This window comes from Castanea sativa, chromosome 2 (genome assembly GCF_040712315.1).
Source record: "Castanea sativa cultivar Marrone di Chiusa Pesio chromosome 2, ASM4071231v1".
Taxonomy (NCBI): Eukaryota; Viridiplantae; Streptophyta; class Magnoliopsida; order Fagales; family Fagaceae; genus Castanea; species Castanea sativa.
In genome coordinates, this window is record NC_134014.1 from 27914416 (window position 1) to 27986504 (window position 72089).

At 37.8% G+C, this 72089-nt stretch overlaps 4 protein-coding genes across 5 annotated transcripts; 2 read left to right on the forward strand and 2 right to left on the reverse strand.

Moving 5' to 3' along the window:
* The first annotated feature begins 9979 nt into the window (after nt 1-9979).
* Nucleotides 9980-24882, forward strand: LOC142623220 (kinesin-like protein KIN-12B). 2 transcript variants are annotated; one of them, XM_075796617.1, is made up of 17 exons: nt 9980-10482; nt 10771-10908; nt 10998-11081; nt 11174-11299; nt 11396-11455; nt 11538-11591; nt 11675-11767; nt 15066-15161; nt 16397-16542; nt 19150-19299; nt 19387-19516; nt 20560-20826; nt 21068-21880; nt 21972-22070; nt 22159-22311; nt 22378-23172; nt 24422-24882. In XM_075796617.1, exons 1-17 carry the CDS (start codon nt 10183-10185, stop codon nt 24680-24682), a joined length of 3765 nt encoding a protein of 1254 aa, XP_075652732.1. In that variant the 5' UTR covers nt 9980-10182; the 3' UTR covers nt 24683-24882. The 2 variants fall into 2 exon arrangements, with proteins under 2 accessions (XP_075652732.1, XP_075652733.1); XM_075796618.1 differs by having other exon boundaries at nt 20560-20802.
* Nucleotides 24883-35763: 10881 nt separating this feature from the next.
* Nucleotides 35764-36473, forward strand: LOC142625149 (uncharacterized). Its single transcript, XM_075798848.1, has 2 exons — nt 35764-35929; nt 36115-36473. Exons 1-2 carry the CDS (start codon nt 35764-35766, stop codon nt 36471-36473), a joined length of 525 nt encoding a protein of 174 aa, XP_075654963.1.
* A 28616-nt stretch (nt 36474-65089) lies between these two features.
* Nucleotides 65090-66992, reverse strand: LOC142625150 (uncharacterized). Its single transcript, XM_075798850.1, has 3 exons — nt 66931-66992; nt 65618-65894; nt 65090-65554 (listed from the first exon to the last, which is right to left on the reverse strand). The coding sequence occupies exons 1-3, from the start codon at nt 66990-66992 to the stop codon at nt 65090-65092; spliced, it is 804 nt and encodes a 267-aa protein (XP_075654965.1).
* A 731-nt stretch (nt 66993-67723) lies between these two features.
* Nucleotides 67724-70823, reverse strand: LOC142626157 (transcription factor bHLH62-like). Its single transcript, XM_075799945.1, has 8 exons — nt 69595-70823; nt 69274-69498; nt 69108-69173; nt 68928-68996; nt 68752-68823; nt 68436-68660; nt 68269-68347; nt 67724-68174 (listed from the first exon to the last, which is right to left on the reverse strand). Exons 1-8 carry the CDS (start codon nt 70498-70500, stop codon nt 68137-68139), a joined length of 1680 nt encoding a protein of 559 aa, XP_075656060.1. The 5' UTR covers nt 70501-70823; the 3' UTR covers nt 67724-68136.
* Nucleotides 70824-72089: the final 1266 nt, after the last annotated feature.

Consider the following 72089-nt stretch of genomic DNA (forward strand, 5'->3'; position numbering starts at 1 on the left):
TCTAGCATCTATAGTTCCATAAGATTGGATGATACATGTGCCATCAAGCAAAGTTCCTAAAAGGGACTTGGGGTCTCGTGTATTAAGGACGGGTGTGAACCTGCATAAGATTGTAGGAACTAAGCTTGATGACACAAACAAGCACACATAAAGATGCATGCGTGAACATATAAGCAAACGTGCAAAGATGTAAAGAAACAATGAGAGCCAAACAGGATGGCACAAAGCAAGCAATGCAAGTAGATCATCACACGGGGTGGAAGAGGGTATGCATTGAGCAAACCAACATCACGGAGATGCATTCTCACAAATGGTTACATCCAAACAAGCCATAAGAGGGGTGGATGCGACCAAATAAGCAAGTGGTCCCAAAGGCCAACAGGCACAAACCCTCAGAGGGAACAAAGAATGGCAAGAGCCTAGATCTAGTTAGACAACATGGATCTAAAACATAAAAGCAAGCAAGCAAACATATACATGCATAAAGGAAATGATCCAAACCCTTTGTTATAGTCTTAGGTGTATAAATGTAGGCCTAGACCACAAGATCTAGATCTATATCCTACCTAAGAGCCAAAGCATAAGAAAAATTCATAACAAGAGACATAGAGACGTAGCCAAACACTAGACATAGCATCCAACTTGTAAATCTAAACACATAAACACATAGATCTAAGCACAAGCATGACTAAAAGCGTAGAAACAAGGCATATAGCACCTAAACATGTAGATCTAAGAATAAACAAGATATTTAGACATATCCTATCCCAAGAAGGTTATACCAACATCATCAAAGTGAGGAGACATGCTAGAAAGCAAGGAGACATACTAGAAAGCAATAAAACATGCTCGGAAGCAAGATAAAACAATAAATGTTGAAATGGCTTGAATTTAACTTCCATGTATTAACATTACAAGTAAGCATTAAATGCTATCTTGTATGAATTGTCAAAGAAAATGGCAAGGAACAACACCAACTCTCTATGTATTCATGCATAGCCGAATTGTTTGACTCTATAGGCAATTAATGAATGCATGCCTATGTTAGAAAGTATGACTTTGTTAACAAAGTCAAAGATATGCAATTCACCATTGAAGCTTGCGTGAAGAATTACTACACTCATGCATTAAATGATGTAGGATTGCTTGGCCACTATTGTTGACTTGCTTCCACAATTGAAGACTCTGAGGTGCTGAAACAATTTGTATTTTGGTTGAAGGTTGGCTATAAATAGAGGTGGAGCAAATGAGTTCTTAGAGTATGTAAGCTACGGATTGCATAGGAAGTTAGTGTCTTGTATTTAGACAGTTAGTGTCTTGCAATTTGTCTAAATACAGTAGTGTGTTCTCTATTTATTTGTGAGAGAACCAATGGTGTATTTGGGGTTTGGGTTGTGAGAAAGTGCCTTCAAGCTGTTATTATAATCTCCACAGTTATAGTGAAATTTATTCTGTCACCTTCTGTGAACGTAGGCATATTGCCGAACCACGTAAATTCCTTGTGTTATATTTTCTCTCTCTCTCCTTTTAACCTTGTGTAAACAAATTATTTCACCCAATTTTCATAACAATTGGTATCAGAGCTCCAGGTTGATTTATTCAATGGAGATCAACGCTTCTATTGCCAAGATAGACGTAGTTAAGTTCAACGGAACTAGTAACTTCGGTTTATGGCAAAGAAGGGTGAAAGATTTGTTGGTACAACAAGGTTTGGGGAAGGCTTTGTATGGGAAATCAAAGAAACCAGAGACGATGATGGATGACGAATGACGAATGGGAAGAACTCGATATGAAGGCGGTCAGTACAATTCGACTATGTCTGGCAGACGAGCTTATGTACGATGTCATGGATGAGGTGTCTACTGCGGTTATATGGTTGAAGTTGGAGAGTTGGTATATGTCCAAGTCCCTCACAAATAAACTTAATCTTAAGCGAAAGCTGTATGAGCTTAAGATGGCAGAGGGTACGGATTTGGCTTAACACGTCCACACGTTCAAAAAAATTATCAGTGACTTGTTGCGGATTGATATAAAATTCGATGATGAAAACAAGGCGATGATGCTTTTGTCCTCTCTCCCGGCATCCTATGAACACTTGGTTACAACCCTGCTTTGGGGGAAAGAGACTTTGGAATTTAAAGAGATTCCAGGAGCCCTGTTGGATCACTACCAACGGAAGCAGAATTCGGGTGAAAGTTTTGGTGAAGGGCTTATGGTAAAAGGTAATCAAGAACGTGGAAGGAAGAAAGACAGAGATCACAATTTTGCTAGGGGCTATAGCAGATCCAAATCCAAAAACAAGACAGTGAAGTGCTATAAATGCCAAAAGAAGGGGCATTTTAAGCGAGACTGCCCAGAGTGGAAAAGAGACAAGGACAAAGACAAGGAAGGGTCATCAAGATCTGCAAATGTTGTGGTAGCAGATTCAGATTCAGATGGAGATATGCTTTCTGTTTCATCCAGTGCCAACAAGCTAATCGATTCTTGGATTCTGGATTCAGCATGTTCTTTCCACGTGACTCCTCATAGAGATTGGTTCGACACTTACAAATCGGTTAATTGTGGTTCTATTCTAATGGGCAACGATGCTACTTGCAAAGTTGTTGGAATAGGGACAATTAAGATAAAGATGTTCGATAATGTGGTGAGGACATTAGGAGAGGTACGATATGTTCCAGAGGTGAAAAAGAATTTGATTTCATTGGGAACCCTATACTCTAATGGCTATTGCTATAAGTTTGAGAATGGGTTAATGAAGGTATCAAAGGGCGCTATGGTTGTGATGAAGGGGCAAAAAAGTAGAAGGTAATATCTACAAGCTATTCAGCAATACCATTGTAGGTGGAGCTGCTGTAGTGACTGAATCTGAGCAGGATGATACACCCTTGTGGCATATGCGATTAGGGCATATGAGTGAGCGTGGTATAAGGGAATTGCAGAAGAGAAATCTGTTGGCTGGAGTTAAGTCCTAGAAGTTAGATTTCTGTAAATACTGTGTCATGGGAAAGCAGTGTAGGATGCGATTCAAAACAGCCACGCACAAAATAAAGGGTATATTGGATTATGTACACTCTGATATTTGGGGACCGGTGCAAGTGGTCTCTAAAGGTGGAGCTCGGTATTTTATGAGTTTCATTGATGATTATTCCAGAAAGGTTTGGGTTTACTTCTTGAAGAACAAGTCCGAGGCATTTGCAAAGTTCAAGAAGTGGAAAGCTGAAGTGGAAAATCAGACTGGAAGGAAGATCAAGTGCCTAAGATTTGATAATGGCACTGAGTACAAGGATGGGGAGTTCTTGAAGTTTTGTGAAGAGCATGGTATCAAAAGTCACTTTACAGTATGAAGAACACCTCAACAAAATGGAATGGCTGAGAGACTTAACCGGACAATCGGTGAGATAGCTAGATGCATAAGACTGAATGCTGGGCTTCTTAAAGTCTTCTGGGCTGAAGCAGTGAACATGGCTTGTTACATTCTTAACCGATCGCCTAGAGCTGCCCTTGATGGGAAAGTTGCTGAGGAGGTATGGACAGGAAAAGAAGTTGATTACTCGTTGATGAGGATATTCGGGTGTCCAGCCTATGTTCATATTCCTATCGAAGAAAGGTCAAAGCTTGATTCAAAATCCAAGAAATGTATTTTTCTCGGGTTCGAGAAAGGTGTAAAAGGGTACAAGCTTTGGGATCCAGTGGCACAAAAGGTGGTGATTAGCAGGGATGTGGTGTTTGACGAGAAGTCCATGATAAAAGACTTCAGAAAGGAAGAAGAGTCTCAAGAAAAGGGAAGCAGTAATAACAGCAATAGATCAGTGGTGCAGGTGGAGCTAGATGAAGTGGAGTCTCAGCTAGAGAATGAACCTCACAAAAGTGATCAAGAAGATCACAACATGATATCAGAACGGCCTAAACGCAACATAAGACCACCAATCAGGTATGGTTTCGAGGATCTTGCTTCTTATTGCTTAGTAATTAGTAGCGGGGATCCTTCCACTTTTCAGGAAGCAATTGATTGCTCTGAAAGGGACAAGTGGATGGAAGCTATGGTGGAGGAGATGGAGTCCTTGAATAAGAACAAGACTTGGGAGTTGTCAGAACTTCCAAAGGGAAAGAAACCAATAGGTTGCAAGTAGGTGTTCAGAAAGAAGGAAGCAGTATCAGAAAAGGAAGGAGAACGGTTCAAAGCAAGATTGGTAGCAAAGGGATATTCACAAAGACATGGGATTGAGTACGATGAGGTTTTCTCACCTGTGGTTAGGCATACTTCTATCAGGGTAGTGCTGGCTTTGGTAGCACATCAGGATCTGGAATTAGAGCAACTGGATGTGAAGACGGCATTCCTTCATGGGAATTTGGAGGAAGAAATCTTCATGAAACAACCAGAGGGGTTCAAGAAACTTGGTACAGAGAATCTTGTCTGCAGATTGAAAAAGTCACTCTATGGGCTTAAACAATCTCCCAGACAATGGTACAAGAGGTTTGATTCCTATATGATTTAGATTCATTATACTCATTGTGAGTATGATTGCTGCGTATATGTTAAGATGGTTGATGATGGTTCTTATATTTTCTTGTTACTGTATGTTGACAACATGTTAATTGTTTCAAAGAGCATGTATGAGGTTGACAAGTTAAAAGCTTTGTTGCACAAAGAGTTTGACATGAAAGACTTGGGTACTGCTAAGAAAATTTTGGGTATGGAGATTCGCAGGGATAGGGAGTCAAGAAAGCTGTGGATATCTCAGAAGAACTATATCAGAAAAGTTCTTGAAAAATTCAACATGCAAGATGCTAATCCTGTAAGCACCCCATTGGCGAATCACTTCAAATTGTCTAGCAGTCAATGCCCGAAGAATGAAAAAGAAATTGAAGACATGTCAAAGGTTCCATATGCAAGTGCAGTTGGGTGTTTAATGTACACGATGGTTTGCACTAGGCCAGATTTGGCTCATGCAGTGAGTATTGTCAGTAAGTACATGGCAAATCCAGGTAGAGAGCACTGGAATGCAGTGAAGTGGATATTCAAATACCTGAATGGAACCGCAGGATATGAGATTCTGTTTGTGAGGCAACGTAGGGATAATTTAGTGGTAGGATATGTGGATTCAGACTATGCAGGCAATATAGATGACAGAAGGTCTACAACAGGTTATGTGTTCACACTATCAAGAGGGACTATTTGTTGGAGATCCACACTACAATCCCTAGTAGCCATGTCTACTACAGAAGCTGAGTACATGGCGGTAGTTGAAGTTGCAAAGGAAGCACTGTGGTTGAAAGGGCTAGTCAAAGAGCTTGGTTTGAACCAAGGAGGAGTTCAGTTGCATTGTGACAGTCAAAGTGCCATTTACTTGGCAAAGCATCAGGTTTATCATGCTAGGACTAAGCATATTGATGTGAGATTCCACAAGATAAGGGAGTTGACTGTTACAGGTGAAATTATTCTTGAGAAGATTGATACTTTAGAGAATGCAGCTGACATGTTGACGAAGTCGGTACCTACAAACAAGTTCAAGCACTGCTTGGACTTGATCAGTGTTTGTGGCTTGTGATAGCTCGTAGGGGCTAAGGTGAAGGCGATTGAAGAGTTTATTTGTGAAGCTTGATACAATTCAAGCCAAGGTGGAGATTTGTTGAAATGGCTTGAATTTAACTTCCGTGTATTAACATCACAAGTAAGCATTAAATGCTATCTTGTATGAATTGTCAAAGAAAATGGCAAGGAACAACACCAACTCTCTATGTATTCATGCATAGCCGAATTGTTTGACTCTATAGGCAATTAATGAATGCATGCCTATGTTAGAAAGTATGACTTTGTTAACAAAGTCAAAGATATGCAATTCACCATTGAAGCTTGCGTGAAGAATTACTACACTCATGTATTAAATGATGTAGGATTGCTTGACCACTATTGTTGACTTGCTTCCACAATTGAAGACTCTGAGGTGTTGAAACAATTTGTATTTCGGCTGAAAGTTGGCTATAAATAGAGGTGGATCAAATGAGTTCTTAGAGTATGTAAGCTACGGATTGCATAGGAAGTTAGTGTCTTGTATTTAGACAGTTAGTGTCTTGCAATTTGTCTAAATACAGTAGTGTGTTCTCTATTTATTTGTGAGAGAACCAATGGTGTATTTGGGGTTTGGGTTGTGAGAAAGTGTCTTCAAGCTATTATTGTAATCTCTACAGTTATAGTGAAATTTATTCTGTCGCCTCCCGTGGACGTAGACATATTGCCAAACCACGTAAATTCCTAGTGTTATATTTTCTCTCTCTCTCTCCTTTTAACCTTATGTAAACAAATTATTTCACCCAATTTTCACAACAATAAACATGCAAGGAAATTAAATGCTCTGCAGATCATAGCTAAAAAGCTACATCTACACCCCTAAACCTTAAATCCAAGGTACAAAGACCAAGGAGAGGAAGATGAGAGCAAGAACACTACCTCTTGATGTGTAGAAAAGTGAAAGATCAAAGGTTTTTAGGTGTTTTTGGGGGAGAAATGTAGAAAAAAGAGAGAGAAAGCTGCCTAGAAAAGATTCCCCAAGATCCCAAAATTCATCCCCATCAAGATCTACCAATTATGAAGACGTTTTGGGCCTTTTATAAGCAAAAAAGTGCCCGGCGGCCCGCTTGGCTAATGTCAGCTATTTCGTCATTTTCCAACTTTTCAGTCCCAACTTTGGTTGCTTATTTGAAGGCCTTCCTAAACTTCGATTAAGCTGATCTTGGTGTCTCTGGAAAGGTATGGATGTCTAGTGTTTGAAAAATTAAAGAAATTGAAATTCCAATGGTTGGATCAGAAGTTATGGTCTTGGGAAGCGAGATGATGCATCTAACATGGTTTTCAAGATACCTTAACTGTTTTAACTCTGATTTCAACCCATGAATAGTCACTGGAAAGGGAATTCAATAATCTTCGCAATGATACTAGTTCTAACCCATTCCAATTATAGGATCAAAATTAGGGTTTTTGGTGCCCTCGGGAGTCAATCTCAGGTCAAACTTGGTCAAAGTTTATGAGAATCTCCGAATAGCTCAAGTTTGATGCAAAAGAATTTTTTTTGTAGTGGTTCTAACCAATTTTGACCTTTGGCCAACCCTAAGCTGACCAGTGGCATTTTGGTCATTTTGACCTAAATGGCACTTTGGGTGCTTTAATGCCTGCACAGGCTGTACCATGTAAATCTAGATGTTCTCACGGTCCCCTAGTGAAAAACTGACTTTTTGGAATTTTTGGGCCCTGCCACGCAAATCAAGAGTGGACAAAATACAGTATCTACTGCTACCCCTTCTTTATCTAATACTTTGGGTGCTCTTATTAACTGAGTGGCTAAAGTACTAAGTTGTGAACCAATATGGCTAAAATATTTATTGCTTTGTTGGTCTTTGCACTAGTGTTGTAGTTGTTGAAGTGGCCCATGTGGCTAGAATTTCCAAGCCCAAGTCTGTCAAGCAAAATCCAAATACAAGTTAAAGAGTCTTTTGGTTAAATATTGCTAATATTAGAGTTTATAAATTTTATATGAACTGTGCAAAGTTTTTTTTACCTAAACAAGGAGAAATGTAAAATTCAAAACTCTTGATACCCATTGTGCCATTACTTCTAATGTAAGTCAATAGATCAAACATCCTCCCTTTAGAGGAAAATAGTTAGTTTAAGAACCAACCACTAGACTACACCTCACCTTATGGTTAGCATTGGAAGCTAAAATTATTTATTCTTAACAAATTTAGATATTTCAAAAACAAAGAAAATATATATAAATATTTTTAAAAGGATGATTATGACGACAGGGTAATGGATTTGAACTTTGAACATCATTATTGGGAACATTAGAAAGTGTTAATTAACATGTATCACTAAATAAATAAGTTCATTTTATTTTTTATTCTAATTAATATATTTATACATTTTTATTGTAATTAGTCTTCTCTCTCAAAATAATATTTTTTTTTCCCGAAAATTGAAATTATTTGTTTGTTTATATAATTATGCCATGTACTTAAAGGATTAACTATATTATCTTTTTTTTTAAACTCATGTAATATGTTTGAAAATTATTTAAATTTTAGTTGATACTTTTCTAATAGAGGTTAGAAACTTTTACAAATTTATTTCATTTTTTGTATTTATATAATATTGCATCTTGATTTGACTTCAAAACCTTGAACATGTCTATTTTACCATCCTTTAAACGATCTATTTTTTAAAATTTCTCACAATTAGCATTTATGACAAATTAAGTTATCATGAATTATAAAATATGAATGCAAAACTAACCTAACTTTTCATTTCCAACTTAAACTTCAAGACCAAAATCACCTACCTATACAAGGATTACAATAAAAATTATAAGATGTGAGAAATAAAAGAAAGAAAGAGAGAGAATGAACTACATCAAAAAATCAAAGGTTTTTCTCAAAACATTAAATGGAAATTAAAAAAAAATACATCGAATTAAAAGATGTTTGAGACTTTGAGTCCTGTTTTTAATATACATTAAAAGACGCGGAATTTTTTTTAAAGAATCTCTTCACAACAAAAATTTAAAAGACACGATTAACAAATTAAAAAAGAAAGAGAATAAACCATATCAAAAACTGAACGTTAATTAAAAGATAAATTATTTTTTAAGACATGGTGGTACGATCAGGTTATTTTATTTCAACTTTTAGTGGCATTTTTAGGTTATTTCAATAGAGTAAAATAACCCAAAATAAATAACTCAACATTTTTGCTGTATTAAATTTTTTTTTGCCATTTAATCTCTTGAGAGAAACCTACGATATATATTTTTTTTTAATGGTTTTTTTCCACATCTTATAATTTTTATTGGATTTCCTGTATAGGTAGGAGGAAGAACACAAAGAACATGAATATGTTCTTCTGAAAAAAGAAAAGAATAAAAAAAAATTGTATAGATAGGGGGAAGAACACAAAAAATATGACTATGTTCTTCGGGAAAAAAGAAAGGAATAAAAAAAAAATCAATTAAAATAATCTTAATTAATTTAAAAGGAATTTTTTTTAACTTTTTGTTATGTTTTATTTATTTATTTTTTTGATAAGAATTTTTAATTTATTTAAATGCTGACATGGTATTTTTAAAAAATCAAATATTCTTTTTATAAAAATAGGATAATAGTTTCAAAATGTAGGGATTAAAAGGGGTGCAAATCTTCTATCCCACTCTTCTTACGTCGCTATATACTCCACAAATAAAAACATATCATATGTCCATTTAATTTATTAAATGTTAAATTTATACCTTCTATTATTTCTATTTTACAACATTTTTACAACAAATCCTAAGTGGCAAGTTGTTACTGGTTGTTATTGTTGGGGCAAAAAAGTCATCTTAGCGTTAGATTCAAATTTGAACCAATAACAACTAACCATCTGTGATTTGTTGTAAAAATGTTGTAGACGTAGCATCTCTCAATAAATAATCCATTATATTTAGGTAATTGAAATAATATAAGACATAAATTTAGCATTTAATATATTAGATGAATATGTGACATGTTTTTATTTGTGGAGTATATAGTAGGGCAAAAAAAGTGAGACTGAAGATTTAGACTCGACTAAAAGTGCATTTAGGGCCTGTTTGATTGGTTAGTTTGAGTAATGTTGTTTGAGTGTTTTTAATATACGTATGGGTAAAAAAATGTGTTAAAATATGTGTAAAGTTGTTTAAAATACGTGTAAAGTTGTTTAAAATATGTAAAAATATGTTAGAACAAACACCTCTTAGTGTCTAAGCCATACACGTAAGCATTCCAGCTACCAATGAAGGGCATTTCCACTTCACTTATTCGTAACGGGTTCCTCCGAAGTCCATCGCAATTCGCAACGCTCCACTCCAGATCCAACACGAATTCAAAAAAGTTTATTTGTTTTGTTTTATTATCTCTCTCTCTCTCTCTCGACCAAAAAAAAAAAAAAATGTAAATAAAAAAGACCCTACACACGTGCTTTTCTCACAATTCAATTCCCCCAAATTCAAATTATCTCTCCCTCTTCATCCTTCAACGGCTACATCTATCTATCTCTCCCATCCTTCTCTTTCGCTTCCTTGTCCTTCCAAACCCTACTCTCTCTCATTTCCACACACATTCTCTTTCTCTCTCTCTATCTAGAAATTTCTTTTTCTCTCTGTCAGATCTGTGCTCGCCATGAAGCACTTCATGCTACCGAGAAACGCGATCTTGAGGGAGGCGAATTCCACCGATCCAGCGTCGTCGCCGAGCCCTAGCTCCGCCAAGCCACGCCCATCTCGGAAGTCTAAATCGGCCAAGGAGAATGCGCCGCCGTTCGATCTGACCTCCATCCCCTCCGAATCCAAGCCATCGCCGGCTATGGCGGCCAAATTGAAGAGTCCATTGCCGCCGAGGCCACCTTCTTCAAATTCTCACAAAAGGAAGCTCAGCTTTGAGTCCGGGACTGAGAACTCGGCTTCTGATTCCGGCGTTCAGGTACTCCTTCTCCCAATCGTAAACCCTAGGTTTTTCTTAGAAATTTTGAATATCATTTTTACTAAACTTATGTTTGGCTGCTTAGAAATCGAAGCAAAAGAGAGGAAATCTTGGATATTTATTGTGTTTTATGGCCATTTTTTTTCCCTGTTGATAAGAAATAGTTATAGAATGAGAATGTGCTTTATAGATTTTCATGTCTTCGAATTTACTAACATTTTTTCATAAGCTGAATATAGCATTACTATTTTCACTGATTTCTGGAGGATTTTTGTTGAAAATGTTTAGGTAGTAGTCCGAATGCGTCCATCACACAAGGATCGGGATGAAGGTGATTTGATAGTTCAGAAGATTTCTGGTGATTCGTTATTGATTAATGGACAAACTTTCACATTCGACTCAGTTGCTGATGTTGAAGCAACACAGGCACGATCCTTATTGATATGATTGTTTTCAGGTTTGAATTAAATGATCGATGGTATTTGACTTCTGAATAAATGTTATCTTATTTGCAGGAAGATATCTTCCAACTTGTAGGAGCGCCCCTTATCGAAAATTGTATGGCTGGATTCAATAGTTCTGTATTTGCATATGGACAGGTATCTTTTAGATTGCTTTTGTTTCTCTTTTGGATTTTTGTGTTATGTATAATGATGTTATTAATATTTTCTCTATGTCTTAATTTTTTTAGACGGGAAGTGGAAAGACTTATACCATTTGGGGTCCGGCCAACGCCTTGTTGGAAGAAAACTTATCCAGTGATCAAGGAGGGTTAACCCCTCGTGTTTTTGAGAGACTATTTGCCCGCATAAATGAGGTGAGCTGATTGATTCTCTTATTTATTGAGCCCATTGAAGCTTATATCATAGTATTGAACTATAGTCCTAATTGTGCTTTTGTGTTTTTATAATAGGAGCAAATCAAGCGCGCTGAGGAAAAACTTAACTATCAGTGTCACTGTTCTTTTCTCGAGGTTGGGTGATTATAAACTGGTTCCTTTTGGTATACTTGACCTACTTATAGGATATGCCACTTGACTTTTCAATTTATTGCAGATTTACAATGAACAAATCACAGATTTGTTGGATCCAAATCAAAGAAATCTCCAGGTAAAAGGAACTCATAAATATTTCACCTATCCTTTTTATGCTACAAAGCTGGTCTTCTTAGGTCTTTTCTTTCATTCTCCCAGATAAGAGAAGATGTCAAATCTGGCGTCTATGTTGAAAATCTCACAGAGGAGTATGTAGGTACAATGAAGGATGTGACTAGGCTCTTGATAAAGGTTTGCTCTTTGTTATACTTTTTCTACTGTAGGCATAGCATGAATACTTATTTTTGTTATGGTGTTTGTGACTTTACTGTGAGTATACACAGAAGAGAATCTTTTGAGCAGTGTATTTAGAGTCCTGTTCCTAACCGTTTGTTGAGAATGAAACATTTGATCATACACATGTGCTTTGCAAATGAAATAAAATAATTTCATTTTGTTAATTTGATAAATATAGATACTGATACTTGATTCTCAGCCAGTAGTTTTTATTGGATAATTCATGTTCAGTTACATGGAAAACATCTCAAAGGGTTGACCTTTTGTGTGAGGATAGGTTACTCTATATTTTATTATTGCTAGTTTTTAGACTGTCAAATTTGTTGAAACCTTTTTATTCATATAATATTTCAAATTTTCAAACATTTTCTTTATAGGAATTATGGTTTGAAACTTCTTCAAGAGTAATATTTTTTATATTAATTTTCGTTTGTATGAATTTCTCCATTAGAAATAGAAATTCAAGGAGTGGCAATAACAAACACAAGTTTTGTTTCTCAATGAATCAAAAGAGAAGTGAAAGAAATTGCATCAGGAGTTCTGGATATGACATTACCTTGGCATGTTGGTGTATGATACGTATTGGACATGGATACTCCTTGGATACGGCTGGAGACTAAAAAAAAATATTTTAAATTTTGGATTCAGTCTAGATGTGTAGTGGACACAGTCAACACACAGTCTTGATGCAATCTTGAAGCCAGATTTGCTCAAAATCTTGATACGATCTTGATGTTGGAGTTGCTCAAATCGGGGGCTCACTTTGAAAGAGTCGAAATCCTTGTCTAGTTATTCAGCAGTCTCGCTTTCTCTCTCACGTACACACGCACACATTGATCTAATACCTACTCATCAACCAATCATGCTTTTCTGCTCATGGGGGTTGATGGGTTTTGTTGCATCTGTGCTTGAGCTTTGAAGGAGTTTGTGATGCAAATGGGAGATAATAGAGTCTAGTTTTGTTAAAAGTGCGCTTAAAGCTAATAGATCAAAGCCCCAAGGTTTAAAGCTTTGCTTGGTCGAAGCGAAGCTCGTTTAATGAAGCACGCTTTTCTAGCACTTTTTGAATAAGCAAAAAGCACGAAAGGGCTATAAATGAACCAAACTGTTTATGAATAGCTCAAGCTTGGCTTGGGAAAAATCTTGTTTACGTTCGTTTGTTTAGAAAATAAGCCAAGTTCAAGGCTTAAGTTTATGCTTGATTATTAAACTAACCAAGCTCAAATATAAGAATGTGTCATGAACAAGCTTGTGAACATGAGGGCTTGATTTAACTATATATAATATTATATTTTTATATGTATACTTGTCTAAAAATGTGTTTATATAGACTTGAAATGGGATTGTATCAGTTTGTTAATAGGTTCATGTGATATTAAATTATTATTTGTAACTTATTGATGATATAAATAGTCTATTCGTTGTAAAATTTCATGGAATTGTGAAGAGGTAAAACATTTTAGTCATGTTTTCACTGTATATAAGAAAAAAAATAAGTTAATCAAGAAGCTTGTGAACAAGCTCGAGCTTGCTCGTCAAGAAAATGAGCCAAGCTTGAACATAATATCTTGTTTGGTGATAAACTTGAGCTTGGCTTGTGTTTGTAAAAAAAATTAAATGAACAAGCTTGAACTTTTAATATTTGACTTGACTTTGTTTCTTTACAGCCCTGCATGTTAGGTGCACTTTTTTATTTCTTTGCTAAAAAAAATATATGAACCATTAAAATTAACTCCTAAATGACATGGACATTGGTTTATTAAACAAACATTATTCTTAAGGCGTTGTATTACACAAACAATTTTTTGTTTACATATCAAAAGACATAAACAAGTTTGATTTACTATTCTTGTGGTCTTTTCCTTTTGGATTATTTTCATTTGATCATTAGCTATTTGGGTTATGTTTTTTTTTATAAAGTACAAGAAAATTATACAAAATGTTATATTTAAACTTTCTGAGTAGATTATTATCATACTGTTGTTCTTTAATGCTTGTTTTCAATTTTACTATATATCATTTTAGCTAATTAGCAAAATACATTACTATTTTGAGTTTCTTAACTTATTTTTTTAAATTATAATTATGCATCTTTTTATTAGAAATTAGTATATATTATTTTTAAAACAATGTGCAGTTCATTTCAATCAGGTATGTTCTTGCACTTTGCACCTAGGCTCCAAAAGGCTTGTGCGCTAGACGCTTTTACTAACACTAGTTTTACCTGGCTGACTCTGGGTTTTATCATCGAGGGTCAATTAGAGATGAAGTACATTTTAGGCTTAGTGCATTTGTGTACTTTGAAAACGTTATATTTCGATGCTCATTATTTATTTTAAAATTTGATAACATAAAATATACCTGAAAATTTATATTAATTAATTGATTATCATACATCCTACTTTTGAAGCCAATGAACTCTTCCTCCTCTCACAAGTGACGTTGGGCGTCCAAAGGTTTTAAATATATATATATATATATATATATATATATATATATATATATATATATATATATAGACACACACACACTCTTGGATACCTGACCTTACTTGTGTGTGTGTGTGTGTGTGTGTTTATGCATCCTGGTTTTCAAGAATTTCCATTTCTCTGTGTATCTTGTATTGGTATTGATGCTTCCCATATTAACTTCAATCATGGTGGTGGCTGTTATCTAGGCTCAAAATCAAGTTTTGAATGGATAAATACTGCCTTTAACTTCTAGGTCTGCACCCTAAATTACCTATTAACAATAAAAAAGGGAAGGACCTAACTGAATAAGGAAATTCAATGTTCTTATCCTCGATTAAGGGATTGCATTGATGCAGAATGTTGCTGCAGCATTATGTTAGGAAGCTTAATTAGGTAATTCAGAATGTTGCCGCAGCTTTATGTTAAGAAGCTTAATACTTTAGATTTATGTAAATTAACAATAACAAGTGGTAGTGAACATTAAAAGTTATATATACGAAGAAAATGTCTCATATCTGGATTCTTTCCTTGTTTATGAGGTGTACACATAAGGCTTTCCATTAGCAAGATTAATTTAAAAATGATTTGTTATTTAGAAAGAATATTTTCAAGCTAACAGCTCATACATTTGATAACTTGATCCGTTTAATGTCAAAGATGGTCCAATTTATTTCCTATTTTTCAGCATTGTTATTTAGATAAAGTGGTTTATATTTTGTGATTTGTTTATTTTTCTTCGAGGTTCAAGCATCATATTTATAACTACTGAATAAATAATGCAGGGTTTGTCAAACAGGAGGACAGGTGCAACTAGTATTAATGCGGAGAGTTCCCGCTCACATACTGTTTTTACTTGTGTTGTTGAATCCCGATGCAAGGTAAAGACTATTCATGTTTGAGAACTGATGTGTATTCATCAAAAAAAGAAGTATGAGAGCTGATTTGGGAAGCACAAATAAATTTTATTTGGTCTTATTTAATATTGGAATCAGTTGTATGTTTATTGGCCAATTGTGTCTTCTATTTTAGGCCCTAGTATTTAATTAGGTTTATTATTGACTATTCATGTTTGAGAACTGATGTGAACTTATCAACAAAAAAAAGTGTGAGAACTGATTTGGGAAGCACAAATAAATTTTTATTTGATCTTTTTTAATTTTGGAATCAATTGCATGTTTATTGGCTAATTGTATTTTATTTTAGGCCCTTGTATTTAATTAGGTTTATTATTGACTTAAATTCAAGGGTATTTTTGTAATAAGTAATTTAGAAATAGGGTCAGTTAGAATTTACTCCAATGAAGGGGGGACTATTTTGATGAATAAATTTCTTTTGAAATTGTCCCTGTAAGTGTTGAATGGTGCCAACTCCATTCAACTCTAAGTGTTGATTCTAAGAAGTTTTCCCTTACTTGGTGCTGACTCCTAGGTTCTCTATCACTATTTTCTGTTTTTCAATTTTATTTTGTATCGTTTTGGTTTGTCCTGTGTCTAGAACCATAGATGATTGGGTCATTAATTGCTACTTTTAAAGTATGAGTCAGACTTTATTCTGTTATAGATTTATAAAATAAAAAAATTGAAAAAAAACACAGGATTTTCCTAGCTTACTGAGAAGGAATTTTGTGAAGTTATTGACTTGAGAATTTGATAATGAACTTGTTGATTATAATGGTATAAAATTCTGCAGAACAATGGTTGGTCCATTTTCAAACAGCTTTAGTCTTTGGGGTTAGATTGTTTTTTCCTATCAGAGCCTCATTTATCAAAAAAAGCTGCTATCAGAGCATAGTTAGATTGAGATGTCATTGGTATCAAATTGTGTGAAAACTTTACCTTACCAAAAATAAAAATAAAAATCATGTGAAATCCTTAATGAGGATGTCTTTTGTCTGTGATATCCATAATTTGGTGTTGGTTGCTTGGCAGGCCTGCCTGCAAGGGGGTGTGTTACGTTTTATCCCGATTAATACTTTTACCCACTTCCTTACAATTTTAGATTTTGGATTGGATGCTTTAACAAAAAATGCAAACTGTAAATGCCTCTGTTTCTTTACTGTTCCTGTCCCGAATAGTTGCTGGAGGTTTTTTAAAGTAAACCATCCTTTTTGCAGAGCAAGGCAGATGGTTTAAGCACCTGCAAAACAAGCAGAATAAATCTTGTTGATCTAGCTGGTTCAGAGCGACAAAAGTTAACTGGTGCAGCAGGGGATCGTTTAAAGGAAGCTGGGAATATTAATAGATCACTTTCACAACTTGGGTATGGTCAAAAATTTCTCTTTCATTTATTGTTTTTCATGCATAGGTGCATTTTTGGTGTAGTTTACCAATTGGTCAATATTGCTGTACACACAAATTCTTCAAAATTAACTATGATTGATTAGGTTTGCCTCATTTTGGAACCGGAAAGAAACCTGACTCACTTAAATGTCCAAGCAAGGGGTATTGATAATTGTTGGATGCAAACCCCTCCTATGAGAAAGAAAGTAGCCTTGCAGCCTTTTTTCTGTCTATTTTTTGATCGAACTCCCTTCCTGTCATCGTATCTTGTGTCAGTAGTTGGAAGCAGAATTGAGACTGGATGTAACTGAAGGAAAGGGGATATAGGTTTAATATGGCAAAGCACATGTATAAGTTCACAGTTTGATGTCATTATTATCCATCCACCTTAAGAGTTATTTCAGTAATCCTATTGTCTCCTAACCGGTGAATGGAGTTTGATATTATCTTAATTAAATATTGCTGTATGTATACAACCCCTTCAAAATTAACCATGATCGATTAGGTTTAATATGATGTAACACATGTTTAACTTCTCAGTTTGATGTCATCATGATCAATCCACCTTAAGATTTCAGTAATCCTATTGTCTCATAACCGGTGAGTGGATTTTGATATAATCTTAATTAAATGATGAGGCTGACTTCTTTCCTTTTTTTTTTGTTGCTTATTGCTATTTAGGGTGGGGTATATGTTTTATAAAATAAAAATAAAACACTGGGGAAGCAGCTGTACATAGAAAAGAAGGTAGCACATTATGTACAAGGTAAAAAGATAAAAGAGAAAAATGCAAAAAACCTCCTGAACTTTGGGTCAAAATCAAACTGACTCCATGGTTTTCAACTTTGAAATTAGAAACATTGAACTTTGAGAAATACCTGAATTGATCCTTCTATCTGAACTTCCGTCTCACTACTGTTTCTTTATAAGAAAAAATTCATTTAGAATATTTTCTAAGATATTTTTAAACTCAAATTTAAAAATGTTTCTTGGCATCCATTTACTCATAAAAAAAATTTCACATGACAATGCATGTGAACATCAAAGTACATTAAGTAAAAAATTTTTGAGAAAATTTGTAAAACAAAATAGATTTTATAATGAGCTCTAGCTTAACTGGCATCTCCTTCCCTTAGAAGTGCTAGGTGGATGGTGAGGTCATGGGTTCGAGACCCATCAAGTGCTTGTGTATCTTACCATAAAACAAGGAGCCCTTGGGAATGGCAAACTGGATTGAGAGATCATTGCTCTGAACTTCAATTCCTCATTTCCATGTTTTTGTGGTTCATTATAACTGAGGATACTCTGATTTTTGTGGTTATGATTGAGATTAAGATTGACGGTGAGGGTCCGGATTTGAGGGCTTGAAAATAATGATGGTCAAGATTGGAGCAGAGGTACTGAGGGGAGATGCAGGACATGTGGGAATTGAGGGAGAGCTTGAGGAGCATCTCTTCCTGAGCTGCTTGGAGTAGCTTTTCAACCTTCTTGTTATTGAAGAATTGTGTTAAGATAAAAGATGGCTTTTCTTCTTGATGGCTCCATATGAAACAATTGTGTCTAAATTAAATTTGGAACACAATATGACAAAACATTAATTGTAGCATTTAGTAAGGCAAAAGTGTGTTAATTAGACACAATTGACTCATATGGAGCCATCAAGAAGAAGAAGTCATCTTTTATCTAAATTAATTTTGGAACACGATACGACAAAACATTAATTGTAGCATTTAGTAAGGCGAAAGTGTGGACATTTTTATTTTTGCTTTGAAGCTAATAGTTGTTAGATGAACCACAAAAACGAAGATTTTTCTTTATGCATGGAATTGTCTTGTGACTCAGTCATAATATAGATGTTTCAAAAAATGAATTTTACTGTCCTGCAAATTTGTAGCCAAAATATGACCGACTTCAAATATGGAATTTAACTCTTTCAAAACACTCATCCAATTTTGGTATCTATAAAAGAGGGCAAGAAAGAATAGGGGAAACTTTAAATATATCGTTGCAGATAAATTAAGAATTTTGGTTAGTCATTCATCAGAAAAAAAAAAGTAGTCAATATTGCTATGCATATAGCTACTTACACAAAAAGATATGCGTATGGCTGTTTTTTGAACTTTTTGAGAATACCACCATCTGACTGCATCTGAACATACAATATAGATAATTTTTCTATAGGTACTGCCAGGCAGGGCTTTTACTAACATCATACACTACATTTCATGGATTACTTTGACCATTACTTGCAGATCATTTATAGCTGGACAGTTTAAGCCAGCATTGTTGAATTCTATTATTTTAGTTTTTGATTGTACAAGCCAGCATCGTCCCTTCATATTTTCTAATGATATTGCCACATTTATTTTGTCCGAATTAACATTTACTCATGACTTTGTTCACTTCTACTATTATATCCTTATGTTGAGCTTCCAGGGAAGAGAGAGATGAAGAGGGGGGGGGGTGGGGGTGGGTGGGTGGGTGGGTGGGAGGTGCTTGATGCATTTAGGTTCATTTGTTAATGCAGACTTGTGTGAAAAGAAGCAACTTTTAGTTCTGTTGTAATTAGGTTCACTTACTGGTGCAGGAATTTGATAAACATTCTTGCTGAAGTTTCTCAGACGGGAAAGCAAAGGCATATCCCCTATAGAGACTCCAGGCTAACATTTTTGTTGCAGGAGTCTCTTGGGGGAAATGCCAAATTAGCAATGGTCTGTGCTATTTCTCCAGCACAAAGGTGATATTGCTGACCCATTCTTCACTTGCAGCACCCTTGTTTCTTCTTCTTTTGTGAAATTGAAGTTCACATGCATCAATATTGCAGCTGTAAGAGTGAAACTTTTAGCACATTGAGATTTGCACAGCGCGCCAAGGCTATTAAGAATAAAGCAGTAGTTAATGAAGTCATGGAGGAAAATGTGAATCACTTGCGTGAAGTGATACGGCAGCTAAGGGTATATACTAATTCATCTGTTTCTATTTCTACTTCTAAATATAAAATTGGATTGTGTACTCTCCAAAATACCCCTAACATACACTTAACATTAGTCCTACCCAAAAATAAGAAATGAGATCAAATAACTAAAAACAAATTCACTTCAATATGCATATACCTTTTCTTTTGTGTCATTTTGTTCTCAATTTCTGTTTTCGCAAATATGAAGCAACCTTCAAAACACCAAACAGAGGTACTGATACTACTCTCTCTTGCTTTATACATTTTATTTAGGTTTAGTTTTGGATTAAATTAGCTCTTTCCACATGGTTGGATATTATTGAGATGGAATTAAGGGGGACTTTTGATTGGAGATAGGGATGCTGAAAGGCTAACTTTTATAGCAATCCATTTAGAGGTCCTTAAGGATCTAATTCTACTTATTTAAATGCTTATGGATTAGGTTAAGCCTACGCACTTTTTTTTAATTGCATGCATTGATTATTACCTGGACATGGTCCCGCCACAAATATAAAACCTTGATTTTCTTATTCTATGTATTTTCCTCTTAGTTTTTGTTCTAGAATACCAAGTACTGGCATGTGGAGCCTGCATAGAACTATTATCATTTATAAGACCAATATCTAATGGCTCTAGTGGCACGTCAAACTCATGTAAGATTCACACAGAGCATGGTTTTGCTTGCATCTATCGAATCTTATGGGATTCTCACAGCTCCTACTTCACAAAATCAGTTGCACAAACTTCATTGAGTTCATATAATGCTCCCCTAATACATGCACATTCACCACATTGTTCTGTATTCATAGCAATTTGGTTGGATGTAATTTTGTATTTTACTTTTTGATACCCCTATTAGTTTTGGGACTTGAATGGACCAATGCACAAACCCTGAATTGGGATGAAAGGAAAATTATGACAAAGAAAAACAAAAGAGCCTTTGAGCACACACGGGAGGCTAGTAGTAATTAATTCTTTTGTGTTTCTCCAATACTCAAAATTAAATATGTGTGGTATATGACTTTGTGTTTGAATTAACAGGATGAACTACATAGGGTTAAGGCAAAAGGCTACAATCCTCATGATTCAGATGGAGGTCATTCAGTGGCATGGATTCGTAGAAGCATGAATCTACTAAAGTCTAGCCTCAGTTGTCCGATAACGTTACGTCATGTTGATGATGATGGTGATGAGGAGATGGAAATAGATGAGGAAGCTGTTGAGATTCTCTGTGAGCGAGTGGATAAGCAAATAGCCAGCAGTGAAGCTAACAATACAATTGATGTGAGCAAAGAAGAAACATTAAGGGTGGGTTTGGATTGCGCTGAATGCGTCCGCGTTCAGCGCTTTCCTTCTTTCTTTCTTTTTTTTTTTCGTTTCTGCTGCAGGGGACAAAACGCCTGTGCGCATACTGTTCATGCACTTTTTCAGCAACTTTTTATTAAAAATGGATCCCGCAGTACTATCCACATATTTAAAAATTATTTTGCTATAATATTTTCAATTTTCAGCTGTATTCAAACGGATCCTAAATTCAGTTTCACAACAGGTGGAGTTTGAAGATTTAAGTGGATGTATCAAGGACCAAATTTCTGAGGATATAGATGTTAAAATGGAAGGAGCATCTGAACAGGATGACATCATGATTGTTGATTGTTTGGAACCTGTAAATGTGAGGGATAATTCTGTGTGCACTGTCTCTGAACCTCTAAATGGAGTTTCTGCTACCATTTCCAGTGCAGATACACAGAATGATTTGTCAAATGGATCATTGAATTGTGTCTCTCCTCCTAGCCTCAGCATAGTTCCATCTGATGTATCCCCAGTACTTAAGTCTCCAACTCCAAGTGTTTCACCCAGAATCAGCAGCAGCAGGAAAAGCTTGAGGACTTCATCGATGTTAACTGCTTCCCAAAAAGATCTTGAGGATGACAATAAGTTAGGCCTAGATGCTTCTCATATATCTTTCAAGAAATCTGTGAGAAGCAGCTCCTCTAGTGCTCTGTGTACTCAAAAAAGCAAGAACTTTCTTACACCAACTGAACATTTGGAAGCAAGCATCCGCCAGGGCCTTGAAATTATTGATAGTCAGCGACAAAGTTCAGCACTAAGGCGGTCATCATTCAGATTTCCATTCAAACCTGAACAATCCAAGCCATTTTTACCTGTTGACAAAGTTGATGTGGGTGTGCAAACCTCTCCTGGTGATATATCAGAAGAAAATTCAGTCATATTTACTTGTAGTACTTGCAAGAATAGAATGCAGCTAGAGGTCAAAGAGGCGGCTGACAGTTCAAACCTACAGATAGTACCTGTAGATGGTTCAGAGTCTGCTGACAAATTGAAGAATCACGTTCCCAAAGTAAGTCTAGGGAGAGCAGGGTTTCCAAATATTATTCTGGAATCTTTATATGCATGAGTTGGTTGACCCCCCTTTTTTCCTTTCCAAACAGGCAGTGGAGAAGGTTTTGGCAGGAGCTATCAGGAGAGAAATGGCACTAGAAGATTTCTGTGCAAAGCAAACTTCTGAGATTGTGCAGCTTAACCGTTTGGTAGGTTTCTTTCAAGTTTTACCAATACCCCAACTATAAGATTTAGTTTCTTCTAGTGATGCATGACCTCTCCATTTGTCATTTACAGGTGCAACAATACAAGCATGAGAGGGAATGCAATGCCATAATAGCACAGACAAGGGAGGATAAAATTCTTCGCCTCGAGAACCTTATGGATGGTGTTTTACCCACTGAGGAGTTCATGGAGGAAGAGCTAGCATCCCTCACACATGAGCATAAGGTAAAAATTTGTTCTTAAAGTTCATTATTCAGTATATTGTGCGTATATCTTATGTATCATCTTCAGGTTTTAAAGGAGAAATATGAGAATCATCCTGAAGTTTTAAGAACAAAAATCGAGTTAAAAAGAGCTCAAGATGAGCTGGAACATTTTCGAAATTTCTTCGATATGGGTGAGAGGGAAGTGTTGTTGGAAGAGATTGAAGATCTGAGAAGCCAGCTACAATATTACATAGACTCTTCATCCACTGTGTCTCGAAAACAAAGTCCCATACTGCACCTGACTTATCCATGTGAGCCCAATTCTGCTCCCCCTCTTAGTGCAGAGTCAACTGAAGAGAGTGCTGAGACAAAACTTGAACGGGAAAGAAGTCGTTGGACTGAAGCGGAGAGCAGATGGATTTCTCTTTCTGAAGAATTGAGAGTTGAACTTGAAGCTAGCAGATCTCTAGCCGAAAAGAGGAAGCAAGAACTGGAAACTGAGAGGAAATGTGCTGAAGAGCTAAATGAAGCAATGCAGATGGCCATGGAGGGGCATGCACGCATGCTGGAAGCATACGCAGATTTGGAAGAGAAGCATATTCAGTTGCTTGCAAGGCATAGGAAGATTCAAGAAGGAACAGAGGATGTCAAGAAAGCAGCTGCTAAAGCAGGAGTTAGGGGAGCTGAGTCCAAGTTCATAAATGCCCTTGCTGCAGAAATTTCAGCATTAAGGGTAGAAAAAGAAAAAGAAAGGAGATATCTTAGGGATGAGAACAAAGGACTTCAGGCTCAATTGACAGACACTGCAGAGGCTGTGCAGGCTGCAGGAGAATTGCTTGCACGGCTAAAAGAATCAGAAGAGGCTGTTGCTGCTTCCCAGGTGAGTTTGTTTTTTCATTTTTTTTTTGATACTTTATTACTTTGTCTATTTTTTTATATTAATGTTGAATAAAGTAAGTATAGATGCAAAAACATTTCTCTATAAATGTTTATATGCAATGAGTGTATATGTGACTTGGTAATATCCATATCATTGCGCAAACAAAGCATTTATTTATTTTTATTTGGTAAGCTACCATGTACTCAATCAAACCCCCGTTTGATACTTACAACCTGAAATCGTTTGTATTGGTAGGTTACACATATACCCAATGGGTTTAACTTTTGAACCCTTGAACCCCCAACCTTACTTTCATCTCTGTTTTGAAGTGGGGAGATAGCATTTGAGTTAGAGCTAATTGGCATAGCACAATGAATGCATTCCCTTTCATGAAAATTTCTATACAATATCTGGGTGAAAGCCCATGTAATGATATATGCTTATAGGGTCAAGCACTTCTGTTCAAAAGATTGAAACATTCTGCAATCATCAGTGTATTTTCCTCTTCTTCAAAGCTCCATTATTTTGCCTTTCATGTTCTAATAATCTCCTCATGCTGTTTTTCCCTCTTTCCTTCTCATTACTCTTTGGCCAATAGCATATGGATCCACTCCTGCTATCTTTTCTGTACAATAATTTTCTCAATCCAACAGTTACAGTTTGGCTTTCTGCTCTTGTTGGCCAATAGCTTATGGATCCACTCCATTTCTTTTTTCTTTTTTTTTGAGAAACTATGGATCCACTCCTTATACCATCTTTTCTGTACACTTATTTTCTTAATTAATCAGTTACATTTTCTCTCACTTTGCATTTTACATTTGTGCCCTCGTGCATGGTTTTCTTTTTCGACTTTCCCTTTCCATTTTGTAATAAAATTTTATGAATTTGTAAACTTTGTTTAAACGGAGTTCAGAATTTTGCAAGTTGTTGTTGTTGTTGTTGTGTGTGTGTGTGTGTGTGTGTGTGTTTTTTTTTTTTTCATGCTGTGGTTATACTCAAAAGTAGAGTTGCAAACTCTTGGACTTTAGCTCTATGCTTATTGCTTTATGCTTTAAGCAAACTCTAGGACTCCTGCTTGTGAATTCATATTCGTCGTTTCTGCTTATTGCTTTGGATTTGAATGTCTTCATATTTTTGTCTTGGCTTTCTACCTTCCCCAAGTTGGAATATTGTAAACTCTCTGTGAGTGAAATGAGATCTTTAGTGTGATAAATAAGATTTTACCCTGAATCTTATTAAAAATATGCAGAAGCGAACTATGGAGGCAGAGCAAGAAACTGAGAGGGCCTACAAACAGATTGATAAATTGAAGAAAAATCATGAAAAGGAAATAAGCGCTCTCAATGAGCTCCTTGCGAATTCTCGTTTACATAGGGAAGCAAGACAACAACCAGTTTACGATGAGGCATTTGAAGAATATGCATGCGACCATAGTGGTGAAGATGGTGAGTTGCCAAAACTCACAGAAACCTCATCCTGGTTCTCTGGTTATGATCGATGCAACATATAGAATGAGTTACTAGCCTAAAAGTGTATTTAGTACTAACAGTTTCTGTTATATAGCTCCAAAGTCATAGCATAATTTTACTGGTCATCTGGTTGGTAAAGTTTGTGCCAATTTGATTACCAATGTATGTGTTCTCTTATTGACTTTCTCAATTCAGATTCTTGAGTTCATAAGATGTGAATGAATGGTTATATTCTTTTATTCATGCCTACTTGCAGTACAAATTTTTTTCACCCGTTTCTTGGTATCTTGTCCTTATATCCTTCCCTTTCTATACCTGTTGCTTTCTTTGCTTTCGCTGAGTGCCAAATCCGTTTACCCTTCATCTTTTTGGCTACGAAATGAGACACGCACATGCAGGGTTTTTCATACATTATGCTATGGAGTTCTTATTATTATTATTTTTAATCCATTTTACTCACATTCCAAAATGTGGGCTATCCATAATAATTCCAAATTATAATTGTGGTGGTGTTGATGAATGGAGATGTTATAGCTCGAATGGTTGGATAGGGTGGGACCCAATTGCAGGGACAATGGACCTGTAGGAAGATCTCAACAATAATAGTAACAAAGTGTTGAAGCTTTAGATTTTATTAATTTGTTTGGTTTGCGTGTCAAGAGGATAGGGGGCAATCGCGAAGTGTATGTCCATGGTCCCTTGGTGTCATATGGAAGGCGAAAACAGAAACTTTGCGAGTACTTCACTTGGCAGCCTCCTGATATAGTAGTCTAGTAGTAGTGTATGTTAGGTCAATAGGTCATGGAGACCATGAAACAAGAAGCTTGTGCCCTTGTCTTCTCTGATATGTATCTATCCCTACCAGTGGGCCATTTCTATTCAAAATGCCAGTTTAACTGGGGATGGATAGATTCCAGTAGTAGTAGGCTTTTCAACCCCAGCCATTATTTGCCCAATTGGAATTTTGAGAGAATAGCTGAAACGAGTTAGCTATCGCAATTTAATAAAGGAAAATGGGTTTGAAACTGACTTCTAGGTAAAACCAAGTACCATTTCATTGTAGAGCAGTGATGGTTGCACGCAAGTGTGTGTGAGGTGTGCAAATAACTGAAACCGTGAAGAAAGAATACAACTAAAAAGAGCTGAAATGGAAACATAGGGCTGGCCCACAGAAGAGAAAACCAAGTGAGATGGAAAAATGAACTCAGATACCTGCAGACTTTTCTCTAAGACTATGCTTACCAAATATGACTTGGAAAATTTGGGAGTAAGAACATGTAAATTCGGTTGGCTCAAATTGTGGAGACGTATATGCAATTTGGTTTACATTTTGGGATTGATGGGGTTGGTGAAACAAAATGATAGTTCTTCACAGTCTCTCTCTCTCTCTCTCACCAGTCACCACGCATCAAAGCAAAAGCAAAAGCAAAAGCAAAGGTCTTATTATTTTATTATTATACCAAGTGCTTATTAGTTAAAGCAAAATCCCTTCTTCTTGAGGTTAAAAAGAAAGAAGGAAGGGACCGGTGTAGTAGAGTCAAGAGGGAGTGATGATAGAAAATAAATAAATAATAAAAATGTGACAGCCTGGTAATCGGACCCTCCCAGACCCAGTCCCAAAAATGATCATTAACCCACAAAACAAACATATTCCATCAATCTTTCCTAATCACACTTTCCTAACTGGGCCCCATTTCTCTTCATTACTTGTGGAAACAGAAGAGCTAGTTTGTGAATTGAGTGACGAAGTCAGTTGCTAGTCACAGTCTCATATATATTATGACCACGTGTCTGGTCTAGCTGTTTGGCCTTCTTTGCAAAAACCTTCATCTCTGTTTGATTTTCTAAATTAAAAAGAAAAACTGGGATCAAATTTTTGTGAAAAAAATAATAATAAATACATTTGGTTGTTATTTATGCAAAGCTAGAAGTTTCTGGAAAAATAAATTAACACCTTCATCCCTATCTGGTTAAAATTTTGATTGGCCTGTCATTCATAATGCTCTTTTGTCATAAAGATAACTTTAGTTTACCATTCGAATGGGAACTTATTAAAGTCACATTTTTACTACCAAGTCTAGAAGAATTTCTTCCAATTTGTGGTCATCATTTTACTGATAATGAGACTAGTTAATCAAATAATTTCAAGAATGTCACCGTCAATCTGATACTGAAAAGATGCAGGCAGGTACCTAACAACCTTTTCATCTTATTGGTTGCTTGAGAATTATATCATAGTAATTATATTCCCAAGTACTATGTGTTTGGCTTGTAGGAAAAAAAGTAAAGAAAATCAAAAGAAATGAGTGAAGTTCTTGCGGTTGGTTAGTGAAAAGATGAATAGAGGTTGTGGTTGGATGCAAGGACTTTCTAATTTCTATGGGACCAAAATCTTCACCTTTTGGCTGAAAGAGAGAGTGAAGGGGTAAAAAGTCACACCAATACATATTATATTTTTCTTTGAATGGGCTAGCAGATCGTACAAAATTACAATAATATTCTCATCCCTACTATCAAATATTATAAATGCAGCTGATAAAACAAATTTCACTATATATATTTTTTGTAATTATTAAATTGAAACTTTTACTAATTTTTATTTCGACTCACCATTTAACTGGGTCCAAATCTTCTGTCCTACTTTTCTTGCTCCACTCTATACTCCACCAATAAAAATTTGCCACGTGTTCACCTAATTAATTAAATACTACTATTATTGACTTATTTAATGCTACCGTTATTAATTAATAGTAGTATTTAATTAATTAGGTGAACACGTGGCAAATTTTTATTGGTGGAGTATAGAGTGGAGCAGGAAAAGTGGGACAGAAGATTTGGACTCCATTTAACAGGGCCTGCCTACCAATATTAATTTGTCACCAAAAACACTTTGTGAACTTTTTGTGTCTCTAGGTTTATTGTTTTCTATTCACTTTAGTCTGAGTTTTTTTTTAATAATTAATTTATTTAAATTTTCCTATTGATTTTTCTTCGTACAAACATACTTTAAAAGGAGGAGTCTAGCTTTTCCCTTTAAATTCCTTTGTTTTGTCTTCTCTTAACCCCATTGTTTTTTCACTAGCATCTTCCTTTTGGTTTCCATCGCCCTTTTTCTTTTCAATTCCCTTTTCCGCTTACATACCTTACCAAGTTGACTAGCCAGCTGAACTACCGGTGGATAGCTGTAATTTTACAACCCAAATAAAACTACACAAACAAATACTGTATTATTCATATGTTCTTTTCTTCTTCTTTTTTATTTTAGATAATTCGATAGTTATAATATTAAGAGGAAATATTAATTTGAACTTAGAGTTTCTTTCATAAAAAAGAAAAAAAAAATTTCACTAAACGTTATAGGGCTTTTAATTAATATTCATGTACTTTACACATAAAATAATGCACAAATAAATTTCAGAAGCCCAATTTAAGTGAATGAAAATTTATATGTGATATGACAGTAGATCCTTCACCTCATTTAGACAGTATGAAGATTTAGGCCAAAATGGCAAAATACCTCTTTCGCCCAAAAGTTCCAGCAAAATGTCTCTATTTTGAAACTATTTAGAGATATGTCCTTGTTTTGAAACTCGATTTTTAAAAAATCTAATTTCAATGAAAAACTCGATTTAACCAAAATCAAGTTACTTGTGAAAACTTAAATGGAACATGAGTTCCATGTAAATTTTGCAAGTTTTTTGCTTATAACTCGATTTTCAAAAAATCGAGTTTTTCACTGAAACTCGATTTTTAGAAAATCGAGTTTAAAACAGGGGTATTTTGCCATTTTGGCCTAAAGATTTATGTAAACATTTATACCCTATAAATACTCTCTCCTAGTCCCTAGGACATTGAATTTAACAATATAGTGGACTTGCATTAAAGTTAACATAATGCATAACAAAATTTGGTATACAGATATACTGTTGGGCTTTAAACCGGATTTATAATATACTAGGATTTATAATATACTACGTAAACAGAGTACAACTACAAAATGACCTAACCTTTGTAGTTGTAAACTGAGGTTATAAACAACGAACATTAGATACACGCAACCAATGTGGGATAAAAATTCATATTTTTTTTAGTAAACAATAATACTTATTAGAATACACACGAAAATAGTAATAATAGACACACACAGCCAATGTGGAATAAACATGCATATTTTTTTTAGTAAACAATAATACTTATTAGAACATACACGAAAATAGTAATTATAATGTTTTAAATTGGATTTATAATACATTACATAACCAGAGTACAACTACAAAATGGTCTAACCTTTGTAGTTGTAAACTGAGGTTATAAACAGTGGACACTAGACACACACAACCAATGTGGGATAAACATTCATATTTTTTTTGAGTAAACAGTAATTCTTATTAGAATACACACGAAAATAGTAATATAGTGTTTTAAACCGGGTTTATAATACATTACATAACTAGAGTACAACTACAAAAGGGTCTAACCTTTGTAGTTGTAGACTAGAGTTTTAAACAGTAGACACTAGACACATACAACCAATATGGGATAAATATCCATATTTTTTTTGAGTAAACAATAATACTTACTAGAACACACACAAAAATAGTAATAATAGTATTTTAAACCGAGTTTATAATACATTATATAACCAGAGTACAACTATAAAAGGACCTAACCTTTGTAGTTGTAGACTTAGGTTATAAACAGCAAAAACTAGACACACATAACCAATGTGGGATAAACGTCCATATTCTTTTTGAGTAAATAGTAATACTTATTAGAATACACAAAAAAATAGTAATAATAGTGTTTTAAACTGGGTTTATAATACATTACATAATTATAGTACAACTACAAAGGGGCCTAACCTTTGTAGTTGTAGACTGAGGTTATAAACAATGGGCACTAGACACACACAACCAATATGGGACAAATATCCATATTTTTTCTTTGAGTAAATAGTAGTACTTATTAGAATACACACTAAAATAGTAATAATAACAATGTTTTAAACCGGGTTTATAATATATTACATAACCAAAGTACAACTACAAAAGAGCCTAACCTTTATAGTTGTAGATTGAGATTATAAACAACGGACACTAGACACACAAAACTAATGTGAGATAAAAATCCATATTTTTTTTTTGAGTAAACAGTAATACTTATTAGAAAATACACAAAAATAGTAATAATAGTGTTTTAAACTGGGTTTATAATACATTACATAACCAGAATACAACTACAAATGGGTCTAACCCTTTTAGTTGTAGATTGGGGTTATAAATAGCGGACACTAGACACACATAATTAATGTGGGATAAACATCTATATTTTTTTTGAGTAAACAATAATACTTATTAGAACATACACGAAAATAGTAATAATAGTATTTTAAATCGGGTTTATAATACATTACATAATTAGAGTATAACTACAAAAGGGTTTAACCTTTGTAGTTATAGACTAGGGTTATAAATAGTGGACATTAGACACACACAACTAATGTGGGATAAACATCCATATTTTTTTTTGAGTAAATAGTAACACTTTGTTGAGGTCTAAAAAAAAAATCATCACGATAAAAGGGCCAAACAAATGGCACATCGGGCCAACCCATGGGGAGCAAAAGAATTGAGGAAAGAAAATCGGGCTTACAAATGAAAGAAAATTATGGACCTAGGATCCTGGATCCATGAAGAGGCAAGGCTTAGAGCCCATAAAGCAAAAGGAAAAAGAAGTCATCCTGATCAGAAAGGAAGAAGAAACCAAAAAAAATAAGAAGGGGAAGCTGGGCTAGGACGCCGGAAGCTGCTTGGGATCTCTAGGTGTGCAGCACGGCTAAAGGAAGAGTAAGACAACTCAAAAAGGGATCAAAAAGGCACTAGGAACGAGAAAATAGATGGGCCCTTCTCGAAGCACCTAGCAATGCAGCACAAAGCTTGAGAACTTGGAGAGCAACGACTCAGGAGCAAGAAGCCGGTGCCTCGGGGAACCCAGAAAAGGAGATCCACGAAAGAAAATGGCTGGGGAAACCTTCAGATTGGCAGAAGAAGACTACTTACTGGAAAAAGTGACAAAAGAGGGAGGGGCGGCTAGAAGGAGGTAAGCCCAAAAAGAGAAGACAGAGAAAGAAAGGATTGGAGAAAGAACAAAGTTAAAGGTTCGACTCCCCAAAAGGCACCTCAGAACAGAAGGTCAATAAGACATTTTTGAAGAAAAAAACACCAAAAGAAGAGAACTGTGAAAAATAAGGAAAGGACCAGTTGACAGGGGCTGAGACAAACAAGGGGCTTTAGTACCCAAGGAGCCAAGGGGGAAGAATCAATGGTAAGCCGGAACCCTAATGTGACACTATAAAAGGAAGAAGCAGCCAATGTTAAAAGGGGGACGCAGCAATAGTGAAATCATAAAGAATCATTGAGAAAACTCTATAAAACTCATAAGAAATAGGGGAATATCTCCCGATATCCCAGAAACAGCCACTATAGTACATGCTTGGATTCAAAAGAATTCAAATTTTACAAGTCTTAGAGGCCTAGAGAGCCATCTGAGTTTGTAATTTTTGAGCTTATTTGAACCTTGTATTAAGTCTTAGTGAGCTCATGGCAATCAACAACTAACTAATGAAATATTTCCTACTAATTTGAGGATCCCGAGCAATTATGTTGTGTTTTTCTTTATTACGTTTGTCTACCTTTGCTGTTTCTTTGTTGATCAATACATATATCCTTACTTGCTAGTGTTCGTGTATTGCAGGAGTCTCACCCTGTGATATGAACTCCACCAACAATTATGATGAAACCCGATAACAATGATGGTTTAGAACCCCAAGATCGTGTAGACAAGATTTGTTGAGCCTTGACCCATCATCTAATAAGATGAAAAACCATGACTACGATGGATTGAAAACGCCACACCAAGAATTCCTAAGAAACTCTCAAGAATCAAGGTGATAAGTTTGGTTGTTTGAATGCCATAAGATTAACTTGATAAGTTCAAGAGTTCTTTTAAGAACCAGGAGGAACACAAGACCTCACCAGGAGAATAATTTTCTGAAAAACCAAAAATTGATTTTTAAAATTCGTACTACCCATCTATATACCTGGAACAACCCTCCAAGAATAGGCAAAGTCATAATTACAGCTTTAAAAATAGCACAAAAATTAACCTAAACAAGTTCCCACGTTTTTTTGGATTCTTGGACTTTTAAAGGCAGTCAAACATAGCTAAATGACTAGATTTAATGTATTTTAACACCCTTTAATGGTCAGACCATGCTGGGTGCGAATTTACATGCTAAATTAGCCTCTTTAATTGCTTTGATGACATGGATTAAGCCTTGATTATTATCTGAGCCCATCTTGGTCTTTTCAGAATTAGCCAAATTCTCTTAGACTAGCCCATTTAGTGCTTCCTTGAAACGTTTGGCTCTAAGTCTTGTAATTGGGCCACTAGGAAGTGACAAAGGGTTATGTGCAAATTCAACTCCATTTCCACGTGTATGATCAACATGATCAGCTCCTTGATTTGCATCACCCTGTGCATCACTTGGTCTTTAAACAACCCATTTAGCTGCGGTAGACCAAGCCCAGTCCCTTCAAACTATAACTAGAGGGTCTGGGGTCCCTGCTCAAAGCTTGGGCCTGGATATTATTAAAAAAAAAAGGACCCTCACATTTTGGCGACTTCACTAGGGATTGGGAAAAGGAGAGGGAAGAAGCAATCCCTTTGCAAAGCATGGCTCCAAGAGCAAGGAACAACAAAGGTACCAATGTACCACCCGCTACATCTGAACCTGCTAGAGAAAACGAGGTGGCCTCCAGACAAAGGAACGAGGTGCCTCTGGTAGAACAGGAGGTTGTATCAGGATAAAGGCACCAGGACAGGAGCCAAACCCCATGGCTCGAATGGCGAAAATGCTGAAGGATTTGCAGCAATAGATTCGCCTCCTTAAAGAAGGCAGGACATAGGATATCAGGGATAATGTCCCCCCGTGGTCAACCAGGACAGAGCCCAGCCAGAAGGAGGATCTGCAGTTAGAGGGGGAGCCAACCCTTAGTACCTAAAGCTGGCAGATGTTAGTGCCCTGCTGGAGCAGGAAAGGGAAAAGCTCTCAAGGATTCCTAAAAAATTTTCCCAGGATCCCCCGTTCCCACTAGAGCTCCTCGGCAAGCCATATCCCAAAGGATATGAACCCCCGAAGTTCCATCCTTTTGATGGAAGGAGTGGAAGCGTTATGGAACACGTGAGCAGGTTTATACACACTATGGGCCTCTACGCAGGGGACCGAGAGCTGTGCCTAAGGGAGTTTGCTAAGTCCCTAGTAGACAGAGCATACACGTGGTACACCACGCTGAAGCTCGGGTCCATTAAAACTTGGGACGAAATGATGGAGAGGTTCTGCGCGAAGTATGACCCAGGTGAAGACAAGGTCACCTTCCAAAGCCTCCAAATGGTGCGACAAAGGCCAGGGGAAGACCCTATCTAGTTTATCAAAAGATTTGAAGATGTGTCTGTAGATTGTTATGAAGACCATGAAGAAAAAGAGCTCGCGAAAACCTGCATATCCAACATGCTCTTCGACTACATACTCAATCTTGAAAATTTGTGCATAACCCAGTTTGCCGACTTGCTACAGAGAACTAGAAGAACAGTGCAAACTATGAGGACGAAGAGGGTGCCAGTACCCTAGGCCATGACAACATCAGTCGGAGAGAAAAGGAAGAAGCTTGACGGGAAGATATTCGAGGAACCATTGGTGATCCCATGTATTGCAGAAGAGTTGAACCAAGTCCTAGATAAATGGATTGGAGATAGGGTGGTCAGGCCATTTACTGTATCCCGGCCACCAACTGAAGAAGAGAGGAAGAACCCCTTGTTTTGTAGAATTCATAATTATGTCTAGCACTCCACCAAAGACTACTAGACTTGCCGTAGGCTTTTCCGCAAGAAACTGAGGGAAGGAACCCTGGAACTCACTCAAAAGGAGCCGGAGGTGCAAAGGAACCTGCTGCCCAACCACAAAGGAAAAAGGGGTGGTGGTTGTGGTGATCCATGCGAACCCAGCAGAAGCAGAAGAACCTAAAGGATCATTCCACCCAAGCACAGCAGGACCCTCCAGAAGAACCCCAAGTTCAGATTGCTATTCAACCAGTTGGGATTTGGACCAGAAGCAAGAAGGGTGGCCACAGAGTCCCTCATGAGCATAGCAACCGATTTAGGAATGGAATGTTTTACAGCAGAGTCTCATGCCAGTTGAGCTTACCTGGAGACAACCAACGTGATAATCTTCACTGATGAAGATATAGAGGTTGAGCACTCAGACCATCGCAGACCTCTTTACCTAATGGCCATAATAAATGGTGTCCAAGTCAGAAGGGCATTGGTGGACACAGGGGCGTCACTTAACCTCATCGCTCTAAGTACCTTGGAAGCCGTCGGCCTAACAGGTAGAAGGATCCTAGGGGCCTCCATGGAGATAACAGGATTTGGAGGGTCGGCGGAGTCAATTGAAGGGTATGTGCAGCTGGCTCTAAGGGTAGGACCTATAGTGGCCTTGACAAGATTCCATGTGATTAATTCGGAGGTGTCCTACCATGTACTGTTAGGACACCCCTGGCTCTACAAGCACCGCCTCATTCCCTCCACCTACCATCAATGTGTTAAGGGGAGATTGAATGGGAAGCCCATAAGGATCCTTGCCAATCATAATCCTTTCAGCCAAGGGGAGGTGAACTTTGTAGAGGTTATGTTCTATGATGAGTTGGAGCCAGATGACGAGAGTCCTGCGCCAGGGACCCCAAGAGCACCTGTCCTAGAAGAAGAGGAAGGAGGTAGTACCCATGATCTAAGAAACCTCTTAGAGAGAAAAAGGCAAAAGAGGGAGCCCAGCTCCTCAGGATCCCAGAAGTGTGTTGTAGTGAGAGAACTTGGGGGAAGGGTGATTTATCATTTGTGAAGATGCGCGGGGCCTGAATGCACTATGTAGGAGGGTCCCAAACCACCAGATTGCATGGTCGCCCAAGAAGAAATCCCCAAGGAACCAGTTCAGGAGGCCTAAATTCAGCCTGAAGTGGAGCTAATAGAAATAAACTTAGGAGTCGAACTGGGATCTCAGAAGCCTATCTTCATCAGCAGCCAGCTAACAGCGTGAGAAAAGGATCAACTAGTGGCCCTACTCCAGAGGTACATGGATGTGTTCGCATGGACCTACGATGAGATGCCCGGTCTAGATCCAGAATTGGTGGTCCATTCTCTTAACGTGGATCCAGGGGTTAAGCCAGTGGTCTAGCTAGCAAGGGTCTTCCACATTGATGTGGAAGCTCAGATAACCTAAGAAGTCAAGAAACTGTTAGCGGCTGGATTCATCAAGCCCATCCAACATCCCAAGTGGCTTTCCAACATAGTACCCATGAAGAAAAAGAATGGCCAAATCCGTTGTTGTGTGGACTTCCGCAACCTAAATAAGGCATGCCTAAAAGATGAGTTCCCTCTGCCTAATATTGATCTCCTTGTGGACTCAGCCGCGAGGAACTCTATGTTCTCATTTATGGACGGGTATACCGGGTACAACCAAATCCGCATAGCTGCCAAGGATGCAGGAAAGACAGCATTCAGAACCCCAATCGGGAATTTTTACTACACTATGATGCCCTTTGGCCTAAAAAATGTAGGGGCCACATACCAGCGAACCATGACGGCCATCTTCCATGACATGATGCACAAGGAAATGGAAGATTATGTGGACGATATTGTGGTGAAGTCAAAAACTAGGACAAGGCACCTCCAAGTACTTGAACAAGTTTTTGAAAGACGCAGGAGATACAAGCTACGCATGAACCCTATGAATTGCGCCTTCGAGGTGTTTGTTGGGAAATTCCTTGGGTTCCTGATACACCACAAAGGCATAAGTGTGGATCCAGCGAAAGCCATGGCCATTGCCACAATGAAGAGGCCTACAACTGTAAGGGAGCTTAAAAGCTTCCTTGGGAGGGTCTCCTACATCAGAAGGTTTGTGCTAGGATTAGCTTCGGCCACAAGTGGCTTATCCAAATTGTTGAAAAAGGGGACTAAGTTCACCTAGGGAGTTGAACAACAGGAAGCCTTCTGGAGGATCCAACAAATCATGATCTGCCTTTCCACCCTCCAAGCACCAATACGTGGGCGGCCCCTGTTGCTGTACTTAGCATCAAACTCCCAAGCGATAAGAGCCCTACTAGTGCAAGAAGATGATGATGGGAATGAGCAACCCATTTACTACGTGAGGAAGACACTTAAGATGTTGAAACCAGGTACCCCAGGATAGAAAAGGCCTGCCTAGTGGTTATCTACACGTCCCAAAGGCTGAAACGGTATTTCTCGGCCCATCAGATCCTTTTGGTGACTAAGTCTCACCCTATAAAGGCACTCCTCTATCAGCCCCTCTTGACAGGAAGGATAGCACAATAGTTGGTTTTGCTCTCTTAATACGACATAGGTATCAGGACCCTTAGGGCTGTCAAGAGCCAAGCCATAGCAGACCTGCTATCCCAATTCCCCGGGAGTGAGGAATGTTCACTAATTGAGGAGATCCTTGGGGAGGTGGCAGTGATAGAACTCTTAGGGAAGAAGTGGACGATGAGGTTTGATGGGTTAGCAATGGCAATCTCAGATGGACTGGGAATTGTATTAAGTTGTGATGATGGGGACACCCTACCCCTATATTTCAAACTTGGGTTCTCCTGTTCAAATAACGCTGTTGAATATGAGGCGTATTTGACTGGGCTAACCATAGCACTCGCTATAGGAGTAAAACACATGAGGGTTTTAGGAGACTCCAATCTTGTAATCTCTTAGGTAAAGGGCGATTTTGCGTTAAGGGAACAAAGTTTGGCAGCCTATAGGACTTGGGCGCAAAGGCTGGAGCAGGAATTTCAGACCTTCAGCATCGAGTACACCTAGAGGAGTGAAAATAGGTTCGCCGATGCACTGGCCACCTTGGGATTCCAAATGTCTATTAAAGGGAAGAACACCTTGATAAGGGTAAGTAAGCGAGAACACTCCATCATAGAAGTCCTTCGAAGGATGTTCTCCGAGGAATCGGAGCAGCAAGATTGGAGAGATGAGGTTAAAGAGAAAATAAAAGGGTCAGGACATGAGGGGAGCATCAAAGAGCTAAAAGACTACGCCATGATAGAAGGGGAACTATACAGGAGACTACTTGGAGGGATCCTATCCAGGTGCATCAATGAAAAGGAAGGAAGGGCGAGATTAGAAGAACTACACAACCAAACTTGTGGGGTCGCAAAAAAGATTAGTTTATATAGAAGAATGCAACACATGGGGTACTACTGGCCAAATATGAACAAGGAAGCAGCAACCATACAGGAGAAGTGTCAAGGATGCCTGCCCTTGATGGACAAAGAAGAGAGTTATGCCGTGTTCATTACAAAAGATTGGAGGACTCCATTCATGGAATACTTGGCTCAGGGAATCCTACCAACTGACAGGACATTAGCCCATCGGCTCAAGAAACTTGTAGTTAGATATTTTCTACAGAATGAGATTTCATTCAAGAAGGGGTACAGTGGGGACCCTTTGAGATGCCTGGGACCAAAGAAAGCCAGAGAAGTAGTCAGAGAAGTCCACTCCGGTGATTGTGGGAGTCACCTAGGAAAAAGAAGACTTTACAAGCAGTTGCTACTATTGGGGTACTATTGGCCAACAATGAAAAGGGACTTCGAGGAGCTAGTCAAGACTTGCCATGCCTGCCAAATACTCAGAGATGCAATTCATACTCACTCAAATGTACTGTAGGACATGACGACACCATGGCATTTCCACACTTGTGGGCTTGATCTCAGAGGGCCTATAAACCCTATTTCTAACGATTACATATGGATCCTAGCAGCCACCGAGTACTTTACAAAGTGGGTAGAAGCTATCCGTTTGAAAAAGGCCACTGGAGCAGCTGTAACAAACTTCATTCGTGAGCACATTATTACAAGGTTCGGGATCCCCAGGGGATTGATCAGCGACAATGGGACCCCGTTCATAAACAAAGACATGAAGAGCTTGACTGAGGCGTACTGCATCAAGCATGGAAGATCTACACCATACTACCCACAGGGAAATGGTCAGGCTGAGGCCACTAATAGGGTGATATTGAAAACCCTTAAAAAAATGAAGCATGAATATGGGGGAAAATGGAGTGACCACTTGACAGATGTGCTCTAGGCATGTAAGAGCTCCATAAAAACGACCACAGGGTTCTCACCATTCTCCCTAGTCTATGGGACAGAAGCCATCAGTCTTGTGGAGTTAGTTGTCCCTACACCAAGAGTAGTACTTGAAGACAACTAGGGGGACACCGAGGACACAAGCAATGAAAAAATATTGGCAGATTTGGAAGGGGTAGAGGAAGAAAGAGAACTAGCCAAGAGGAGAAGTCAGAGGTACCAGCAAAGGATGACTAGGGCATATGCACAGGCAGTATGGCCAAGGGCTTTCACTGAAGGGTAGCTGGTACTGAGAACAGCAGAACATGTAAGGAAAAACCTCCTGGGACCTTCCAAATTTGCCCCAAAATGGGAAGGACCCTACATCATTAGGGAAGCCCATGATAGTGGGTATTACTACCTCACAAAGGAAGATGGGACAGTCCTGACAGAGCCCATAAATGGGAAATGGCTGAAACAATACTATGCGTAGGAAAACAAAATCAGTACGCTGGGACCTCTTTCCTCTCTTCTCTAGTCCGCCAAGTATTTTCATTCTTTCCTTTTACTTTGTCATGAATTTTGTTTAAGTAGTACTATCCAGGAACCCGAAAAAAAAAAAGAGAAACAACAAACATTCTGGGTTTCTTACTGTTTTAACAATTATTCTGTGTTCTTCAAGATTGGCAACTGCATTTTGATTCAATGAAGCTTTTTTTTTTCCTTTAAATTATGATCAAAATGAATACTGCAAAAATCCAAACGTAGGTAGACTTAAGGAGGATACCTGGACTGATGCACAAACTCTGGCATACGATCCAAGACCCACAACACAATTAGTCCAAAAGTACATGGCCTAGGACCACGGGTACAAAAAAAAAGGGGCTACATTTATATATACAATAAGTACCCAGGATACCTAGCCTAGTATTTGGAAAAAGAAAACTTTCCGGGTTCATGATTTGGGACTTTCCAGGGGGGAAAGGACACGATGTACCCAATTCAGCACTTGAGCAGTAAAGTAATCACCAGGGTACCTGGTCCAGCCCCTACGGTAAAACTCACAGGGACCATGGCCCAGGACTCGATCCATATATACAAAAAAAAGGGGGGGAGAAACACAAAAACAATGTACAAAAAAAAGAAGATCCATATGCTGTTAAGAAACAGAAGCTAAGGAAGGGGAGAAAAGACAATGCAAATGCAGATCCATAATACAGAAAAAACCAAAAACAGCGTTTGAGAAAGGACAAGTTATACAACCCAAATTGTTCTTAAAAAGAAGAAGGGGAGATATATATCTAAACTAGCTGAACAAAGGAAGGAGCTAAGGAAGAAGGCCGGTCATCAGAAAAACATCTGGAGATGGCAGGAACAGCTGAAGGAGGCGGAACCCTTTGCCTTTTGGCCTTCAAGTCCTGCAGGACCTTATCGGCACGAGCTAGAGCCTCCTCGGCGGCAACAACTCAGCATCCATATTCTTGGAAGCCCGCCTCTGGAATAGCATGTGAGCAAGTAAGCGCAGATGCTTCAGCAAGAAGGACAAGTTGAACTTTGCCTCTAATAGATCCTGCACCACTCCCCTTCATTCCAAGAGCTTTTCTTTAGATAAGGAGTCAAGGGAGGAATTCCTTAGGGAGATCAGCATAGCACACAACAGCTCCATCAGGATGTTACCCAAAAACATACCTCCCCTAAAGCCACTGGTGAAGTCCCCATGGACTTTGAGCAACCCCTCTAGCAACGGCAGACCCTTTGCAGGAATGGAAAAGCGCAGGAAGTTGCCATAAGAAGGCCCAAAGTGATGAAAATGGCTCGCAGGAAGGTTGTTAAACTCCAGGAGATCAAAATGGGCCAGGAAGGCAGAGAGCCCCGGGTCAAGGTCTGAGGCAACAGCTTCTGAAGCTTCCGTTATCGATACATCTCCACTTATGGGTGCTAGAGAACTTTTAATCTGCTGGACGGTTTGAGGGGTCCCTGCCTGAGAGTTAACAATCTGAGTAGATCCCACAGCCGCCTTAGGAACCATGAATTAAGGATCTCTAACACTTGTGTCAACACCTGCAAGAACAGGCATAATTCAACAAGGAAAATGGAGCCAAGAAGGAAAGAGGCATATAAAAAAAAAGATAAAATAGAGAGAGAAAGAGAAAGGGAGAGAGCACCTATGTCAGTCTCCTGTGGTGGAACTTCCTCCTTTTGTTCCTTCGATTTATTGGAAGACTCTGTGAAAGAACATGAGCTATGTCGAAGAAAGGGTGAGGAAACCTTAGCAAAAAGGCTAAAAGAAGGAAATGATACTGGGGGCTCCGCCATAGGAGGAAAAGGCAAGCGAAGAGCACTAGGAGAAAGGAGCACAGTAAAGGAAGACCAACATGCACCTTCAGAACCTTCTGATTCCAAAGAAGGAGTATCCTCAGGGGTAGATGGAGCATTGGTTTGACCTAACAAAGAGAAGAGAAGAAAGGAAGTCTAAAAAAAATATGTATGCATGGACAAGGTTAAGTGTTTTATGAAAAGAAGAGTGGGGCTTACCTGTTTGAATGGATGGAGGCTCGCCCCTTGAGGGTTCTTTACTCAATGCAGGATTAGGCAACACAGTCTTGGCAGGACTAGAAGTCTACCCAGGCTGGGGGTCTTGGGAAGCAAGGGGATAAGGGACTTCAAGATCCCGAGTAGCTAGAGGAGTAGCAGATGAGGGAGGTTGGACATCCCGCATTAACTGCCCAGTCTCCTCAGTTACACAATCACCAAGGATCTCCTCCTCCATGCCTAGAAAACCAACAGAGGAAGCAGTAACCACCACTTCTTCCGAAGTCCTACTTGCCACAGGAGGGGACACTTCCACCTACAAAATATAGGTATAAGTGTACAGTACCAAAAAAAAAAGGGGAAGAGGAAAAGGGGGCACGAAGAGGGACATACCACGTCATCACCAGATGATTGATTCCTACCTTTCTTGGGGTCTGACTTGCACTTGGACTGCAAGGGAGAAATGGTCGCTCATTAGTTAAAAGAGAAAGAAAGGCACTGCAACAACAATTACAAGCCACCATAAAAAAAAATAAAAGAGAGAAGAATGAAAGAGGCCTTGCCCTTCTCTCTCTCTCTACAGAACCTCTAGTGGTCTTTTGTTTACTACGGGTACGCCCAGAGGGTCCCAGAGGAGATTGGGGTACGAGATCAAAGGATCCCAAAGAACCTTGGGCTGAAGAACTCATAGGAACCTGAGAGAGAGAGGACTCTACCTTAGTCTTTACTCGAGACTTAGGGGCTAAAGAACGCCCAACTTCTTTTCCCACGGCAAGGGAACTCATTCTCTCGGGTTCCTCAAAAACTACCAACTGCTTCTAGGACCTCACAGTCTTTCTTTTCTTGGCTTCAGAGCCAATCTCAACACCTCCCACTCCTTCTTCAAATTCAACCTGCTTGACCTTCTCCTGCTTAATCTTTTTCTCTTTGCCTTTACCTATGGGGGCAGCAACCCCAATTGCCTCTGCAGCCCCTCTTTTAATCGGCACTCCGAAGGACGCGCCAACGATGAGGTCACACCCTGGCCACTTTTCCGGAAAATCCTGAGCATAGCACACCCAACCACCCCTGGAAGCATGCCATTTCGCGAATCCTGTCTTGCTACTTATGGTAGCAGACACGATACCAGCAGTAGGGAGGGACAAACGCTTGTTGGATGTTGGAGCAGAAAGAATAGCAGGGCTAGGAACTCTTCCAATTCTGCCAAAACCCACATAGTCAACAAAGGACTCTTGTACTCTTCTCTAATACCCAGCAAAACCATTAGAGGCAAAGACTCCCCTCTGAGAGTTGGGCACCACAAATTGAGGACTCCTATGTGACCAATAGGAGAAGGCTTAAGGTCTTAGGAATGGGTCCAGAGAAGGGAGGGAAGGTATTACATCCTTAAGCACTGGGGGGATATCCTGATCAAAGCCAAAATGCCGGAGTACCCGGTGTGCTGAGTAGTGAGTATACCTGGGGCCACTTAAGGAAGGCACTAGAAGCCACGAAGGATTGACACAGGCCAAGTAACCTAGACTGCTCTCATCACCAGGACGTAAGTCAAAGGTATTCCTTGGAGAATTAAGAAAGGAAGCTAATATAGAGTCACAAGCAAACTCGTGGCTTTACTCCCGGGGAGATCGCCACTTTAAGTGCCTTGCCTGATCAAATAACTCAACCAGATTGAGATCACCACCTTTCAAACTAGCCCAACGAAAGATAATGGAGTTATCAGTAGAGCTACCACATAGACCTTTAACTGCATCAAGGGATCCCTCGAACTTATCTTTTACAAATTTTAAATTCCTACATTTTGCTAAAGTAACTGAAGAACAATCCCACATAAATACCTAAAGGATGGCACAGTGGAGGGACGAGGTGATCATGTAGCAAGAGTCACCTTCTACTTCATCCCCATGAAGCAGATCCAGTTGAGTGTAAACATGGCCCAAAAACATAGGGGCTAGGGGATACCGAACACCCCGGGCCATCCTGATCACCAACGGGAAGAAAACAGATTTAACCCCATACCCGGGGAACTCATTAAATAAGAATTTGCTGAGCCAGAGCGCAAGGAACCCAGCTCACCTGATCTCCTTGTCTTTCTCCCACGAAAGATTCATAACCCATCTGCCCATTCTAGCCAGCTTCCCACTAGGAGAAGCACCACGCCCGCCAAAATGGGCATATAACCCATCTTCCACCTCGAGATCCTCATTAGAAAGATTGATGGTGAAAGGACTCTCATCCCCAAACACTGGAAGGAGGAAGTTGTTGACCACATCCTCTAAGGTGATTGTAAGCTCACCAACAGAAAAGCAAAAGGTATGAAGGGAAGGGCACCAATGGCGTACCAAGTGCCTGAGACCGTTAACGTCTCTAAAACCTTCAAGATTCCTGGAAATTGCCACTGCCTTCAAGATCCCGACGCGCTCTAGACAACCCACGAACTCCCCATCAGAAAGTTCTTTGTCCACCCAAATGGGCCAACCAGAGATTCTCCTAGGGACGAAATCGAAGAAAATAGGGACCGCCTCGCGAGATCCCTGCCTAATCTGGAGATCTAAAATCTCTCTTGGGTCTGGCACCTGAGCGGAACTGGCAAAACAGGCCTTGCTAGAGAACACCCAGACATGAGAAGAGGAAGGCGCCTTACCAGGGGGCGCCCTAGGGAAGAACAGGTTGGGAGTGTACCACGGGTCACGTAAAGGGAAGGCAAGACGCTTTGTAACTCCCTGTGATTTATCTTGCGCAGAGCTAGAGGAACCCTCGCCTTTAGAAGGGCTGGGAGTACGTTCCCTCCTTTTTTGTGATGAAAAGGAAGCCATCGGAACGGCGGGCGTGCTGGAAATGGAGAAATCGAAGAATGGAGAGCACAGGGATAAAAAAAAAAAAAGAGAGAAGGCAGAAAGGCAAATTAACTGAAAAAAAAGGATAGGCTTGAGAACGAACAACTCTAAAATATATATATATATATATATATATATATATATATATATATATATATATATATATATGTGAAGTAATCGCAATAATGGCACCAAAAGCAGTTAGGGAAGACATTGTATGGAAAGACGCGCCAGTTGCCAAATTTAATTTCAAGGAAGAAAGTTATTAGCAGTTATTAATGGGAGTTACAGGGAACGAGAAAAGTGGAGGGAGGAAATTTTTCTTTTCCCACTTCTTTTTGTTAACTGCCACTTCCCGTATAAGAAGGGAAGAAGGTACAACGTGCAAGGAAGACCAGGATACCCAAAGTTAACAGTAAGTCAGGACACTGAAAGAAGAAAGAAGGGAACCCAAGGACGATCAAAGTAACAAAGAAGGAAGTTCTATGAAAACTCAAACTCTACATTACTCACGCGTGGGCCGCAGGAAACCCACGAACTCGGGGGGCTAAATGTTGAGGTCTAAAAAAAAATCATCACAATAAAAGGGCCAAACAAATGGCACATTGGGCCAACCGATGGGGAGCAAAAGAATTGATGAAAGAAAATTGAGCTTACAAATGAAAGAAAATGATGGGCCTAGGACCCTGGATCCATGAAGAGGCAAGGCTTAGAGACCATAAAGCAAAAGGAAAAAGAAGTCAGCCCGATCAGAAAGGAAGAAGAAACCAAAAAAAGAAGAAGGGGAAGCTGGGCTAGGACGTCAGAAGCTGCCTAGGATCTTTGGGTGTGCAACACGACTAAAGGAAGAGTAAGATAGCTCAAAAAAGGATTAAAAGGCACCAGGAACAAGAAAACAGATGGGCCATTCGCAAAGCACCCAGTGATGCAGCACAAAGCCTGAGGACTTGGAGAGCAACGACTCAAGAGCAAGAAGCCGGTGCCTCGGGGAACCTAGAAAAGGAGATCCACGAAAGGAGATGGCTGGGGAAACCTTCAGATTGGCAGAAGAAGACTTTACTTACTGGGAAAAATGATAAAAGGGAGGGGGGGGGGGGGCAGCTAAAAGGAGGTAAGCCCGAAAAGAGAAGACAGAGAAAGAAAGGATTGGAGAAAGAACAAAGTTAAAGGTTCCGCTCCCTAAAAGGCACCTCAGAACAGAAGGTCAGCAAGACACTTTTGAAGAAAAAAACACCAAAAGAAGAGAATTGTGAAAAATAAGGAAAGGATCAGTTGACAGGGGTTGAGACAAACAGGGGGCTCTAGTACTTAGGGAGCCAAGGTGGAAGAATCAATGGTACCCCGAAACCCTAATGTGACACTATAAAAGGAAGAAGCAACCAACGTTAAAAGGGGGACGTGGCAATAGTGAAATCATATAGAATCATTGAGAAAACTCTGTAAAACTCATAAGAAACAGGGGAATATCTCCCGGTATCCTAGAAACAGCCACTATAGCACATGCTTGGATTCAAAAGAATTCAAATTTTACAAGTCTTAGACGCCTAGAAAGTCATTTAAGTCTGTAATTTTTGAGCTTATTTGAACCTTGTATTAAGTCTTAGTGAGCTCATGGCAATCAACAACTAACTAATGAAATATTTCCTACTGATTTGAGGATCCTGAGCAATTATCTTGTGTTTTTCTTTATTACGTTTGTCTGCCTTTGCTGTTTCTTTGTTGATCAATGCATATATCCTTGCTTGCTAGTGTACGTGTATTGCATGAGTCTTGCCCTGTGCATCACTTGGTCTTTAAACAACCCATTTAGCTGCGGTAAACCTAGCTCAGTCCCTTCAAACTATAACTAGAGGGTCCGGGGTCCCTGCTCAAAGCTTGGGCCTAGATACTATTAAAAAAAAAAAGGACCCTCACACACTTATTAGAACACACACGAAAATTGTAATAATAGTGTTTTAAACCTGGTTTATAATACATTACATAACCAAAGTACAATTACAAAATGACCTAACCTTTGTAGTTTTAGACTGTGGTTATAAACAGTGGACACTAGACACATACAACTAAAGTGGGATAAACATCCATATTTTTTTTTAGTAAACAGTAATACTTATTAGAACACACTACTATTACTATTTTTAAGTGTGTTCTAATAAGTATTATTGTTTACTAAAAAAAAAGATGTTTATCCCACATTGGTTATGAGTATCTAGTGTCTGTTGTTTATAACCCCAATCTACAATTATGAAGGTTAGGCCATTTTGTAATTGTATTCTGGTTATGTAATGTATGATAGTAAAATCTTTTGAGGATTAAGGTATACTTTGTCCATGCACAATATAGACTTAGAGTGAGTTTGGTTTGTTGTCGTATAATTTAATTTATGGTTTAAAAAAGTACTAATACTTTACTCTTATGAAGAGGTATACTCCATTAGTATTTTTCACAACATTTTTGTTAAAATTTACCCATTTAAGTTACATGCATCTACTTCTATTGCTTGCTGTTTAAGACAATGATCCTTACATGTATTGTTCAAATTAGTAGTTATACCAATGTTCATTTATTTATTTTTTTCCTAAGGCTAAAAAAAACTAGTAGTTAAACCATTATATGTAGTACCTAATAAGATTCTAAAGAATCTGACAAGAATTAGTTGAATTCAAGGATAGCCAGACTCCAAGAATGATGGAATGTAGAGGAAGAGAGAGAACAAAGCAATTAAGAAAGCAATGAAATCAATGTGTTATTTCTCATGATCTGATCAATACAATCCAACCTATTTATGTAACAGAATCCATGGTAACTAACTAATTCCCTAATCAATGATTACATCTCACTAATCAATGTATTAATAATAAGTAAGTAACTAATTAACTACCCATAACCACCCTGCTCTGACTACTTAACTCACTAACTGCCCTTGAAGCCATCACATCAACAGCCCACGCATCTCACAGCAGCAACCCATGCACAACACAATAGCAACCCATGCCCCCAGTGCACACCTTAATGCATACAGCTATGCCTCACACAACACACCCTCATGCACCAGTTGCCTTAGCACGTACCCCACTATTTGTCCTTGTATCAATACTTCCCTCCTCAAAGCACCTTTGCCCAAAAGGTGAGGAAACTGCTGTTGGAACTGACTTAAATCTTCCCAAGTAGCATCTTCAGAAGTACAGCCCTGTCATTGGACTAAAACCTGGGTGATGAGCTTTTAAGCTTGATTGACCTATCCTTCAAAACTACCACAGGTTTAAGCATAGGAACACCTTCAGATGAGACAGAAGGCAGTTGAGAAATAGGAGTAACTTGCTACCCCAACTTAGCCTTGAGATAAGAGACATGGAAAACATGACGAATCAGTGAATCAGGTGGTAAAGCTAGTTTATAAGCCACTTCTCCAACCTTCTGTAGCACTTGGAAGGGGCCATAGAACTTGGGAGACAGCTTACCAAAAGCATTAGGCTTCAAAGACCTCTGCCTATAAGGTTGCAATCTTAAATACACCCAATCACCTTCTAAAAAACTCCTCTCAACTCTGTGCTTATTTGCCTGAACCTTCATTCTCTCTTGAGCTTGTAGTAAGTTTTGCTTGAGTAATGACAGAACCTGTTGCCTAAATTTCAAGTGATCATCAACAGCTTCTACCATAATTGTGCCAGGGATGTAATCCAACAACCTAGGAGGTGGATATCCATATAAGGCTTCAAAAGGAGTTAACTTTGTGGAAGAGTGAAAATTGGTATTAAACCAAAATTCAGCCAAGGGCAACCACTCCACCCAAGCAGAAGCTTTAGCTGTTGCAAAAGCCCTTAAATATTGCCCTAAACTCTTGTTGACCACCTTAGTTTGGCCATCTGTTTGAGGATGGTAAGCTAGGTCCACTCCTTGAAGCTTCATCAATTCACTCTAGAAACGAGAAGTAAAAATTGGATCCCTATCACTTACCACAGACGTAGGCATACCATGGAGTTTGAACACAAATTCCATGTAGACAGAAGCAACCTTGAATGCAATGTAAGGATGGGACAAAGCAATGAAGTAAGCATACTTAGTTAACCTGTCCAGAACTACCAGAATCACAAACTTCAATTAAGACTTAGGTAAGCCTTCAATAAAATCCATACTCACAGCTAACCAAGGCTTGAAAGGAATAGGTAAGGGCTAAAGCAGACCAGCTGGTCTACAATTTTCATGCTTAACCCTTTGGTAGACATTACATTCTCTGATATATTGCTTCAAGTCCTTCTTCATACCAAGCCAATAAAAATCTTGTTTAACCCTGTGTAAGGTCTTCACATAGGCTGAATGACCTCCCAAGAGTCCATTGTGATCATGTTGTAAAATTGAGGACTTGAGAGCACTCGTAGGTCCTAAGTAAATTCTGCCCTTAAAGAACAATAACCCATCCACTAGGGAAAATCCTTTAGGGGGTATACCACCCTCCTGAAAAGTAGACAATATGGCTTGAATGGCTGGAACAGCTGCATAACTGGCCTTCAGTTTAGCTACCCAAGTTGGAGTGGGGAAGGATATGATATATAAAGTGCCAGATGAAGAAGGTAACTTAGCAACAACCTTATCCAATCCCAAATCAGTTTGGCCTTCCCCCATCAAATTCAAGGCAACATTACCTTCAATCACACTTTGATAGTCTTGAACCTCATGCGTAGACACATCTCCCCTCCTTAACAAGGCATCACCACATTCTCAGAACCTTTCTTATATTCAACCACAAAAGCAAAGCCAAGCAATTTTGATAACCATTTCTATTGAATTGGAGTACCAATCCTTTGATGCAATAGATATTTAAGGCTTTACTGGTTTGTTTTGATGACAAAAGCTCTACCAACTAAATATGGCCTTCACTTCTTCACTGCAGAAATTAGGGCAAAGAACTCCTTCTCATAAGTAGACAAGGCAAGAGCACTGCCTTTCAAAACTTGACTGTGAAAGGCAATAGGCCTGTGCTTCTGCATTAAAACAACACTAATGCCACTGCCAGAAGCATCACATTTAACTGTAAAAGTCTTAGTGAAGTCAGGCAAGGCAAGAATAGGTGGGCTGGATATAGCCAACTTCAGTTAGTTAAAGGCTTCCTTAGCTTCAGCACTGCAAGAAAATGAATTCTTCCTCAAAAGGGCAGTCAAGGGAGCTGCAATATGACCATATCCCTTGACAAACTTCCTGTAATAACCAATGAGGCCTAGGAAACCTCTCAAAGATTTCACATCCTTAAGCACAGGCCACTCTTGCATAGCCAAAAAAAATTTTGGATAAGTTTTTACACCTTCCCTAGGGATGATGTTGTTAGGAAGTGTGCCCTTAAATCCCATTGTATGATGCTATGTATGCCATTATGTATGACTTAATGTTGTGATTAACACAGTTGTTTTATTATTATCTAAAAATAATTGTAACATGAATATTTGGACACTATCATATAGTCCATGAGATGTATAGTTTGTGATTTATGTGAAAAGTCACAGAATATATAAATCACAAGTTCTATGTAAACTCAGAATTGTAGTTCGTAGTCGGTGATGAAATTGGACATTTCATCTGTGAAGATTATAACATATCAACTAAGATGATTTGTCTTAATCATGGAAACAGAGATTTCTAGTTGGTATGTCGATATGTTTTAAGAGTTAAAACATATTAAACTAGACCGCTGTAAAATTTATTATTCTTCTAACGACTGTCAAATGAATAATAAACTCACGACTTATATTTGCATGAACTCTTAATTTAGAGAGGATAATAGACCTGATCATGAAGTGTAGGTTGCTTTGATATATCAGGAGTGAAATCTAAAGTTACGGTCAGAACCTCAGTATGTTGGGCAACCACATTTAGTATTGATGGAACATATATTCTCAAGATGGAATTCATAGTCTCTTAACAGAGATACAAAATATTTCCTTGAGATAAGTTTAATGGGTTTGGTTATTCAGAGAGTTAGGCCTAACCACTTTAGTAAGGAGTTACTAATGTATATATTTATGGAATTGGATTTCATAAATATATGATGAATAGCTTAAAGAATTAAACCGGGTACTCAAGGAATTAAGATGTAGTAATCTACAAAGTGGCAGTCTACTTTCATGACTTTGTATTACTACGAATATTTTATGAAGGGGTTACATGTACAATAAAGTCTTGGGATATAATTTATAAATAAGGCCTAGAGTGCAACTATATTTATATAGTGGTATCAAATATAGTTAATGGTAACTTTGGACTTCTCAAGAGTTGATAGAAAAGCCTAAGGCCCATTGGAGCTAATGTCTTATTAGTCCCTTTTGGTCCCACTCCAAGCCACACACTTAAGCCCAATTGGAAAGGCCCAAAAGGCCAGCCCAATTAGATAATCAGTTAGAAATAAAGGAAGAAACATACATAATTTTTGAGAGAGAGAAATATAACATTATTGTGAAGTGGTGTGTAAGAAGAGTTAGTCACTTTGACATTCTCCTTTTGAAAACTGATTGAGAGACCATACATCTTGGGCGTTAGTGGAATTGGAGTGAAGATTAAAAGTATTCCCAAGTGCTTCTGATCTTCAGTTTTGAAATTCACCGCTCCAAGGTACACTCTCTTGTTCTCAAATTTTGAAACTTACATAGTACATGTTAACTTTTATGAATGAAATAGATCCGTTATTTTTCCTTTGCGTAAGTTTTGTATGCGTTACAAATATGTTATTTTCCATCAAATGTGGCCCAAGTACTCAACTTCCAAGCAAGCAAACATGCATTTAGACATCTTAGCATACAACTGGTTCTTATCCAACACCCCTAAAACAAATCTAAGATGCTCTACATGATCAAACATACTTCTACTATAAACCAAAATATTATCAAAGAAAACCAAAATAAACCTCCTAAGGAAAGGCCTGAAGGCCTGATCATTAAAGATTGGAAGGTAGAAGGTGCATTTGTCAACCCAAAGGGCATTACAAGGAATTCATAGTGCCCTTCATGAGTCCTAAAAGCAGTTTTTGGAATATCTTGTTCTCTCATCCTGATTTGATGGTAGCTTGACCTCATGTCTAGCTTGGGAAAAATGTAAGCCCCATGCAATTCATCCAAAAGTTCATCTATAAAAGGGATAGGGTATTTATCTTTTATAGTGGCTTGATTTAATGCCCTATAATCTATACACATACGCCATGAACCATCAGATTTTCTAACCAAAAGGACAGGAGATGCAAAAGACATTGACTATTTTGAGTAAAACCTACTTCCAACAAATCCTTCACAATCTTTTCAATTTCATTTTTCTGGTAATATGGATACCTGTATGGCCTCTGGCAGATAGGTTGAGTGCCGTCCTTAAGGTTTGAAATGCCAAAAACGTATTGACCCCTTGTGATAGATTAATTAATTAATTAGTCAAGTTTAATTAATTAATCAAATTAACATGCAATGTACATGGCAGCACAAACAAATCACCAACTAAATAAATATGCAGTGGAAAATAAATTGACATGGTGATTTGTTTACAAATGAGGAAAACCTCTGAGGCAAAAACCCTATCGGGTGATTTTAAGGTCACCACTCCTGAGAATCCACTATTATCAAAACAAGCGGTTACAAGTAAAGGAATCCCAGTACCTTATACCAACCTACAGTTGAACCTGTAAAGTTGTGATTGACAACTATGTTTTATGTTGGCTTTATTCTATGACAAAAAGTGTTGTATTTGCTTTAATTTGTTCCTTGTATTTTGTGGGATTTTATTGTATTGAGTTTAGTATTAAGTTGGTAAAGACTCAAGCTTAATTGAAGATCAGTGCATTTCGCGACTAGCTCGCAGGAAGTTCGCGAGAAGGGTTCTCGCGAAAAGAGATGTGAGAAGCACATGACTGGAAGCTGAAGAGTCATGCTAGGCTGTCAATTTTGCAAGTATTTCGTGGGTAAGGCCTTCTCGCGAGATACTCACGAAATCTCTGCCTGGAGAATTTTTAAGTGTGAATTTTTTACCCTTCACCCATACTATATATACCCTCATTACCCATAAAAGTATGAGAGGCCATTTAGAGAGAAAAACCCTAGATAGGTTTTCTACAACACACACACCTATCTTTGAGAGAGAGAGCTACCTATCCTTAGTGAAAAATCATTGTAGCCTCTTCTCCTTCCCTCTCCAATTATCATACCTTGAGAGGAGATTTGTACCCAAACACAATCCACACCTTTTCAGAGTGTAGAGACTGTTTTGGAGATTGGGAAGCTTTGGGGATTTGCCAAAAGAAGCTGGTAAGGCTTGGCGGATGCAATCGGGCGTATTGCGGGATCCGAAAAGCTAGATAAAACATGACTCTGAGAAGTCCGTTGGTAGCAGGAGCTTGGAGGGCTCAAGTATCGGTTAATTGCGGTTCATTTACTCTTGTTTCTGCACTTGTGTTATCTTGTGTTTGCATCTCTCTTCCTTTACTCTTGTGCTTTACTTTTATTGTTTGTTGTTCATGTTTATGCACTAAAGTAGTATCGGTTGATTGCACTTCATTTACTCTTGTTTCCGCACTTAGATAAGTTAGAGTAAAATCAACCAAGTCGTAATTTTTTAATTTGGGGTCTAAACAGCTCTTGTGTTTTTAACATAAATCCGAGCTTTCAAACCCTTACCCCAATACCTAATTGGACTTGTTCTGTAGTGACAATCTCTTTTTGTATTGCACGGCTCCCAGCACGTGACTAACTAATAGATGCGCGGATCCTAGTACGTGACTTGATCACCAACTTAAGAAGGATGTTGGCTGCAAAGTTCTTCAGTTCATTAACCAATGAAGATCACGAAATTGCTTGGTCACAAAACCCTACGGTGTACAAACACAGCAGCTTCTTCAAGATGAACTAGGGCCATTAGGTTTCCGGTCACACTTTTCTTCACACTTGTGAAATTGTGCTCTTGTGAAACTATCTATCCTGCGCAGGCCCTTAAAATAATCCTTATATATGTTTGGGGTTGTGAGAAAAGAAAGCCTAAACACATACTCAAGGATTGGATGAAAAATAGTTCTGAAAAATTGAGTTTCATAAACCTCGATAGATAGCCATCTATCGAGATAGCTATAGAGCCACGGGCTTCAGTAGCTTTTAAACCTCGATAGATACTAGCTTTCGAGCTAGCTGTCAAGTTTTAATGAACAACACTTCCTTACTTTATCTTGGACAGACTTGCATGGTTTTAACACTTGAACTTGAACTTGAAATCTTGTTCCTTGAAGCATTAAAAATATCCTAGATCTACCCAATTACAAGTAAAGTGCATTTTGTCAAAGGATTATCCAATTACATAAAATGTTGACGTATGTTCCTAACATCAATCACATATGTCCTAACAATCTTCCCATTTGACAATCCATGACAAAATCACAACAAACAAATGAACATATGAGAGAAGCCATAAATCACTCAACTCATACTCACTTGTTGAATACAATAAAATCTATCATAACACAAACTTTTGAAAAACTTTGCAAGAAGATAATTCATGGAAAGTAGACTTTGACAACCTGTATTCTAAAACACTTTAAACAAAACTCATCAAGGTATCTTAGTGTGAGACAGAAATAAAAGATTGCATACAATAAATTAGAAACATGTGTATAAAGAGAGAAAAGAAACAACACATGTAAAGATAGGTGAAAGAACTGTAATAACAACCTCAAATGTATATATATCAACAAGTACAAGGTTTGCTATCACAATATGATCACAAGATCTAAGGTACATGAACAATGTATCTAAAATAGAAAGAAAAGAAATAGATACATAAAAATCTTCACTACATCCCTTAAAATATAAACACTCTCCCTATCTCCTAAACTAACCCTCCCCCTATGAGTATGACTACTCTCATCTCAAAACTACTCCCCCTTTTTGTCACGAGTGACAAAGGGGTAAGTACATCAAATAGACATCTCATAATCACTAGGCGAGCTAGCATCATGTGTTGGAAAAAACTGGTTTTGTATCTCATACAAAACACATAGCGGAAGCAACAAATAAGGATCTATTTCATTCATGATTGATAACGTGCACTATATAAATTTCAGAATTGAAGAACAAGATAACGTACCTTAGTGTGGAGAAATTCAAAAAAAAAATTAGAAGTACTTGGGAACACTCTTAATCTTCACTCCAATTCCACTTTACGCCTAAGATGTGTGGTCTCTCAATCAGTTTTCAAAGAGAGAATGAAAGTGTTCAAGAGTTCATTCCGCTAACACTCTGAATAACTGAACCCATTAAACTTATCTCAAGGGAATATTTTATATCTCTGTTAAGAGATTATGAATTCCATCTTGAGAATATATGTTCCATCAATACTAAATGTGGCTGCCCAACATACTGAGATTTTGACCGTTACTTTAGATCTCACTCCTGATATATCAAAGCAACCTACACGTTATGATCAGGTCCATTATTCTCTCAGAATTAAGAGTTCATGCAAATAGAAGTCGTGAGATTTATTATTCATTTGACAGTCGTTAGGAGAATAATAAATCTCACAGCGGTCCAGTTCAATATGTCTTAACTCTTAAAACATATCAACATATCAACGCATCAACTAGAATTCTCCACTTCTATGATCAAGACAAATCATCTTAGTTGATACGTTATAGTCTTCGCAAATGAAATACCCAATTTCATCACCGACTACGAACTATAAATTCTGAGTTTACAAAGAACTTGTGATTTACATCTTTTGTGACTTTTCACATAAATCACATACTATGCATCTCATGGACTATATGATAATGTCTCATATTCATGTTACCATTATTTTAGATAATAATAAAATAACTTTATCAATCATAATATTAAGTCATACATCATGTCATACATAATATCATACATAGTATCATACAATAAGATTTAAGGGCACTAATCCTAACATCATGATCCTTATCAGCATCATCACTGCTGAAGCCATCGTCACTCTCATCCTCGGACGTGGGTGGAGATGGAGAAGAAGCAACCGTGAAACCACCCATGATAGCCTGTCGTCGGGCAATACGACTGACACGGGTGTTCACCTAACACAACTCATCACTGCGTGTGTCAAGGCGAGCATCCATGCGCACAAGCTGTGCCATGATGGCCTCAAGTGTCACACGACCCGTTAAAGACAAAGGAGTGGAGGTGGTGGAGTGGTAAAAGTTGGAGGAGCAACCGTCTGGCTTTGAGTTCGCCTGGAGCGAAGCTATGCAAAACTCCGCTTAACAGTAGCGGCATCAATGGCACACATGAACGTGAAGTGGGAAGACTCCAAATAGGTGATAGAAAAATGGCGAAGGAGTCGCGTGATAGTCGAAGAAAAAATGAGTTTAGCATGGGTCGCTGCATCCTTATAGACATCTATAAGGGAGAGTATAAAGTGAGAAGGGAAGTCAATCGAAAAATCCTCAATGAAGGATAACAAAAAGCGATCACGAGGCTCTATGATGGTGTTATAGTGAGACAATGGATGTAAAACAAAAGTCATCACTATGTTATTGAACCTTGGACCTTTAGCAAAGTCCGAGCAAGGGGTGTACTGATGGTCACCCCAAGAAGGTGTCTCACAGCCAGGGTAGTCAGGATGTGCTACCCTAGGAACGTGTAGTACCTCAGATGTAATTCCCGGAGTAACTACCATGCGTATACCCCGAACGTAAGTGACAAACTGGGGTATAGAATAATCAAATCTGTGCATATTGGTGTAGAACTCCTGTATGATCACGAAAGGGTACGTGACCGGGATGCCACATAGTGACTCCCAACCCCTACTGTAGATGACAGTGGGTAAGTCAGTGTCAAAAAAATATGACAGAATGACTTGACATTTTGAATGAATGCTTCGTCGTAAAAAGTTCTCCAAGAAGTTTGATTTGGCCTTCTTATCACGGAACCGTATGTGAAAAGGAGTGGAGTTAGAAGGAGATGAAAAAGAAGATGCCCCGGAATGAAAAGGGTTCCGTGACAGAGTGGATTTACGTTTAGGTGCCATGACGCAACTAACGTAAGAAGAAGAGAGAGAGAGAGAGGGAGAGAGAGAAAATCAGAAAAGCATCAACAAGATACCATATAACAAATATAGAAACTTGAAGGTACATATGCATGCGAATGCATGAACATGTGACATGAAAATATAAATTCATCATGGGCTCAGCCTAATCCAAACCTACCAGCACACAACATATCAACAAGGTAAACACACATCTAAATTGCATGAAACATTATTATAATGCACATGTAATGCAATGCATGATGATTTAAAAACCATTTAAACAAGACCCATCCCAAAAATTTCACAAGAACTTCATTAATTTTGAAAAATCCCAAAAGTTTTGAAAAATCCCAAAAGTTAGGTCAAACATATGAAATGCATGATGAAGAGAGGGATTAAGGACCTTACTAGTGAAGAAAAGCAAGATTAAGGTTGAAGAAAGCTTGGGAATGGTCTTTGAAGAGAGTAAGAGGTGTTTGGGAGGTGAAAAGACTCAAAGCAGTCGAGAGAGATCGAGGAGAATAGATCTGAAACCGGAGGCGTGTATATATAGAAACTTCATAAACCTTGATCGATATAGAGCTATTGAGCTTTAAAATGGCGTGTTTTAGCTGTTGAACCAGCTATCGAGGATCTAATGAGACATTTTCATAACAATGAAGCTCATGGATCGAGGTAGCTATCGAGAAGCTATCGAGGAGACAGAAAGTTTCTCGATGGATCGAACTAGCTATCGAGAGCTATCAAGAATGCGATAAAAAGCAGCTGAAGGGTCTCGCTAGATAGCTTATCTGTCGAGAGCTATCGAGAAGCTACCAAGATTGCTTAAAATAGTTTTTCAAAGAAGAGAAAAACACAAGTATAAATGCAATCAAGCATGCTACTTAACCAAAGATCCAACCAACATTTTAAGCTCTCAAAATCATCTTTCAACAAAGAAAAAATGTCATGCATTTAAATCCAAAACACACACGCACACACACACACATACACTAAACCAGTCTAACCAATTTTATATTTCAAAAACAAGTTAAGGCAATTTAGTGAGCATACATTAGCGCATGTAAACCTTGTGATGGCCAAATTACATTGTACCTGCACATGTATCAAAAGTAGCAAAGAATATTGCGTGTTGTGTGTGAAAACATCGCAAGATTGCATAACTGTCTACATGTTATGGCGATTTGAGGCATAAGAAAATCACTTTAACTCACACACAATCATAACTATTTGATGGGGACTATTACCTTCAAGGTACATCCTAAAACTCCCACATCTCTTAGAATACACACTTACAATCATATATAAAGCATTTTGATCTTTTTTCTCTTATTTTTCTTTGCATATTTTTTGTTTTATTAAGCATACCATGCATGGGCATATAAGAGAAAGAAAAGAAATACCCAATTATGTTAAACTTTTTGACATTGCACTTTTGCTATGCCAAAGCATACCAATGTTATTTCATGATTGGCGGGAAATAGTGGTGAGATGGTTATTTATACTTTTCTCTTAGGATTTTCTAATCCTTCCGGTCAAAAAGAGTGATACGAGTGATCACTTAACCTTACTTATCACAAACACGTGTCACAGAGCTCACTTGTTTAGTTGTGCATAGAGATACTCATCTAAGCTACAAAAGATACAAACTTTAGAAAACTTTATTTCATTGGCCATTCAAGGTACACAAGTACCAATGTACACAAACACACACTGTTATTGTATTTTTGTATTTTTCAATTTTTTTTTATGAATGAAAAACAAAAATAAGAACAAAACTGAAAAACACCAAACAAAAACATGTCAAATAAAGTAATGCATAAAAACTAGACTGTCTCAAAATAAGAAAGTAAAACACACAAGTAATGCAAACATAACTAAAAGAGGGAGAGAAAGAGAAAAAGTGACAGAATCACTTGGAGCTTTTTTCCTTCCATACTTTGGAGAAACATTTCCTTTGACCAAAACCTTGAACCGGCGATGGGGGAGAAGAATTGAAACCGTTCAAGTTTGAAAGGAACATGAGGGTCTTGAGGAGATCTCCAAAAGGAGCAAGAGAGGATGGAAGCTGATTCTAGTTTCTTGACAAAATCATGCTGTTGCTCTGTTGAGTGGCTAACCATTTATAACAATTAGGTTGAGTATGTCCAGTTGTGCCATAGTGATGATAGAGATGCTGCTTATTCTCTTTAGACTTTTGAGCGTTACTCTTCTTAGCCCTGAGGTTTTTGGTTTCTTTCTTAGCAAGCTTAGAGGGTGCTCCTAAGATAGATTTACCCTTGTCTATGTTCTCACTAGCTATCACAGTTTTAACATCATTATTCTCAGAATCAATATTATTAGCAGGAGAAACAAAAATAGTAGTACTAGAAGAAGCAATATTAGGAGAAGAAAAATCATACCCTAAACCGGTTCGATCGGAGGCAGATTTTTGCATGCTGAGCATCTCATCAAGCTTTGCACTTGAGGTCCTCTCTGTTAGGATTAGTGCCCTTAAATCCTATTGTATGATGCTGTGTATGTTATTATGTATAACTTAATGTTGTGATTAATAAAGTAATTTTATTTTATCTAAAATAATGGTAACATGAATATTGAGACATTATCATATAGCTCATGAGATGCATTGTATGTGATTTATGTGATTTAGTCACAGAAGATGTAAATCACAAGTTCCTTATAAACTCAAAATGTAGTTTGTAGTCGGTGATAAAATTAGGCATTTCATCTGCGAACACTATAACATATTAACTAAGATGATTTATTTTGATCATGGAAATGGAGATTCTAGTTGGTATGTTGATATGTTTTAAGAGTTAAAACATATTGAACTAGATCGCTGTGAGATTTATTATTCTCCTAACGACTGTCAAATGAATAATAAACTCACGACTTGTATTTGCATGAACTCTTAATCTTGAGAGAATAATGGACTTGATCATGAGGTGTAGGTTGCTTTCGATATATCAGGAGTGATATCTAGAGTAACAGTCAAAACCTCAGTATGTTGGGCAACCACATTTAGTGTTGATGGAACATATATTCTCAATATAGAATTCATAGTCTCTTAGCAGAAATACAAAATATTCCCTTGAAATAAGTTTAATGAGTTTGTTATTCAAAAAGTTAGGCCTAACCACTTTAGTAAGGAGTTACTAAAGTATATATTTATAGAATTGGATTTCATGACTATATGATGAATAACTTAAAGGATTAAACCGGGTACTCAAGGAATTAAGATATAGTAATTTACAAAGTGGCAGTCTACATTCATAACTTTGTATTACTACGAATATTTTATGAAGGGGTTGTATGTACAATAAAGTCTTGGGATATAATTTATAAATAAAGCCTAGAGTGCAACTATATTTATATAGTGGTATTAAATATAGTTAATGGTAACTTTGGACTTGTCAAGAGTTGACAGAAAAGCCCAAAGCCCATTGGAGCTAGTGTCTTATTGGTCCCTTTTGGTCCCACTCCAAGCCACACACATAAGCCCAATTGGAAAGGCCCAAAAGGCCAGCCCAATTAAATAATCAGTTAGATACAAAGGGAAAAACATACAAAATTTTTTGTAAGAAAATTGTAAGAACACTATTGTGAAGTGATGTATGTAAGTGTTAGACACTTTGACATTCTCCATTTGGAACTGATTGAGAGACCACACATCTTGGGTGTTAGTGGAATTGGAGTGAAGATTGAAAGTCTTCCTAAGTGCTTGATCTTCGGTTTTAAAATTCACCACTCCAAGGTACACTCTCTTGTTCTCAAATTCTAAAACTTATATAGTATATGTTAACTTTTATGAATGAAGTAGATCCGTTATTTTTCTGCTGCGTACATGCATATTTCCATCACTCTCCAATTGAGCTCTAACTTGGAACAGTTCCACCTCATGTTTCTTGATCTTCTCTGCCAAAAAATTGTTTTCAAACCTCAGTGCTCCAATGGTCTGATTGGCTTCATCAACCTTTGTGGAGAGTTGTTCTCGTTCAAGCTCCACATCATTGAGTTTCTTGGTGGCCAACCTATACAACTTCTCATATTTTTTTGAAACCTTGTATAACTTTGCATAGGCTGTGTGGATGTCATCTTGCTCATCCATCTTCTCAAATTTTGATTCTACCAAGTTTTCTTCTTCATCCACATCTTCTACAATCCCTTCAGTAGGATTGACAGTGGCAGTGAAGGCATTTAGGATTCCGTCATCTTCATTTTCGCAATCATCTTCAAGTTCAATGTCACTTAAAGTTGCAGCAAGTGCCTTGCTTTTCCCAATGGACTTGAGATAGGTAGGGTACTCTTGTTTCATTTAACCGAAGCCTTAACACTTGAAACACTTAGGCCCTGAGGGAACAATGTATTGACCGCCAACCCTAGCATCCTTCTTCCCTTTGTCTTGGCTTTTAGATTAAGAAGAACTTGATTGTCTACGGTCCTTGTTGAAGCCCTTTGCATTGGCATTCTTCATGAACTTCTTGAATTGCCTGGTGATATAGGACTTCATTTTAGAATTTTCATCGTTGGAAGACTCATCTGTGTCATTGTTCTTGGCCTTCAATGCCATGCTCTTGCCTTTACTCAACTTGCCAATCTTTGTCAAACCTAACTCATAGGTCTGCAGATTACCAACGAGCTTTGTCAAAGGAATCTTGTCAATATCCTTTGATTCCTTAATAGCGGTGATCTTGGCATGAAATCTCTCGGGTAGCGATCTGAGCACCTTTCTCACAATCTTGGGTTCAAGAAAAGTTTCCCTAAGATTGAAAGTTAAGTTCACTATGTCCTTGAGCTTGGCATAGAACTTATTAAATGACTCATCATCCTTCATCTTGATTTCTTCGAAGATAGTAATGATCCTCTGAAGCTTCGAATCCTTGATAGCCTTAGTTCCTTCATAGATTTTCTAGAGAATGGTCCACGCCTCCTTTACAGTTTTAGTGGAGGGGATCTTCTTAAACTCCTTATTTGTGACTGCACTGAATAAAGTATTCAATGCCCTACTGTTGAAGTTTGCCGCCTTGATCTTTGCATCATTCCAGTCGGCCGGTGCTTCCTTCGGCTTGGTCCAGCCTATCTCCACAGCTTGCCATACTTTCTCATCTAATGACTGCAAGAAAACTCTCATGCGTACTTTCTAGTATGCATAGTTAGTTCCATAAAATAAAGGAGGTATAATGAGTGACTGTCCTCTATCCATGACAAACAGGGGTCAATGGATCACACATCAAAGATTAAAACCTAATCAGAGTGTGCCTGCTCTGATACCACTTGAAAGGCCAAAAACATATTGACCCCTTGTGATGGATTAATTGATTAATTAGCCAAGTTTAATTAATTAATCAAATTAACATGCAATGTACGTGACAGCACAAACAAATCACCAACTAAATAAATATGCAGTGGAAAATAAATTGACATAGTGATTTGTTTATGAATGGGGAAAACCTCCAAGGCAAAAACCCCACCTGGTGATTTTAAGGTCACCACTCCCGTGAATCTATTATTATCAAAACAAGCGGTTACAAGTAAAGGAATCCCAGTACCTTATACCAACCTACAGTAGAACCCTTACCCCAATACCTAATTGGACTTATTCTGTAGTGATAATCTCTCCTTGTATTGCACAGCTCCTAGTACGTGACTAACCAATAGATGCGCAAATCCAGTACGCGACTTGATCACTAACTTGAGAAGGATGTTGGCTGCAAAGTTCTTCAGTTCATCAACTAATGAAGATCACTAAGTTGCTTGGTCACAAAACCCTACGGCATACAAACACAGTAGCTTCTTCAAGATGAACTAGGGCAACTAGGTTTCAGGTCACACTTTTCTTCACACTTGGGAATTGTGCTCTTGTGCAATTATCTATCCTGTGACGACCCTTAAAATAATCCTTATATATGTTTAGGGTTATGAGAAAAGAAAACTTAAACACATACTCATGCATTGGATGAAAAACAACTCTAAAAAACTGTGTTTCATAAACCTTGATAGATAGTCATCTATTGAGATAGCTGTCCAACAGCTTTTAAACCTCGATAAATACTAGCTATCGAGCTAACTCTTGAGCTTTAATGAACAACACTTCCTTACTTGATTCTTGGGCAGACTTGCATGGCTTTAACACTTGAAATTGAAATCTTGTTCCTTGAAGCATTAAACACATCCTAGATCTATCCAATTACAAGTAAAGTGCGTTTTGTCAAAAAATTAGCCAATTACATAAAATGTTGACATATGTTCCTAACATCATTCACATATGTCCTAACAAGGTTGATTCGGTGCTTATGACCTCTCACTGGTGGCAGGTCCACTAGAGTAGCAAACACACCATGAAACTCCTGCAACAAAGCTGTGATTTTAGGTGGAAGAGAAGACTGCCTCTCTACTGTGCCTTCAGCTGTGATTTGCAAAATCAGACCCTTCCTAGTAGGTTCTTTGAAGAATTGAACCTCATCTTGGACTTCAAAACCCTTTGGAGTGTTAAGTCCATGTAGTAACACCTGCTGGCCTCCATAATTGAACCCCATTGAGAGATTCTTGAAATCCCAATTAATGACTCCCAAGGTGCTAAGCCACTGAGTGCCAAAAACCAAGTCACAACCTCCCAAGGTCAGCACATGCAATTGAACCATAAAAACATGTCCTTGCAAGCACACAAGAACATCCTTGCACAATCCTTGAGTCTTAATAGTATCACCATTAGCCACCTTAATCTCAAGAATTTGTGATTCGTCCATAAGAACACGGAGGACAAAAACTACAGTTGCATCAATGAAATTATGAGTGCTTCAGTCTACCAAGATCACTAATGAGACAGTTTTAACCTTTCCCTTGACTCTCATTGTCCCTGGAGTTGGGCCGCCAACCAAAGCATATAAAGTAATTTCTGCTTCTTCTTCATGTCTCCTAGCCATACAATCCACATTGTCAATCTCAACAAACTGCTCATTACAATCAGAATCTGATGTCATCTCCACTCCTTCTAATAAAAATAAAGTAGCTTGCTTGCACTTATGCCCAAGTGCCCACTTGTCATCACAATTGTAACAAAACCCTTTCTTTTTCCTTTCTTCCATTTGAGTAGCAATAATCTTCCTGACAGGAATCTTGGTGGTTCTATTATCAACTGGGGTAGCAAGTCTAGGCACACCAAGCAATGAAGGCTTAGCTTGATCTTGTGTCCCTTTATAGCTTCTTTTGCAACCCAATAAATATTCCTCTTGAATTTTGGCCAACCTAAATGCTGCAATGAGAATGGGAGGATTCAACATTCTAACAGGCACAAACCACTCAAGAAATAGCTTAGTTTGTGCTCTGGAGACAAGCCCTTAATCCTATTAGCCAAAGCTTCAAATTAACCCTTATATAGAGCCACAGTTGAGGTCTGCCTCAACTTGGTCAAGGCCTCCATTGGATCATCATAAGCTGTAGACCCAAACCGAATTAACATTGCTTGAACCAAAGCCTCCAGCATCTTCACCTTCTTGAAACCAGACCAAGGCTTCTCCCTCCATATGGAAAGATGCCATCATCAACTTCTTAGATTCTAGAATTTTGTAATACTTGAAATACTGATTAGCTTTATAGATCCAAGAAGTGGGTTCCTCACCATAGAATCTGGGAAAATCCAATTTCACTGGTCTCGACAAACTTGAAACAAGATTGTGATAGGTACGGCCTTCTGGAATATGTGAATTCTCAGGACTGTGCTTAGCATTATCTACTGCATTTAATTTCTGTAAAATGGTAGCCAATTGTTGACTCATTTCATTTAAGGTACGGGTATGGATATTGGTAATTTTGTGAATTTCTTGGATGTCTTTGTTATGGTGATCAGTGGTGGATTTCAGGGAAGCTATGGTTTCATTAAGAATTGTGGAAGAACGTTTTTCAGTCATGGTGGAACTTGTAATCACAGGACAAGCCTGCTCTGATACCAATTGATAATATCCTAAAGAATTTGACAATAATTAGCTGAATTCAAGGACAGCCAGCCTCCAAGAATGATGGAATGTAGAGGAAGAGTGAGGAAGAGAAAGAATAGAGCAATAAAGGAAGCAATGAAATCAATGTGTTATTTCTCATGATCTGATCAATATAATCCAGCCTATTTATGTAACAGAATCCATGGTAACTAACTAATTCCCTAATAAAGGATTACATCTCACTAATCAGTGTATTAACAGTAAGTAAGTAACTAATTAACTACCTATAACCCCCTACTCTGACTGCCTAACTAACTAACTACCCTTGAAGCCATCACATCAACAGCCTACGCACCTCATAGCAGCAGCCCACGCACAACACAACAGCAACCCATGCCCCCAATGCACACCTCAATGCATATAGCTATGCCTTACACAACACACCCTCATGCACCAGTTTCCTTAGCATGTGCCCCAGTCTTTTGGCCTTGTATTAGTACGACTGTAAATTAAATTATGCTAATAATGTCGATCTGGCTTCAAAATCCAAATACTAGTTTAATGATAATAACATTTTTTATGGTGTCTCTTGTCTCATATAAACAAAATGTCACTTTTAAAAGTTTAATTCGGCAAATCAAACTCATTCATTCAACATCTTTTAATTATGATAAAATTTGTTGTAAACAAGTTATCACATTTATGTGGTGGCATAATTTCATGGATTAAAGACAAAAATACATTTTTGGCCGTTAAAGTTTAGAATTATTTTTATTTTTGTCCATTGCATTTCAAAATTTTCCTTTCAAATATTAATATTAATATTTTATTTTATTTTTATTTTGGTACACAAGCCATTTCTTTTAGTAATCCGGTTGTTATGTACTAAATTAAGGAAAAAGTTTAGCTACAAAATTGGTTATAATCTTAATCTACAACCTTACTCAATATCTTTTTATTGGAGATGAATTTTGACAAATCCACCATTGGATCACATCTTTTTCCTATATTCTCAATACTTGAAAATTTTCTAGAAAATTAAAGATCAATAGTTATGTCATCAATAAATTGTTTAAATTGCAAGTTTTTGTAGTTTAAAATTATCCATAAAATATAAGCTTATAGATTATAAAGTAAAAAATATCCAATTGACACAAAATTTGACATGTGTATTAAGAGCGTAAAGAATATGCAATTTAACGGTTAGATTTTCATAATATGTAGTAATATTTATTTTATTGAGTAAGGTTGTAACCTTATCAAGAATTAAATTAAAAATTTTGAAGAATTAAATTAAAAACATGTAGTTCAAACATGAAGAATTAAATTAAAAATTTTGAAAATTAAAGGACTAATTTTTTTTTTTTGAAAACAAACGATTCACTCATTCATTAATATGTAAACGGTCATTATGCAACACATCCATAGTAGGTGGGGGCTCATCCTCCATCCAGTACATATCATCCACAATATTCCTAACAAATCTAGCTAAGGCATGAGCCACCATGGTCCTTTCCCTTTTTACACAGCTAAAAGCAATAGACTACCAACCCGAAAAATAAAGTCTAATCTCATCTACTATATGACCATACAAGGAATTATTTTCTACAGAAACTGAAATTGCTCTCATGACATTTGAGTTATCTCCCTCAATCACCAGGTTTGAGAATCCAGCTTCCATAGTGAATTCCAAGGCTTTACGACATGCCAATGCTTCTACTTCATCGATGTTGTGTACATATTCTCCCTTAGCTGACATACCAGCCATAATCTCACCTGCATAATTTCTAATTATCGTGCCAACACCGCAACATTTTAAGTCCGAGAAGACCGCTACATCAAAATTCAATTTGTAGACATCTTGCGCAGGGGCTGCCAATAGTTGCTGCTTCGTGGTGCTGCATTTGAGATGACTATATTTGCTTGAGCTTTCTTGTATTCTTTTAACAGTTCAGCTCTCTATTATTCAACCACCGTGGGTCCTTCATATGTCCTCCATGTACAACCATGTTCCTTTGATTCCATATGAGCCAAGCTTGAACAAGGAAGAGCTCCATCTCTGTTGTAGATAACCTGTCCTCCAAAGTTTCAAAAAGCTGCATAAAATCAAATTGGTTAGTTTGAAATTTCTGCAACACGTTGAGACTTCCTGCCCAAACATCTTGGGCCGCTCCACACCCCCATATAGCATGAACAGCATCCTTGGGTTCCCTTTGACAACAGTGACACAAATTTTCTGGAACAATTTTGCGCTTTGCTAGATTCATCCATGTGGGAAGAATATCATGGCATGCCCTCCAACCAAAGATTTTTATTTTCCCAAGTATTTTTAACTTCCATAGCGTGCTCCACATCTGCTGCCATCCACTTCTATTTGATGATTTGGCCCAACCATCTTTCCTTAGAACCTGTCATGCTAAATGGTACCCAGACTGAACAGAATACTGTCCCCTCTTATAATGCAGTCATACCATTGAATCCTCCACAACCCTTTGGCTCAAAGGAATTCTGCAAATAGCGTCATCCTCATCCCGGTTGAACTTTGCCATAATGATGTCCCTTTTCCACCCGTGAAGGTCCCAGTCAATTATATCCGATACTCTCCAGCCCTCTTCCATACCATGCACCGGATGTAGAATTTTATTTGAAGGGTAGTTTGGAATCCCCTTAACTCTGGTGACCTCAATGGACTCACCATTCTCTAGTCTCCCCAACAACACCCACTCTTCAAAATTGGCAAGGCTGCCTCTGTACTTTTCCAAACAAAATAACCTTAAATTTTAAGAGTCAAAATTCTATTTTAATCTAATCATGGGCTATATAATTATGGTCAAGATGAAGGAAAAAAAAAAAAAAAAAAGCCCACAGATTCCCCCCACCAAAAGAAGAAAAAAAGAAAAAAGAAATACCCTGTTCTCAGTTTTTACTGGTCCCGTACCTTGTACTAGAGCATCTTAATCAAACACCCACTTATTTTTTCGGCTATTCAGTAGATTTAATAATGATTCTGTCATGCTTTTCAAAGATATATGTGATGTTGTAATGTCACAACAGATCGGTTAAATTTGAAGGCCTGACCTGCATTGAGGATGAATAAGTTTGTGTAATTTGATTATTTGAAGGGCTTTTCTTTTTCATTTCTTACTAAAAAAAAAATTAGAAATTTGTCATTTCACTTTATCTATTGGCCAAAAACAATTACTGAAAATTTCCAAAACTACATTGAATAGTAATAGTATAAGACTAAAGGTAGCAGAACTGGCGCACTCAAAGTTAAGTAAATTAATTCTTTATATATATATATATATATATATACACTCACTATAAAAGCTATATATATACTCACTATAAAAGCTCATAAGAAAATTACATATAATAGAATTTTAATTTATAATGTTCTCTCCATGATTTTATTTTATCATCATATCAAAATATTAATTTATTTTTAATGTAAATAGAATTTATAACCGTATATGATAAAGTCTCTTGTTTTAATTATAAAATATTTTATCACTTAAGCAAATTAGAACCTACTAAATTTATTATTTTAGAGAAGTCTGATTTTTATTTTAAAAAAAGAAAAAGAAATGAAAATTGAAGATCATTGCATTCACCAAGTAAATCCAAGTTGCATTTAATTTACAAATTAAGCACATAAATGGAGAGATCCATCAATCATAAATCAGTCTCTTGAGAAAAAGGTAATAGTGTAGATATTGTTATAGTTTGGAAGGAGGATTTTCTTTACAGCCTTTGATGGAAAGTTCCACTCTATTCTGCAAACTGCAAAGCAAAGAGTATCCATCTACATCTGAACTCCACTACTTTATTCTTCCCCTTATCCATTTTAGATTTTCCTTTTACAAAAATTTCTAAAGTAGTTGGGAGTCCTGTGTAATAAAGCTTTCTTTCTGATTCCTCAGCCAAGTCAGAACTTCACTACTGCCAACCTGGGCCTTTGATGTCCTTGTCATTTTCTAGATTAAAATAAATGCTAGCTACTAGTAGTATTATTATTGTTATTATTAGTAGAAAATTTACCAAAAAAATATTATTTAAAAAAAAAAAAAAGTAAACCATAGTTGTTGTTTTGCTTGCTTGCTTGCTTGCTTGTCAATTTGTCATTTGGTGCACAGTGATTTCCCAAGGTTCCAAAAATGACTTTGGATTCCAGCTCAAAAACACTAATTATTACTATTCTTAATCATCAGTTGGACTTAAAAGAACATTTGTCCCCACTCAACAGCTGGTTACAATTAAGAATCTACTTTTCCACAAGTTACGCGATTTAACGTAACAATATATCAATTCCAATCACGGGCCCAAAATATAAACCCCCTTTGCCCTTTCCAGCTAAAACTGAAAGCAACTCAAAATAATATATCTTTATCATTGAATCTGTTTTCTTTGATTTCTAAAAGATACGAAAAAAATAAATAAATAAAGGAGGAAGATTTGGTATTCCATGACACAATTAACGGTTGTTAGGTTGCTGTTGTTGTTGTTTTTATTTTTATTTTTCCTGTTTGTTTGCCTTCTCAGCAACCAAGTTGAACAAAAAGACTTGAAACAAAAAAAAATCAAAACACTATTTATCATAGGGTCTAAATTAATAATCATCAATGATAAGTATTTCTGAATGGTGAGGTAATACACAAGGTTGCTCAAATGAAAAAACTCCCCTCTCTCCTTTCAATTTTTCAACCACGGACCATCCTACAATTTATATGTGGTTTACAGAATGCTGCAATTAGTTCTAGGAAATTACAATGTGAAATTCTTTGAAAGAATTCACCAAAAGAATGAGTTGCCATAAAGATTTCCCAAAAAAAGACACTAAATTAAAAGGAAGTGGTTCTCCTTCACCAGGCTAAGAATTCACTCAAACGGGAGTTGCTCTTTATGTACAGAAGCCTCTCTCTCTCTCTCTCTCTCTCTGTCTCTCCTGGGGGCCTCAATTGAATTTAATGGACTGTCCATAAGTGCTAATTTACAGCTCAACTTTCATCTGTGCTGCAGCCATTGAGCCTGCACCAAACAACTTATGGATTAGATACTAAACCAAACTTCTAATTACTCCCAACATATTAATGCCAAATTTCTAATGACATGGTTTCCTTACCATGAAAGCTCTGCTGCTTGTTCTGGCCAAAAGCCATCTGAACCACGCTTTGGAGGTCGTCCTCCCAGGGTGCTGAAACCTGAAAATCAATTCATAGGTAGCCTTTTAGATTATGTAAGACAGACCATTTTAAAGACATGAAATTAGCGAAGTTTCTCTTCAATTACTTCTGGGGTAGCTTCACCAAATCCATCTATAGGAGGCATTTGTGCACTTGGATTTCGACGCTGTGCAGCATTCAAAGAGTTCACTAGGAATTGGTTCTCTGTCCCATTAGCTATGCCACCATGCAAGGATGGCACTTGCTGGTGCTGGTATCCAAAAGGGAAAGCCGGCATCGCAGAATCTATTGGGTAAAGAGTATGTGGCAAAGCTCCTCGAGATTGAAATATCTGAGATGCACAATATTTTTTGAGTCACCAAATCACTGGAAAAACATCCACTTGTAACAATTCAAGATAACAGTAAAGTGTATCAACTTACATCCTTGGAAAGAATAGCATCCATGTTGAGATCCATCCTCGGATTCACAGTTGACAATTTCATTGAAAGGAACTGTGAAATAAGAAATTGACCGACATAAGATTTAGCACTTGTGAACTTGGGAGTCTGAAATTACTGAAAAATAATGGTGAAACTTGGGTCAAACTTGAGTTTACCTCAACCTGTCGCTGCAATGACTGCACATAGTTTATAATTTCATCCAGCATAACAGCCTTCCCGGTGACCTGAATTTTCAATTCAATTCCAAGTTAGATCAATTTCACATTTTTGTTTCTTCTAGAATTTTTTAAACATGTATAATTTAGGCTGTAATTTGCATATTAAAAAAAAGCCACCTTATTGCAACCAGGAACAAGATCCTGCAGGAACTTCATCCTTTCACTAATTTTCTCTCTTCGTACCTAACCAAGAGTGAATGACAAAAAGGTACATGTCAAAATGGGAATCTAATCATGCAGCAAACTAAAAACAAATATCAAAGAACACTGTCATAGTTCGTACTCTTTCGGCAAGACTATGGCTATCTGTAGCTTGGCCCCTCCGGGCTCTGACATGGATGTAGTCCTTTGGTGGCTCTGGAGGCTTTGAATTATCCTTGTTTTGTTTCTGATTCACATTCCCTGTAGTTTTTGGCTCTGTCTTTCCCTTTGCAGCATCTTTCTCATTTCCAGCATCTTCGTCTTGTTTGCTTCTTTTTGCATTCGATTCGTCGTTGTCCAGAGCAGCCTGCCATTCCATGGATTCAAACTCTTAATATGAATTCTCAAAATTAAAAAAGGAATCTTGACTATGAAAATCCACCTTCTATATTAAAAGTATTACCTTGGAATCTTTAGCTGAGGGAGTAGTGAGACTGAGAGTTTCTTTAGCTTTTCCCCTGGGAATGGATTTCCTTTTCCTGCCATTGGTCTCAGTGTCAACTTTGTTACTCACTTCCCCACCTGGGATCTGTTCAGACACAGAAGATCCCTCCCTGGAATCACCCAATTCTGCATTTTCAGGAGTGGAAGACCTTGATAACCTACTCAATTTCTTATCAGCAGCTAAAGTTGCTTCCTGTGGGGAGCTCTTGTTGTTTTCCTGAACACCCATCTGAGATCCAGTAGCAAGCTTCAGTGACTGGTTACTGGCAGCTCTGGACAGCTTGCCTGATTCCACTCTTGGCATCAATCTATAAGGCAATTCAGTCTCATTCAATCCCATACAACTTGTGTTGCTAACAAAGGATGAAAATCTTGCAGCCCTTTCTGCAAATCCAGGGTCGGGTGAAAAGGGTGCCAAACTTGGATGGTTACCAGGAATTGGCAGATTCAATCTGATCTGTGAGTCCATCATTGAGAGGTTGAGCTTAGGAGGGGAATTCAAAGGGGTACTATAACAAGAAGTGTTAGTACTATTGTTGTTGTTGTTGTTGTGGCCTGCAATGTAATTCTGTGGTGAAATATCACTGGAGTTGCATATGCTTCCTAGTTTTCCAATTAGTTCTCTGATCATTAGACCATCGCCACTACCGCCCGGAATAGCACCGGCATTGGAGGCTGCCGGGGAAGACACAATGGAGCTTAAGGCAGACTCAAAGGGATCGCTCTGATCCACGGAATTATCCCAATTGGGATTGAAAAAACAGTTGGTAAGTTGGTCAGGAGCATAATTCAGTTCATTGGGTTGGATTTCCATGCCAAAAGTGGAACTAGCCCAATTTGGTTGTGTCATGTTCTCCTTTTCCATAAGAAGATCTAGTTAGACAAGAAAAATGGAACACACAAGTTGGAGGAGACCCAGATCAAGAATTCGAGTCAGAAAAAAGAATACCCAGAATTGTTGTTGGAGAAATCTTTGATGGGGTGTCTTGTACTATAACATATATGGAAGCAAAGGTTGAGAAAAGTAGATTGGTGCCGAAGGACATGTAATGATGATAATGCAGTCCTTGAATGTCACTCAAATGAATAAAAGAGAAAAAAAGGAAAAAAAAAAAAAAAAGAAGAAGAAGAAAGAGATGTGTTTTGTGTGTGTGTGAGAGAGAGAGAGAGAGAGAGAGAGAGTGAAATGAGGAAAAGTGAGAGGTAGCTAGATAGATAAAGCGAGGAAAAGTCTGTTGACCTTTTTTTTTTTTTTTTCTAAATACTGTACGATATGATTGTTATTACAAATATCTGTGCCTAAAACTCCGTAATAGACGGTGGAGAGGGTTGTAATGCCGGGCCTTAAACGTCAAACTAGCTCATGTCTCCTCTGTTTTTTTGAAATTTTTACACACTTGTTTGTGTCTCAGCCATCAGAGCCTAAATGAAAGGTAGAAGCAGAACTATGCAGAAGAAAAAAAATATTGCATTTTTCTTTGGTTTTTTCTGCACTCTTGTCTTATCTTTCTATGTTGTTTGTTCTTTTGGGTTGGGATGGGACGGGAAGGGAAGAAAAGGACTTGGGGAAAGGGATAGGAAGGTGTAAACTTGCTTCTGATACCATAAAACACTGGCCCTGTTTGTTGTAAAATGATGCTATTGCTATATGATAATCATCAGTGATTAACCATGATCTATGAGAGAGAAGAGTTTTTTTTTTTTTCAACAGCTTTATTCTAGAAAAAATAAAGTTGACTTTTCAATTTACTTTGAGTAATAAAGTTCTGTTTAGGATTGTCGTGGTAAAGTTTTGGAAAAATACTATTTAGTTACTTTGAAGTTTGGGCTAATTCTAGTTAGGTCTAAAATATTTCAAAATTGATCAATTTAGTCCTAAACACAACTTATTCCTTAAACGGAGCAAACACCGTTACTTTCTATTCTTTCACTCTCTCATCTGTCCTGTCCTAGATCCATCTCTCAAACTCTCTCTTCTGCTCTCAAACTACACTCTCTAAAATCTCTATCAAACAAAACCATGGTCACTGCAGAAACCCATAAGCTCAGTCACTGATGTCATAACCACCATGCAAGGTTCTTCCCAATTTCCACCAAGCTTGATGCCATCAACGGACTCTTGTCCCTCTCTCTCTCTCTCACATCAGAACCCACACAATGGTGGTGCTTTGATCTAGACCTCTCCATCGTCTTTGCGGTGGCGGTGTGGATTTCAACATGGGCTTTAGATTTTGAATTTGGGCAATGTTCTTCAGGGGATGATGACTTCGATCTAGTGGTGTGGAATTTTTTTTTTCCCGGTTTCTCTGCAGAGGTTTACAATGGGGTCCTGGGTGGGTTTTTTTTATTGATTTTCTGTGTGTTATTTGGCTGTGAATTTTTTTTTAGGAGTTTTTGTTGGGGTTTTCAGGAGATTTCAATGGGGTTTACAAAGGGATTAATGGATTTTGAAAG

Excerpts from the sequence above, each read along its gene's own strand:
- LOC142625149 (XM_075798848.1), top strand. The coding sequence starts at position 35,764 with ATGATCTGCCTTTCCACCCTCCAAGCACCAATACGTGGGCGGCCCCTG. Across the intron at positions 35,930-36,114 it reads ACTTAAGATGTTGAAACCAG|GTATCAGGACCCTTAGGGCT; the intron begins GTACCCCAGGAT and ends AATACGACATAG.
- LOC142623220 (XM_075796617.1), top strand. The coding sequence starts at position 10,183 with ATGAAGCACTTCATGCTACCGAGAAACGCGATCTTGAGGGAGGCGAAT. Across the intron at positions 16,543-19,149 it reads AGATCACTTTCACAACTTGG|GAATTTGATAAACATTCTTG; the intron begins GTATGGTCAAAA and ends TTACTGGTGCAG. Across the intron at positions 21,881-21,971 it reads TGAAGAATCACGTTCCCAAA|GCAGTGGAGAAGGTTTTGGC; the intron begins GTAAGTCTAGGG and ends CTTTCCAAACAG.
- LOC142625150 (XM_075798850.1), bottom strand. The coding sequence starts at position 66,992 with ATGGATAAGGGGAAGAATAAAGTAGTGGAGTTCAGATGTAGATGGATA. Across the intron at positions 65,895-66,930 it reads TGGATACTCTTTGCTTTGCA|AGGCAGCCTTGCCAATTTTG; the intron begins GTTTGCAGAATA and ends GGAAAAGTACAG. Across the intron at positions 65,555-65,617 it reads GGGTTGTGGAGGATTCAATG|GTTCTAAGGAAAGATGGTTG; the intron begins GTATGACTGCAT and ends TTAGCATGACAG.
- LOC142626157 (XM_075799945.1), bottom strand. The coding sequence starts at position 70,500 with ATGGAAAAGGAGAACATGACACAACCAAATTGGGCTAGTTCCACTTTT. Across the intron at positions 68,997-69,107 it reads TTGTTCCTGGTTGCAATAAG|GTCACCGGGAAGGCTGTTAT; the intron begins GTGGCTTTTTTT and ends TTGAAAATTCAG. Across the intron at positions 68,175-68,268 it reads CAAGCAGCAGAGCTTTCATG|GCTCAATGGCTGCAGCACAG; the intron begins GTAAGGAAACCA and ends TGTTTGGTGCAG.